Below are 72089 nucleotides of genomic sequence, written 5' to 3'. Positions count from 1 at the left end.
TTTCCCATGCTACGTTCCCTAACAATGACACCTTGGATTCATGAAATGATCATGCAATTTTACCCCACATCTCATTTCTATCCAAATGGTAAAAATGTATGGATGACTGAAGTCACAAGGTATCAATCGTGTGTTGATGAGTGGGCTACCAGCTTAGGAGCCCTAGAGATACATGATGGAGATCTTGACGTTTATATTGAGGCCAGGATGAACCACAACTCAGTGGCCAACATATATAACCCAGTTCCCAAGCAAGATCCGAAGACACACAAGCTTGGATTTGTCTATTTCTTGCAAGCAGGACTACCCACCACAAACACTATTATGAGGTACACCTTGATGCCCAAATCAGGTGATGACAAGATGACCAGGGGGTACTCCATCAATATGTTGTATCATATAGACACCCACACCAGGTTTAGGGAGATCGATTTGATTGTTGAAACAATCAAGAGGACTGCCGTTGACCAGAAAAGGTCTTGTGGATATGGTCCATACATCAAATGTCGATAAAATCCAAGGTTGGAAAGAGCATTTATCCACTTGATCGTCAACACCTTCCACTCAAGACAGAATTCGAGGTTAATGTTGTGGTGATGGACCTAAGCCATCCCACTTTAGCTACAACACAAGCTGAGTTAGAGGTTGAGGCCCACGTAGAGGCAGCCAGAGCCACTAGTGCTCCAGTTCCCAAGACCAAGAGTGATCAAATGACATTTCTTATCAAAACCATCCAAGGGATGGAGAAGGGCATCAAAGCCATTCTACTGAATCAGAAGAGCCTTGAGAGGATAGTGGAAACAAAATTTCATGACCTAGATATCAAGGTAACTGAGTTGACCACCACGACCAATCAGTTGAAGCAGTGCCTCCTCCCAGCTCAAGTGATGATGATGATGATGATAGTCCTCCTCTCCAAACGCACACTCAGTTCACGACACAAGCTAGATATTCTAACGTGTCAGTTCTAGAGACGAGACCATCTTCATCATCTCCATCAACTCCTACACCTCCAGTGTCTACACCACCACCTGAGAGGACATCAACTGAAGCCTTCGCCTACGATCTCCTATTGATTCCTTCCACAGCTACAAGAAGAGACCATGCCCAGAGCGACGCTTAGCTCTATACCTTTGATTTTTTGCTAACTTGTTTCCAAAGGGGGAGAAGTTATAGATCATAGGGCTTAGATAGAGAGAGAGAGAGAGAAGAGAGAGAGAAAAAGAGAGAGAGAGAGATAGAGAGATAGAGATAGATAGATAGATAGAGAGAGATGCATTTTGGTTGCGCTCTTTGGTTTCTCAAAACATTTGGTTTATCGTGTGGATGTCTTAAACCTTGTTTTATTGATCATATGATTTATGTTTGATGCTACTACCTCCTATCTTTGAAATATCTATGTGATGATCATTCACTCATTATTGGTGTTATGTGCATTGTAATCCATTCATATCATTTATGCGCATCACCAAGATGTATGTGACATGAAAGAGAACACCATGATCCTAATCGATTGTGCATTTGCATTCAAACGCAAATTTAAAATAATGCACAAATTTATGGGTAACTCTTTCTTATCACATACTTCTCAAAGCGACGATGTTGTTCATTGATTATATTTTATGTCGAAGCATTGATCTATATGTTTTCACCAAATACCAAAAAGGGGGACATTGAAAGCACAACTTCTCCCTAGGTGGTTTTGGTAATTAATAACAACATATATGCCATTAGACTAATGATTCTACCAAATATATTTTAGGAAAAGTTGAACGAGTGGATTGGATAAGGATTGTAAGGAGACCCCCTAGATGTAAGGTGTTGGAAATATGCCCTAGAGGCAATAATAATTAGTTATTATTATATTTCTTTGTTCATGATAATCGTTTATTATCCATGCTATAATTGTATTGATTGGAAACACAATACTTGTGTGGATACTGTTGGGGAACGTCGCAAGGGAAACAAAAAATTTCCTACGCGCACGAAGACCTATCATGGTGATGTCCATCTACGAGAGGGGATGAGTGATCTACGTACCCTTGTAGATCGTACAGCAGAAGCGTTAGAGAACGCGGTTGATGTAGTGGAACGTCCTCACGTCCCTCGATCCGCCCCGCGAACAATCCCGCGATCAGTCCCACGATCTAGTACCGAACGGACGGCACCTCCGCGTTCAGCACACGTACAGCTCGACGATGATCTCGGCCTTCTTGATCCAGCAAGAGAGACGGAGAGGTAGAAGAGTTCTCCGACAGCGTGACGGCGCTCCGGAGGTTGGTGATGACCTTGTCTCAGCAGGGCTCCGCCCGAGCTCCGCAGAAACGCGATCTAGAGGAAAAACCGTGGAGGTATGTGGTCGGGCTGCCGTGGAAAAGTCGTCTCAAATCAGCCCTAAAACCTCCGTATATATAGGTGGGAGGGAGGGGGCCTTGCCTTGGGGCTCAAGGAGCCCCAAGGGGGTCGGCCGAGTCCAAGGGGGAGGACTCTCCCCCCCCCCCAAACCGAGTTGGACTAGGTTTGGTGGGAGGGAGTCCCCCTTCCTTCCCACCTCCTCCTTTTTTTTCTCTTTCTCTCTTGATTTTCTTCTCCTTGGCGCATAGGGCACTTGTGGGCTGTCCCACCAGCCCACTAAGGGCTGGTGTGTCTCCCCCAAGGCCTATGGGCTTCCCCTGGGTGGGTTGCCCTCCCGGTGAACTCCCGGAACCCATTCGTCATTCCCGGTACATTCCCGGTAACTCCGAAAACCTTCCGGTAATCAAATGAGGTCATCCTATATATCAATCTTCGTTTCCGGACCATTCCGGAAACCCTCGTGACGTCCGTGATCTCATTCGGGACTCCGAACAACATTCGGTAACCAACCATATAACTCAAATACGCATAAAACAACGTCGAACCTTAAGTGTGCAGACCCTGCGGGTTCGAGAACTATGTAGACATGACCCGAGAGACTCCTCGGTCAATATCCAATAGCGGGACCTGGATGCCCATATTGGATCCTACATATTCTACGAAGATATTATCGTTTGAACCTCAGTGCCAAGGATTCGTACAATCCCGTATGTCATTCCCTTTGTCCTTCGGTATGTTACTTGCCCGAGATTCAATCGTCAGTATCCGCATACCTATTTCAATCTCGTTTACCGGCAAGTCTCTTTACTCGTTCCATAATACAAGATCCCGCAACTTACACTAAGTTACATTGCTTGCAAGGCTTGTGTGTGATGTTGTATTACCGAGTGGGCCCCGAGATACCTCTCCGTCACACGGAGTGACAAATCCCAGTCTTGATCCATACTAACTCAACTAACACCTTCAGAGATACCTGTAGAGCATCTTTATAGTCACCCAGTTACGTTGCGACGTTTGATACACACAAAGCATTCCTCCGGTGTCAGTGAGTTATATGATCTCATGGTCATAGGAATAAATACTTGACACGCAGAAAACAGTAGCAACAAAATGACACGATCAACATGCTACGTCTATTAGTTTGGGTCTAGTCCATCACGTGATTGTACCAATGACGTGATCCAGTTATCAAGCAACAACACTTTGTTCATAATCAGAAGACACTGACTATCATCGATCAACTGGCTAGCCAACTAGAGGCTTGCTAGGGACGGTGTTTTGTCTATGTATCCACACATGTAAATGAGTCTTCATTCAATACAATTATAGCATGGATAATAAACTATTATCTTGATACAGGAATTATAATAATAACTATATTTATCATTGCCTCTAGGGCATAATTCCAACAGTCTCCCAGTTGCACTAGAGTCAATAATCTAGCCCTCACATCACCATGTGAATTACATTGTAATAAATCTAACACCCATACAGTTCTGGTGTCGATTATGTTTTGGCCGTGGAAGAGGTTTAGTCAGCGGGTCTGCTACATTCAGATCCGTGTTTCCAATCAGTAATATGTCATCCACATATAATATTAGAAACGCCACAGAGCTCCCACTCACTTTCTTGTAAATACAAGATTCTCCAACCACTTGTATAAACCCAAATGCTTTGATCACCTCATCAAAGCGTTTGTTCCAACTCCGAGATGCTTGCACCAGTCCATAAATGGATCGCTGGAGCTTGCACACCTTGTTAGCATTCTTAGGATCGACAAAACCTTCGGGTTGCATCATATACAACTCTTCCTTAAGGAAACCGTTAAGGAACGCCGTTTTTACATCCATCTGCCAGATTTCATAATCGAAAAATGCAGCTATTGCTAACATGATTCTGACGGACTTAAGCATCGCTACGGGTGAGAAAGTCTCATCGTAGTCAACTCCTGGAACTTGTGAAAAACCCTTTGCCACAAGTCGAGCTTTATAAACGGTCACATTACCGTCAGCGTCCGTCTTCTTCTTAAAGATCCATTTGTTCTGAATAGCCTTGCGGCCCTCAGGTAGTATCTCCAAAGTCCACACTTTGTTCTCATACATGGATCCTATCTCGGACTTCATGGCTTCTAGCCATTTGTTGGAATCTGGGCCCACCATTGCTTCTTCATAATTTGCAGGTTCATTGTTGTCTAACAACATGATTGATAAGACAGGATTACCGTACCACTCTGGAGCAGTGCGTGATCTCGTCGACCTGCGTGGTTCAACAGAAACTTGAACTGGAGTTTCATGATCATCATCATTAACTTCCTCCTCAACCGGCGTCGCAACGACAGAGGTTTCCCCTTGCCCTGCGCCACCATCCAGAGGGATGAGAGGTTCGACAACCTCGTCAAGTTCTATCTTCCTCCCACTCAATTCTCTCGAGAGAAACTCCTTCTCGAGAAAAGCTCCGTTTTTAGCAACAAACACTTTGCCCTCGGATTTGAGATAGAAGGTGTACCCAACTATCTCTTTTGGGTAACCTATGAAGACGCACTTTTCCGCTTTGGGTTCCAGCTTTTCAGGCTGAAGCTTTTTGACATAAGCATCACATCCCCAAACTTTAAGAAACGACAACTTTGGTCTTTTGCCATACCACAGTTCGTATGGTGTCGTCTCAATGGATTTTTATGCTGCCCTATTTAAAGTGAATGCAGTTGTTTCTAATGCATAACCCCAAAATGATAACGGCAAATCAGTAAGAGACATCATAGATCGCACCATCTCTAATAGAGTACGATTACGACGTTCGGACACACCATTACGCTGTGGTGTTCCAGGCGGTGTTAACTGTGAAACAATTCCACATTTTCTCAAGTGAGCACCAAACTCGAAAGTCAGATATTCACCCCCACGATCAGACCGTAGGAACTTGATCTTCTTGTTACGATGATTTTCCACTTCACTCTGAAATTGCTTGAACTTTTCAAATGTTTCAGACTTGTGCTTCATCAAGTAGACATAACCATATCTCCTTAAATCGTCAGTGAAGGTGAGAAAATAACGATATCCGCCGCGTGCCTCCACGCTCATCGGACCACACACATCGGTATGTATGATTTCCAACAAGTCACTTGCACGCTCCATTGTTCCTGAGAACGGAGTCTTAGTCATCTTGCCCATGAGGCATGGTTCGCACGTGTCAAGTGAATCAAAGTCAAGTGACTCCAAAAGTCCATCAGCATGGAGTTTCTTCATGCGCTTTACACCAATATGACCCAAGCGGCAGTGCCACAAAAATATGGCGCTATCATTGTTTACTCTAACTCTTTTGGTCTCAATGTTATGTATATGCGTATCGCTATCAAGATTCAATATGAACAATCCTCTTACATTCGGTGCATGACCATAAAAGATGTTACTCATAGAAATAGAACAACCATTATTCTCTGACTTAAAAGAGTAACCGTCTCGCATTAAACAAGATCCAGATATAATGTTCATGCTCAACACAGGCACTAAATAACAATGATTTAAGTTCATCACTAATCCCGATGGTAGCTGAAGTGACACCGTGCCGACGGCGATTGCATCAACCTTGGAACCATTTCCTACGCGCATCGTCACTTCATCTTTCGCCAGCCTTCGTCTATTCCGCAGTTCCTGTTTCGAGTTGCAAATATGAGCAACAGAACCGGTATCGAATACCCAGGCACTACTACGAGAGCCGGTTAAGTACACATCAATAACATGTATCTCAAATATACCTGATTTTTCTTTGCCCGCCTTCTTATCTGCCAGATACTTGGGGCAATTGCGCTTCCAGTGACCCATACCCTTGCAATAGTAGCACTCCGTTTCAGGCTTAGGTCCAGCCTTGGGTTTCTTCGGCGGATTGGCAACAGGCTTGCCGCTCTTCTTCGAATTGCCCTTCTTGCCTTTGCCGTTTCTCTTGAAACTAGTGGTCTTATTCACCATCAACACTTGATGCTCTTTACGGAGTTCAGACTCTGCGACTTTCAGCATCGCAAACAACTCGCCGGGAGACTTGTTCATCCCTTGCATGTTGTAGTTCAACACAAAGCCTTTATAGCTTGGCGGCAGTGATTGAAGGATTCTGTCAGTGATAGCTTCTTGCGGGAGTTCAATCCCCAGCTCAGCTAGACGGTTTGAGTACCCAGACATTTTGAGCACATATTCACTGACAGATGAGTTTTCCTCCATCTTGCAAGCATAGAATTTATCGGAGGTCTCATACCTCTTGATCCGGGCGTTCTTCTGAAAGATAAACTCCAACTCCTGGAACATCTCAAATGCTCCATGACGCTCAAAGCGACGTTGAAGTCCCGGTTCTAAGCCATACAAGACTGCACATTGAACTATTGAGTAGTCCTCCTTACGTGCTAACCAAGCGTTCTTAACATCCTGATCAGCCGTAGCGGGTGGTTCATCTCCTAGCGCAGCATTAAGGACATAATCCTTCTTCCCAGCTTGTAAGATTAGCTTAAGATTACGAGCCCAGTCTACAAAGTTGCTTCCATCATCTTTCAACTTAGCTTTCTCTAGGAACGTATTAAAATTCAGGATGACTGTCGCGTGAGCCATGATCTACAACACAAATATATTCAAAGTGGACTTAGACTATGTTCAAGATAATTAGAGTTTAACTTAATCAAATTATATGCTAAACTCCCACTCAAAAAGTACATCTCTCTAGTCATTTGAGTGGTTCATGATCCACTTACACTATCCCAAGTCCGATCATCACGTGAGTTGAGTATAGTTTCAGTGGTAAGCATCCCTATGCTAATCATATCAACTATATGATTCATGATCGACCTTTCGGTCTCATGTGTTCCTAGGCCATGTCTGCACATGCTAGGCTCGTCAAGCTTAACCCGAGTGTTCCGCGTGCGCAACTGTTTTGCACCCGTTGTATGTGAACGTTGAGTCTATCAGACCCGATCATCACGTGGTGTCTCGAAACGACGAACTGTAGCAACGGTGCACAGTCGGGGAGAACACAATTTCGTCTTGAAATTTTAGTTAGAGATCACCTCATAATGTTACCGTCGTTCTAAGCAAAATAAGGTGCATAAAAGGATTAACATCACATGCAATTCATAAGTGACATGATATGGCCATCATCACGTGCTTCTTGATCTCCATCACCAAAGCACCGGCACGATCTTCTTGTCACCGGCGCCACACCATGATCATCCATCAACGTGTTGCCATCGGGGTTGTCGTTCTACTTATGCTATTACTACTAAAGCTACATCCTAGCAAAATAGTAAACGCATCTGCAAGCACAAACGTTAGTATAAAGACAACCCTATGGCTCCTGCCGGTTGCACATGATCATCTCATACATCCAATATATCACATCACATCGTTGGCCATATCACATCACAATCATACCCTGCAAAAACAAGTTAGACGTCCTCAAATTTTGTTGTTGCATGTTTTACGTGGTGACCATGGGTATCTAATAGGATCGCATCTTACTTACGCAAACACCACAACGGAGATATATGAGTTGCTATTTAACCTCATCCAAGGACCTCCTCGGTCAAATCCGATTCAACTAAAGTTGGAGAAACCGACACTTGCCAGTCATCTTTGAGCAAAGGGGGTTACTCGTAACGATGAAACCAGTCTCTCGTAAGTGTACAAGTAATGTCGGTCCAATCCGCTTCAATCCAACAATACCGCGGAATCAAGAAAAGACTAAGGGGGGCAGCAAAACGCACATCACCGCCCACAAAAACTTTTGTGTTCTACTCGAGAAGACATCTACGCATGAACCTAGCTCATGATGCCACTGTTGGGGAATGTCGCAAGGGAAACAAAAAATTTCCTACGCGCACGAAGACCTATCATGGTGATGTCCATCTACGAGAGGGGATGAGTGATCTACGTACACTTGTAGATCGTACAGCAGAAGCGTTAGAGAACGCGGTTGATGTAGTGGAACGTCCTCACGTCCCTCGATCCGCCCCACGAACAATCCCGCGATCAGTCCCACGATCTAGTACCGAACGGACGGCACCTCCGCGTTCAGCACACGTACAGCTCGACGATGATCTCGGCCTTCTTGATCCAGCAAGAGAGACGGAGAGGTAGAAGAGTTCTCCGGCAGCGTGACGGCGCTCCGGAGGTTGGTGATGACCTTGTCTCAGCAGGGCTCCGCCCGAGCTCCGCAGAAACGTGATCTAGAGGAAAAACCGTGGAGGTATGTGGTCGGGCTGCCGTGGAAAAGTCGTCTCAAATCAGCCCTAAAACCTCCGTATATATAGGTGGGAGGGAGGGGGCCTTGCCTTGGGGCTCAAGGAGCCCCAAGGGGGTCGGCCGAGTCCAAGGGGGAGGACTCTCCCCCCCCCCAAACCGAGTTGGACTAGGTTTGGTGGGAGGGAGTCCCCCTTCCTTCCCACCTCCTCCTTTTTTTTCTCTTTCTCTCTTGATTTTCTTCTCCTTGGCACATAGGGCACTTGTGGGCTGTCCCACCAGCCCACTAAGGGCTGGTGTGTCTCCCCAAGGCCTATGGGCTTCCCCGGGGTGGGTTGCCCCCCCCGGTGAACTCCCGGAACCCATTCGTCATTCCCGGTACATTCCCGGTAACTCCGAAAACCTTCCGGTAATCAAATGAGGTCATCCTATATATCAATCTTCGTTTCCGGACCATTCCGGAAACCCTCGTGACGTCCGTGATCTCATCCGGGACTCCGAACAACATTCGGTAACCAACCATATAACTCAAATACGCATAAAACAACGTCGAACCTTAAGTGTGCAGACCCTGCGGGTTCGAGAACTATGTAGACATGACCCGAGAGACTCCTCGGTCAATATCCAATAGCGGGACCTGGATGCCCATATTGGATCCTACATATTCTACGAAGAACTTACAGGTCCCGATGGCCATCCAGGATCCAATATGGCCATCCAGGTCCCGCTATTGGATATTGACCGAGGAGTCACTCGGGTCATGTCTACATGGTTCTCGAACCCGCAGGGTCTGGACACTTAAGGTTCGACGTTGTTTTTTGCGTATTTGAGTTATATGGTTGGTTACCGAATGTTGTTTGGAGTCCCGGATGAGATCACGGACGTCACGAGGGTTTCCGGAATGGTTCGGAAACGAAGATTGATATTTAGGATGACTTCATTTGGTTACCGGAAGGTTTTCGGGCATTACCGGTAATGTACCGGGAATGATAAATGGGTTCCGGATCTTCACCGGGAGGGGGGACCACCCACCCGGGAGGGCCCAAGGACCTTGGGGGTGGCGCACCAAGTAGGTGAGGTCAGCCCAAGGCTGTCTTGCGCAAGAGAAAGAAAAACTAAAAGAAGAGAAAGAAAAAAAAGGAAAGGTGGGAAAAGAGAGAAGGACTCCACCTTCCAATCCTAGTTGGACTAGGATTGGAAGAGAACTCCTCCTCCCCTTGGTGGCACAGCCCTTGGGGCTCCTTGAGCCTCAAGGCAAGCCTCCCCTCCCTCCTCCTATATATATGGAGCAATTAGGGCTGATTTGAGACAACTTTTTCAAAGCAGCCCGACCACATACCTCCACGGTTTTACCTCTAGATCGCGTCTCTGCGGAGCTCGGGCGGAGCCCTACCGAGATTAGATCATCACCAACCTCCGGAGCACCGTCACGCTGCCGGATAACTCATCTACCTCTCCGTCTCTCTTGCTGGATCAAGAAGGCCGAGATCATCGTCGAGTTGTACGTGTGCTGAACCCGGAGGTGCCGTCCGTTCGGCACTAGATCGTGGGACGGATCACGGGATGGTTCGTGGGACGGTTCGGCAACCGGCAGGAGCCATAGGGTTGTCTTTAAACTAACATTTGTGCTTGCAGATGCGTTTACTATATTGCTAGGACGTAGCTTTAGTAGTAATAGCATGAGTAGAATGACAACCCCGATGGCGACACGTTGATGGAGATCATGATGATGGAGATCATGGTGTGACGCTGGTGACAAGAAGATCGTGCCGGTGCTTTGGTGATGGAGATCAAGAAGCACATGATGATGGCCATATCATGTCACTTATGAATTGCATGTGATGTTAATCCTTTATGCACCTTATCTTGCTTAGAACGACGGTAGCATTATGAGGTGATCTCTCACTAAAATTTCAAGACGAAATTGTGTTCTCCCCGACTGTGCACCGTTGCGAAAGTTCTTCGTTTCGAGACACCACGTGATGATCGGGTGTGATAGACTCAACGTTCACATACAACGGGTGCAAAACAGTTGCACACGCGGAACACTCGTTTTAAGCTTGACGAGCCTAGCATGTGCAAACATGGCCTTGGAACACATGAGACCGAAAGGTCGAGCATGAATCGTATAGTTGATATGATTAGCATAGAGATGCTAACCACTGAAACTATTCTCGACTCACGTGATGATCGGACTTGAGATAGTGGATATGGATCATGTACCACTCAAATGACTAGAGAGATGTACTTTTTGAGAGGGAGTTCTTAAGTAATATGATTAATTGAACTAATTGTCATGAACATAGTCTAATGGTCTTTGCGAATTACGATGTAGCTTGCGCTATAGCTCTACTATTTTTATATGTTCCTAGAGAAATTTTAGTTGAAAGTTGATAGTAGCAAACTTTGCAGAGGATTGTCCTCGTTGCTGCGCAGAAGGCTTATGTCCTTAATGCACCACTCGGTGTGCTGCACCTCGAGCGTCGTCTGTGGATGCTGTGAACATCCGACATACACGTTTCCGATGACTACACGATAGTTCAGTGCAAAATACTTAATGGCTTAGAAGCAAGGCGCCGAAGACGTTTTGAAACGTCACGGAACATAAGTGATGTTCTAAAGAGATGAAATTGTGATTTCATGCTTATGCCCTTGTTAAGAGGTACGAGACCTCCGACAAGATTCTTTGTCCACAAAGTAAAGAAGAAAAGCTCAATCGTTGAGCATGTGCTCAGATTGTCTGAGTACGACAATCGCTTGAATCAAGTGGGAGTTAATCTTCCAGATGAGATAGTGATGGTTCTCCAAAGTCACTGCCACCAAGCTGTGAGCGCTTCATGATGAACTATAACATATCAAGGATAGATACAATGATCCTTGAGCGATTCGCGATGTTTGACACTGCGAAAGTAGAAATCAAGAAGGAGCATCAATAGTTGATGGTTAGTAAAACCACTAAGGTTCAAGAAAGGCAAGGGCTAGAAGGGATACTTCGTGAAACGGCAAAACAGTTGTTGCACTAATGAAGAGACTCAAGATTAAACCCAAACCCAAGACTAAGTGTTTCTGTAATGAGGGGAACAGTCACTGAGGCGGAGCAACTCTAGATACTTGGTAGATAAGAAGGCTGGCAAAAGTCGAAAGAAGTATATTTGATATACATGATGTTGATGTGTACTTTACTAGTACTCCTAGTAGCACAAGGGTATTAGATACCGGTTTGGTTGCTAAGTGATTAGTGACACGAAATGAAAGCTACGGCATAAACGGAGACTAGCTAAAGGCGAGGTGACGATACGTGTTGGAAGTGTTTCCAAGGTTGATATGATCAAATGTCGCACACTCCATCTACCATCGGGATTGGTGTTAAACCTAAATAATTTTTATTTGGTACTTGCGTTAAGCATGAACATGATTGGATCGTGTTTATCGCAATACGATTATTCATTTAAAGAGAATAATGGTTACTCTATTTGCTTGAATAAATCACCTTCAATGGTTTATTGAATCTCGATCGTAGTGTTACACATGTTCATAATATTGGTGCCAAAAGATACGAGGTAATGATGATAGTACCACTTACTTGTGGCACTGCCGCTTGAGTCATGTTGGTATAAATTGCATGAAGAGGCTCCATGCTGATGGATCTTTATACTCACTTGATTTTGAATCACTAGTGACATGCAAATCATACCACATGAACAAGGCCTTGTTTTCATTGAGATGAAACAAGATAGTAACTTGTTGGAAGTGATACATTTTGATGTATGCAGTTCAATGGGTGCTGAGGCACGCAGTGGATATCATTATGTTCTTACTTCAATGACGATTTGAGTGGATACAAGAGTATTTACTTAATGAATCACAAGTCTGAAATATTGAAAAGTTCAATTCTGTTTCAGAGTGAAGTTCGTCGTAACAAGAGGATAAACTGTCTACGATATGATCATAGAAATGAATATCTGAATTACGAGTTTGGTACGCAGTTAAGACAATGTGGAAATTGTTTCGCAGTTCATGCCACCTGGAACATCATAGTGTGATGATGTGTCTGAACGTCATAGCCACACACTATTCGGTATGGTGCATGCTATGATGTCTCTTATCGAATTACCACTATCGTTTATGGGTTATGCATTAGAGACAACCGCATTCACTTTAAATAGGGCACCGCGTATTTCCGTTGAGATCACACATTATAGACTGAGGTTTAGAGAAATCTAAACTGTCGTTTTTTGAAAGTTTGGGGCTTCGACACTTATGTGAAAAAGTTTCATTCTGATAAGCTCGAACCCAAAGCGGATAAATGCATCTTCATAGGATATCCAAAACAGTTGGGTACATCTCCTATCTCAGATCCGAAAGCAAAGTGTTTGTTTCTAGAAACGGATCCTTTCTCGAGGAAAGGTTTCTCTCGAAAGAATTGAGTGGGAGGGTGATAGAACTTGATAAGGTTATTGAACCATCACTTCGACTAGTGTGTAGCAGGGCACGGGAAGTTGTTCCTGTGGCGCCTACACCAATTGAAGTGGAAGCTGATGATGGTGATCATTGAGCTTCGGATCAAGTTACTACAAACCTCGTAGGTCGACAAGGTCGCGTACTACTACAGAGTGGTATGGTAACCTTGTCTTGGAGGTCATGTTGTTGAACAATAATGAACCTACGAGTTGTGAAGAAGCGATGGTGGGCCCGGATTCCGACAAATGGTGGAGGCCATGAAATCCGAGAGAGGATCCATGTATGAAAACAAAGTGTAGACTTTGGAAGAACTACTTGATGGTCGTAGGACTATTGAGTAAAGATGGATCTTTAAAAGGAAGACAGACGACGATGGTGATAAGTCACTATTAAGAAAAGCTCGACTTGTCGCAAAGATGTTTCCGACATGATCAAACGGTTGACTATGGTGAGACTTTCTCACTCATAGCGATGCTAAAAGTCTGTTAGAATTATGTTAGTAGTTGTTGCATTATTTTTTAAATATTGCACATAGGATGTCAAAACATTGTTTCCTCGACGGTTTCCTTGAGCAAACATTGTATGTGATACAACCAGAAGGTTTTGTCGATCCTAAAGATACTAACAAGTATGCAAGCTCGAGCGATCCTTCAATGGACTGGTGCAAGCATCTCGGAGTTGGAATATACACTTTGATGAGATGATCAAAGATTTTGGGTTTGTACAAGGTTTATGAGAAACTTGTATTTCCAAAGAAGTGAGTGAGAGCACTATAGAATTTCTGATAAGTATATGTGGTTGACATATTGTTGATCAGAAGTAATGTAGAATTTCTGTGAAGCATAAAAGGTTGTTTGAAAGGAGTTTTTCAAAGGAATACCTGGATTGAGCTACTTGAACGTTGAGCATCAAGATCTATGGAGATAGATCAAAACACTTAATAGAAGTTTCAACAAGATGCATGCCTTGACAAGTTTTTGAAGGAATTTGAAATAGATCAGCAAAGAAGGAGTTCTTGACTGTGTTGTAAGGTATGAATTTGAGTAAGACTCAAAACCCGACCACGGCAGAATAAAGAGAATAGACAAAGGTCGTCTTCTATGCCTTAGCCGTAGACTCTAAAGTATGCCATGCTGAGTACCGCACCTGATGTGTGCCTTGCAAGAAGTCTGTTAAGAGGTACACAGAGTGATCCAGGATCGAATCACTGACCTGAACCACTGATGAGCGGTCAAAGTTATCCTTAGTAACTAAATAGACTAAGGAATTTTTCTCGATTATGGAGGTGGTTAAAGAGTTCGTCGTAAAGGGTTACGTCGATGCAAGCTTTGACACTAATCCGAATAACTATGAGTAGTGAAACGGATTCATATAGTAGAGTAGATATTTGGAGCATTTCCGAATAGCACGTAGTAGCAGCATCTATAGGATGACATAAAGATTTGTAAAGAACGCACGGATCTGAAAGTTTCAGAACCGTTGACTAAAACCTCTCTCACGAGCAAGACGTGATCAGACCCCAGAACTATATGGGTGTTGGATTCGTTGAAATCACATGGTGATGTGAACTAGATTATTGACTCTAGTGCAAGTGGGAGACTGTTGGAAATATGCCCTAGAGGCAATAATAATTAGTTATTATTATATTTCTTTGTTCATGATAATCGTTTATTATCCATGCTATAATTGTATTGATTGGAAACACAATACTTGTGTGGATACATAGACAAAACACTCTCCCTAGTAAGCCTCTAGTTGACTAGCTCGTTGATCAAAGATGGTCAAGGTTTCCTCGCCATAGGCAAGTGTTGTTACTTGATAACGGGATCACATCATTAGGAGAATCATGTGATGGACTAGATCCAAACTAATAGACGTAGCATGTTGATCGTGTCATTTTGTTGCTACTGTTTTCTGCGTGTCAAGTATTTGTTCCTATGACCATGAGATCATATAACTCACTGACACCGGAGGAATGCTTTGTGTGTATCAAACGTCGCAACGTAACTGGGTGACTATAAAGATGCTCTACAGGCATCTCCGAAGGTGTTTGTTGAGTTAGTATGGATCAAGACTGAGATTTGTCACTCCGTATGACGGAGAGGTATCTCGGGGCCCACTCGGTAATACAACATCACACACAAGCCTTGCAAGCAATGTGACTTAGTGTAAGTTACGGGATCTTGTATTACGGAACGAGTAAAGAGACTTGCCGGTAAACGAGATTGAAATAGGTACACGGATACTGACGATCGAATCTCGGGCAAGTAACATACCGAAGGACAAAGGGAATGACATACGGGATTATATGAATCCTTGGCACTAAGGTTCAAACGATAAGATCTTCGTAGAATATGTAGGATCCAATATCGCCATCCAGGTCCCGCTATTGGATATTGACCGAGGAGTCACTCGGGTCATGTCTACATGGTTCTCGAACCCGCAGGGTCTGCACACTTAAGGTTCGACGTTGTTTTTTGCGTATTTGAGTTATATGGTTGGTTACTGAATGTTGTTTGGAGTCCCAGATGAGATCATGGACGTCACGAGGGTTTCCGGAATGGTACGGAAACGAAGATTGATATATAGGATGACTTCATTTGGTTACCGGAAGGTTTTCGGGCATTACCGGTAATGTACCGGGAATGACAAATGGGTTCCGGATCTTCACCGGGAGGGGGGACCACCCACCCGGGAGGGCCCAAGGACCTTGGGGGTGGCGCACCAAGTAGGTGGGGTCAGCCCAAGGCTGTCTTGCGCAAGAGAAAGAAAAACCAAAAGAAGAGAAAGAAAAAAAAGGAAAGGTGGGAAAAGAGAGAAGGACTCCACCTTCCAATCCTAGTTGGACTAGGATTGGAGGAGAACTCCTCCTCCCCTTGGTGGCGCAGCCCTTGGGGCTCCTTGAGCCTCAAGGCAAGCCTCCCCTCCCTCCTCCTATATATATGGAGCAATTAGGGCTGATTTGAGACAACTTTTTCGAGGCAGCCCGACCACATACCTCCACGGTTTTACCTCTAGATCGCGTCTCTGCGGAGCTCGGGCGGAGCCCTACCGAGATTAGATCATCACCAACCTCTGGAGCGCCGTCACGCTGCTGGAGAACTCATCTACCTCTCCGTCTCTCTTGCTGGATCAAGAAGGCCGAGATCATCGTCGAGCTGTACGTGTGTTGAACGCGGAGGTGCCGTCCGTTCGGCACTAGATCGTGGGACGGATCGCGGGATGGTTCATGGGACGGTTCGCGGGGCGGATCGAGGGACGTGAGGACGTTCCACTACATCAACCGCGTTTCTTAACGCTTCTGCTGTGCGATCTACAAGGGTACGTAGATCGTAAATCACCTCTCGTAGATGGACATCACCATGATAGGTCTTCGTGCGCGTAGGAATTTTTTTGTTTCCCATGCAACGTTTCCCAACATAAGGAACATCTATTGGCAACAAGCTTCAAGACTCTACATATTACATTTTGTGAGAAATCACACTTGAGTCCATAGGAAAGCCAATACTATTAAAAGGGTATGAGGTGTCTATGATGATCTGGGTGCTCAAGTGCTTAGAGATTAGCCACCAAAAATACTCATGAAATCCTCCCACAAATATTCTGTCCAAACCCCAAAGTTGAAATTCGGTGCCATCAACATTTCCAAATCAGCGCTACTGAATTTTACCCTAGACAGATCATATGCCAAACCCTAAGGTCTCGAGTTCAATTTCGGTCTGACGAGAATGAGTCACCAACTCTCTATCTACCTATTTCCAAGAATTGGAATTTCTGAGTTTTAGGAATAGGTGACACCGAATCTTGTAACTGCCTAGGCGAGCCAGAATTAGACCCTCCGAGATCTATATATCGGTCTCACCAAAACGAAGTTTCCACATTTTGTAATAGTCGATGCAACCGAGTTTTTACTTCGGTTTCACCAAGTTGGGCAATAAGGTTGTAACGGTTGGATTTTTGGAGATTCCTATATATACCCCTCCACCTACCTCTCATTCATAGAGAAAGCATTCAAAACGAACCAACACTCGCCCCATTCATTTTTCTGAGAGAGCCACCTACTCATGTGTTGAGATCAGGATATTCCATTCCTACCATATGAATCTTGATTTCTAACCTCCCCAAGTTGCTTTCCATCCAATCAATCTCTTCTACCCAAGCCAAATCTGTGAGAGAGTGATTGAGTGTTCAGGAGACTATCTTTTGAAGCACAAGAGCAAGTAGTTCATCATACTACCCCATCTATTACCTTCTGGAGAGTGGTGTCTCCTAGATTGGTTAGGTATCGCTTAGGAGCCTCTGACTTCATGTGAAGTTGAACGAAGAAGTTTGTAAGGGCAAGGAAATCGCCTCCTTCGTGAAGATATACCCTGAGCGAGGCTAGTCCTTCGTGGACTTAAGCCATGGTGGAATAAAGAAGGTTGCTTCTCAATGGACCCTTCATCGGTGGAGCCTTTCGTGACTCCCACAATCATTATCCTATGTGGGTTGAAGTCTCCATCAACATGCACGTACGATAACACCACGTATCGGAACCACGCCAAAAATCTTCATGTCATCTTTGCATTTGATCTTCCTATCCCTACCCTCTACTTACATGTGCATGTCTTTACTTTCCGATGCTATACTCTTAGACTTGCATGTGCAGGGTGTGCTTGACTTGCTATAATTGCTAAAACTTGCCCACAATTAAATTTGGGAAAAAGGCTAAGTTTTTATTTGGTCAAGTAGTCTAATCACCCCCTCTAGACATAGTTCAAATCCTACAACTACAAGGATCACATCTGGTGGTACAACGATGACTTCAAGCATCGTCGACGCGTGAGGCCCCGGTTGACGACAACAGATGCCAAATCACTGTATGATGACGACTCCGATAATGAAGCCTACCGTGACAACATCAGAGAGCTATAAGGCAGATCTAAGGAGTATGCACCCCTCATGAACAGAGTGGTAATTTGTGTTCATTTGTTTTGAACCGGCGGTTAGATGAAATCTACTTTTGTGAGTGTGACTCATTTTTATTTTGTAGGCTTCAAAGCTGAACAAAAGCATTTTTGATGCCTCTGATGCGCTAAGTTCTACACCCGGGTCTTGAGATACCGAGAACAAGTTGAGGGGAACGATGAAGGTAACATCATGCCTCCTAGACTTACTTTATTTCTTATGTTCTTGTTCATGTGTAATCATAAACTTGATACATATTATATTATTGTTTCATTCTTATTGTAGAAGTTTGTGAAGCATTCTCGCAAGCTGGTGGGCCTGCTTGGGTGTGCTACCTCTACTAATGCTCATGCTCTTGCAGGCCCGATGTGTACCCTCGCTTCATTGTGCCATGCTGCCTCATCGTCTAGGTTGGTTGAGGAGGACGAGGAGGAGGACGATGAGAAAGAAGATGAAGGGGAATAAGACAATGAGTAGCAAGCGAAAGAAGAAGAGGATGAAGAGGAAGAGGAAGGAGATGATGAAGAGGAGTACGACGACGATGACGGTCCTCCACCAACTCAGACAACCTAGCTTGAGAAGAAGAAGCAACTGAAGAAGGATTGGGAGAGTCCATCCCCGTTTCAGAAACCACGTCCTCGTTTGTGCAAGAAGAAGGCGGATAAGACACGTTCAAAGAACAACGCGGACCGTACCTCCAAGAGGGGAAGGAGGAGCAAGTGAAGCTACTGCCGTTCAACTGCTCGCTTAGTTAAAATATTTCGCTATTTGTGTTGGCTTTGTCAAACTATTTTCTATTTGCTATGTGGAACCATTTGCTACTATTTGCCATGTGTGATATGTTTAGTTGTTGAACTTCCATTCATATCAAGGTGTGATACATGATATATTGTGTGACATCTTCATATATTTTGTTTTCTAAGACTATAATACTGTTTTGTGTGATTTTTTTCTGAACCAAAACAAAAATAAATGTGCAAAAATGCACTATAAGCATACGCTGCCGCCAAGGTCCCTGACGGTAGGATGTGAACCCCTGCCATAAATTTTCAACGATTGTTGGTTTAGTTTGTACTATAAAAGGACCCACATACCGTCGAAGGCCTCGATGGTAGGGTTTCACAGACTACCGCCACACTCCCTGGCAGTAGGGCCTTCGCCACGTCAACCTCACAGTGTTTGTTGACGGTTGCTGCCTTTCGGCCTACCGCCAGGGGTTCTAGCGGTAGGCTCTGAAACCCTACCGCCGGCCACCGCGGCGGTAGGAAAAGGGTCATATCTAAAAAATAAATTCAAAACGGGGCCATATCTGGCTAAACTAACTCTAAAGGGTCAAAACACGAAACTTGGCCTCCTTCAGAACTGGTTTCCCCTAGCCCGGAGTATCTGAATTTACCCGCGTGCTAGGGCCTCTTTGATTCGTAGGATTTTGAAAATGCAGGAATAGAAAAAGCAGAGGGTTGGAGTGACATGTCCATTTAAACCTACATGATTAGCTTAAATAATTTTTGTGTGTGTTGGATCACAATTCATGATGAGTGTTTGAGATGATTGATTACCAGCAGGAATCATGCGTCCGGGACTTGGATTGGCTTAATCATGTCATAACAATATATAGTCTAGAGGCTCATGTTGCGTGTCAAGTTGCGTTATGTTTCATCCTGTGCATTTTAAAACTGAACCGAGAAAACATATCAAATATAAACCGAACCGAAGCAATTTTACGATTTTTATGATTTATGGTTTTGATATGGTATGAACTTTTCATACCGTTTTGACTTTTGGTTTTTATGGTATATGCCAAAAAATTGAATGGCTAAACGAATAAACTGAAATAAAAATATATTTATATATCTTGGGGCAAACAACCATACAAGTAGTTTTTTTTACAAAAGCTAGATTTCCTCTTAAGCGCATCCATTTTCCTTGTAACATAGTCATATTTCTTTTCAAAAAATTCTAAGCACGTCCATAACCACCGAATACATGCATGCATATAGTTATATACTCTTTGTATACAAATATAAGTGAACTGAGTCACAACTATGTAAATTATTATGTATCATTGTCTAATCCGCATAAATTTTGGTTTTTGTAGTATATACGAAAATTATACTATAATAATTTGGTATATAGGAAAACCGAACCGTGTTTAAATTTCATATCATATTTATGAAAGTATTAATATCATACAAACCAAAAATTTATATAAACTAAATCATGTAAACCGAATAAACCGAACGCACACAGTGAGTGAGTTCTATTGCTTCGGTTGTGTACTAGGAGCAATCTAGCATCAGTCCACTTGACCATTATTATGGCTTGATGACAGCGCACGGCTGATCCATGTAGTACTTGACGACATCCGAGATCCTTAAACTCGTCTCAAACATTCGGCTTATTCATGTAGCACTTGATCAGTCACAAAAGTTAATTCAGTCAAACTCCTCATATTCATCATGTAGTGAGGACGATACGAGGGCTCGCGGACACAGCCAGTCACGTTCGGTCAGTCTGCCATATAAGACGTGACCCCATCCCGAACTATCTTTTCTTTTTCTTTATTCATTTTTTTCCTCTTCTTCTTCATCAATTATGTACAAGTGATCAGATATATGGAGAAAAATAAAAAAAGCCCTGCCGTGTGGACGAAAAAATAGAAATTCAAAATGGACTTGCAAGTTTCGGATGTAGATGCTGTCAGATCTTCGTTATTATTATCTTTTTTGTTTTTGTTTTTGCGAGGAACCGTCGTTATTGTCATCATCCAGTGGAAAGAGACACGCGTATGTTGTGTACTTTATTGTTCAAATTCGATCATGGAAACAAGTTGCGTCAGGTGTCAACTGATGCTCCATTTATACTTGACAAAAGTCGACGTCCCGGCGTGAGATACAACGGCTGAACCAACAGAGGGAGAAGAGAGCGATCTCGATACAAACGTGTTGCGCACAAGCCCGAACGATACGAGGCGTGTTGTCCAGATGAAACCATACGTCGATGATGTCCAACAACCTCGACCATTATCGATTGTGTGCGTGTGTCACAGTGTTAGTGTTTGTGTGAGCTGGTACGCAATTCCAACGCCAACCAACCCGTGGCCTTGGCATGCATGTGTGTCTATCAGGGACTGGGAGGGACGCGCCCGTGCCAGCTGACCGACCGAGCCACCGTTTGGGCGCCATCGCGCTTTCACGCTACTCCTGCCGCTCATCCACACCGCTCCGTTGCCGCCGTCACGAGACGAGCCGCGCCTCCCCTCCACACGCGGCAAAACCTCGTATTCTTCTAGGCAGACGGGGCGCATCGGCAACCAACCAACTAACCAAAGCGTTGTGCATGCAAGTCTCTAGACGAGTAGATAGTGTTGGTATTTGATCTAGGAGCATCTCCAGCGTTGTGAAATGGAGCGCGGACGCGCAGCTACAGCAGCGCGCTAAAATGCACAGCACGCGCGTAGCGGATGCCTCACATTTTTTATTTTGGACATAAATTTTACACATTTCATCCAACACAAAACATATGTCATATAATTTAAATCACAAACATCATTCAATTAAGTTTGTGCCCAAAAGTTCATTCCCACAAGTTCAAATTCATGCCCACAACATCATTCAACGAAGTTTAAAATGCAAAGCAAGTTCATGACACAAACGAAAGGCACAACAATCAAGCCTCGTTTTCATCCTCACATTCCTCCGATTCATCCGACTCCGCCGAAGACGATTCTTCCTCATCCTCTCCGTTGTTGCGCTCCGCATCCTCATCACGTGAAGCTCGGAAGGTGTTGCCAAGATCGTGGGAAGGTGACACACCGGCGCCCGGAGGTGCACCCATGCCGCCAATGAGAGCCGCAAAACTCATGCCACCCATGCTACCCGTGCCGTCCAAGCCGCCCGTAGGTGGTCCAAAGCCACTCATGCCTCTCATGGTCTCCATGGTAGCTCCAAAGCTACCCATGGAACCCATGCCGCCCATGGTGGCTTCAAAGCCACCCATGGCACCAATGCCACCCATGCCGCCAAGGCCACTGCCACCCATGCCGCCAAGGTGACCGCCACCCATTGCGCGAATCATGGCTCTTTTTTGGATCGAGACTTGTTCACGGGCAAGATTGACATACTCCTTTTGTGCATCATTGAACAAAGATGTGTCCAAGAAGAACAAGCGCTTCTCCCATTCCAACAATTTAGATCGCTCCATGGCCACCTTCCTCTCCTCCAATGCCACCCTCCTCTCCTCGGCCGCGGCATCTTGGTTCCTTGCCATTTCCCTCACCTCGTTGGCTTCTTTTCTTGCGTTGACAATTGCTTCCATAGCATTTTTGAGCTCATCATCTCCTTTCCTCTTCTTCTTTTCTTTTGCGTCTTTCTTCGTGCCATCCGGTCGTTTGGGCTTCGAGTATGAAACCGAGTTTGGTGTGGGGCTTCTCTTGCCTTCTTAACTTGATGCATCCTCCTCATCATCATCTTCCAAATTAATTGTTCGCTTGCGTCTTTTGCTCAAATCCAAATCATCAATATCGTCACGCTTCTTCCATTTCTCATCATCCTTCAATACTTCGTACCAATGAGGCAAGGTAAATGGCCTTCCTTTCTTTATCTTCCCCTTCTTGGTATTCTTCTCCTCTCATTTGAACAAGTTTTGTGCAATATTTAACTACATGAAAACAAAACAAGTTAGCACAAAGAACACCAACAACAAGCATGATGATGAACATGAGGAATGATGAAATGACACTTACACTATCGTTATCATTGGTGCCACTTGGGTTCAACTTGTCAACCGCTTTTTGTGCGGCCGCCCATTGTTGACAATCCTTGTTGATGGTCGACCACCGGGAGCGAAGCGATCGTGCGGAGCGGTCAATTCCACTCACGTTTCAAAGATCAAAGTGTTCTTTCATCCGGAGCCAATAAGCCTCTCTACTTTGATCACCTTCAACGGACGGATCCCTCGACACATCCAACCAAGTTTTGCATAGCACGACGTCTTCTTCATTGGTGTAGTTGCCTCCTCTTCCTTTCGGTGCGCCGACAATGCCCTCACCATCCTACTCCACCTCGAACTCATGGTCTTCCAAATGCATGTCATTGGTTTGAGACCAATGCGAATTGTTCGAGCCAACACCCATAGTTGACATGTATGCATCGTTGTTAACACTACAAAGTATATAGAACAATGCAAATAAGTATCTATATGTATGCATTCAAAAAATAACAAGAAAAAAAAGTTGAGGAATTTTTCTACCTTTGGGGCATATCGTCAAACACATTGTGCGTGTCCGCCGCCGGCTCAACAAGTGAGCTCGCCGACGCTTCGGTAGCCGCCTCGCCCCTCACACGCCCTGCAAGCTTCTTCCTCGACGCCTTTGAGGTGCCGGAGCCGCCCGCCGCCTTGTTCTTCTTCGCGGATGTCTTGCCCTTCTTCGGCCGCGCCGCATTTGGGATGTTTGAGAGGGTGCAAAGGGCTTCATCATTGCGGGCGCCGGCGCCGGCGCGAGAATGCCAGCCGCTGAGGTCAATCGCGACGGCATGAAGAGGCCGCGCGCGAGGCTGATGCTCGGAGGAGCTCCGGCGGAGGCGGAGGCGAGGCCAACGTTCCCAGCGCTAGGGTTTGCGGCGGCGGCTGTGGAGGGTTCGCGACTGTAGGATGGGGGGAGCCGGCGCGCGCGTCCATCGGGTCAATTCGCCGACGCCGATGCGTGCAGGACGAACGTGGCGCGGTGGGAGAGAGTGTGGCACGAGCGCTCGTGTGTGCCGCGCGCGGAAGCGGACGCCCCAAATACGCAGCGCGAGATGGCGATTCGGACCGTGCACCCAACTCTATATATTGCGCGCGCGGTTATTGCGCGCCCGCTGGAGATACTCTACAGATTATGCGCGCACGAAAATGGGTAAATTTGCGGCGCGACGCTTGTTTAGCGCGGTTGTTGGAGATGCTCTAAGACCCAACGGGCTGTAAAAAAGAAAAAAAGAAGAAACAAAGAACACACATGAGGATAAGTAATAACGTGAAGGAGAGGGGCCACGATCCAACGATCGTTTCATCTCGTCACAACAGAAGCGCCCCCATCAAGGCACCCTAACCAACAAGTGGTTTTGGTCCCGCGTCGCCAGCGCACATAAATAGATGGAGGAGCAGCCGACTTCTACGAGGGATTCTATTCACGTAGGTTTACTCCTGCTCCCCACATCCCTAAAACCCTAACCGATCTGAGGGAGCACGGCACGACGGGAAGACCATCTTCGAGTTGTGCCCCCGTTCCAGGGCAGTGCCGGTGGCGTCCGGAGGGACGCCACTACCCGCTGCGACAATCTACCCCGAGCATGTATCATGCGTGCATCAAGCAGGCACGTGACTTCACATCGCCTACACCAATGACTTCTTCCATTGATAATAAGAACCCAATTTTACCCTCTCTTTATTATGCCTTTAGGTGATCTAAACGACTAGGCTAATGATTAAAGTCTAACAATGATATCTTGAGCCGTTTAAGCCTAGATTAGATCCCTAATAATGGCTTGGTCATGTTAATATGTTTTTTTAAGTCCAGATCATCATTGTTCGAAGGTTAAAGATTAAAGTTCATAGCTTGTTTAGAGTATATTTTTTTCTACCGGTTAGTGTTGTTTAATGACTATGATAAAATGATGTTCTGCTAAGATTGATTATGCCACGTTTCCGCTTTCAGATTTTTTGGTGATTTGGCACTGTTTCCGGATCCTCATTAAGCAAATAGAAGGAGGGGAGTCAAATGCTTCAAAGAAACTATGCAAGTTCCCCATTTTTTGAAACCCCAGAGACCCAAACCCCAAAATCAGAACCCAAATGTATGAAATTTTTGAGGAAAGAAGAGGTCTTGGGGCTCACCTAGATGATGTCGACCCTCGGGTCCGCGTGGCCGCCGTCGTGCGTGCATCCATGGCCGGAACGCCGCCGTCTCTCTAGACGATGTGCGGGAAGGATGCAGTCGCCCCTGCTGTGCTCATGGACGCGCGCGTCTCGTGGCCTCGCACGTCGCCGTCGCTGACAAAAGCAAGCACCGGGAGCCGCCAGCGAAACGGCTCTGCGTCACCGGAGCCACACTCGACGGAGGAGTGTGCGGGACGAAGTCCCCTCCGCGCTGCTCCGGCGAGTGCAGTTGTCGCGTCGCCATGTCCGCCGTCCTCACCGTCGCTGCCGTGCGGGGCGTGTCCTCGCCAGCGCTGCCGTGTGGGCACGGCTCACTGTCGCCATCGCGTTTTGGCTCGGTGGGTGACTGAATTAGGAAATGGGGGATTTGGGGGCTAGGGTTTGACCCCTCACCGGTTTTGTCTAGCTATGGGCAATCGGAGGGGTCGGATCGACCCGACGGACGAGACCGACACACGGCTCAGGCGGGCTTTCGGGTGGTTAACAGGACACTTTCATGGCTGGGCATCGGCCTAGGTTGTCACAATCTGCAATTTGTTTCACGTTTTGTCTGCTCGGCTCGAAACTCACCGAGCCAAAAATGAAGTTCTGTAAGTTTTCTGTTTATTCAGTGCAATTTCTGATATTGTGGTTATTCTAAGTATGTTTTGTGCTGTTATAAATTGAAAATTGCCAGAAAAAATTAATGTTGTAAAAATATGTTTTAGTTTTCTAGGTGAAATGGAACCAACGAGAAATTTTATTTGGAAAACTTGTATGAAGTTAATGTTTGTGTCATTTTATGGCATATTAATGTGATGATTTTTGTAATCAACCAACGTTGTTTTGCAATTAATTCCTTATTATTTTCTGTCCAACGGTGACATAATTCAGAGTTTATTTTTGCATGAAAATTGATCAACCAATGTAGGTTATTTTTCTTGCAATTTAATATTAATTATGATGTTCTTTTCCTTTACTTATGATATTTTGAAATTATGACAGCTCCCGGTCCTCGTGGCTTCAAAAACATCAAGCCACTCACGGAAAGAACTTCCAAACATGGAAGGACTCGTTGCTATTGCACTTGGGTTGGCATGAGATTGACCTCTCGCTTAGGGAAAGTAAACCAGAGGAACCTGCAAAGGGTGCCATTGTGTATGCTGAGCTTGAGAAAGCCTATGATACTAAAGTTGAGCAATGGAAAAGGTCAAACAGAATGGCACTCCTAATTATGAACTTGTCCATCTCAACTGAGATTAAAGGGGTTATTTCCACTAAAGAAAATGTTGCCGAATATTTGAAATCGGTGGATGAACAACTTAAGGGCTCAGAGAAAGTGTATGCAGATGAGCTTTTGCACAAGCTGCTTGCAAAATATGATGGGCACGAAAGTGTGAGGGAACACATATTAAGTATTAGCAATGCCGCGGCAAACCTTAAAACCATGAAGTGTGACTTGAGCGAAGATCTTCTTGTGCTCCTTGTTTTTAGGTCACTACCCTCATAGTTCAATCCATTCAAGATAAACTATAATTCTCTTGAAACGAAATGGAAACTACCTGAACTCATTGCACATTGCGTTCAGGAGGAAGAGAGAATGAAAAGTGAACAAAAAGATCAAGTTTTCCATGTTAACTCTGGGAAAAGGAAGTATGAGAACAATACTCGTGGCAATAATGTGCCCAACAAAAAGTAGTTTTTCAAAATGAATCCTCCAAAGATTAAGCAATGCAATGAGGCAAGTTCTTCACGCCCCGCCCCTCCAGCGATTGCTCCAGTTAATATTACAAATGCCGCTGGAGAAATAATTTGCAATTTTTGCAAACAGCCAAATCATGTCAAGACGGACTTTCCAAGTTTTCTTAAGTGGATGAATGAAAATTGTAAGGATGAAATCACTCTAGCAGATGAATTTCTATATGTTGATTTCCCTGAATCTACATAGTGGATTGACCCAGGAGCGACTGTTCATGTCGCTAATTCCTTGTAGGGATTCCATACAAGCCATACCCTATGAAGGGGTTCAAGAAGTCTGAATGTCGCAAATGGGAAGGAGGCTGAATTTTAAGCCGTTGGCTTAGTCACCTTGAAGTTGGACACTGGTTTCCTACTTCAGCTCAAGGACGTTCTTTATGTACCTACATTGAGTAGGAATTTGATTTCAGTTTCATGTTTAGATGATTATGGTTTTCGTTGCCCCTTTGGGGAGAAACAATGTTTTTAAAGTATTGTAATAACGATGTTGGTCTCGCCGTTCGACGAGGCAAACTTTATATGTTGAATCTTTCCGAATATCCTATGTGTGTGAATCTCTGTGAGATGAATATGAATGAATGCAATCATGAAAAAATGGGAGAAGTACCAATCCTTCTTCGAAATTGTGGTACTTTCGCTTGGGCCACATTTTGAGGGGGAGAATGAAACGATTGATTAAAGTAGAAATACTTCCTCCACTAGATTTCTCTGACGTAGGCAATTGTATTGACTGCATTAAGGGAAAATATGTAAAACCAATTTAGAAAGGAGCAGTAAGAGCCACAAGGTTCCTTGAACTTATTCATACTGATAAAAACTGAAGATTTATAAAGCATAGGTTGGAAATCAACTCGATCTAAAGATCAAAGTAGTACGGTTTGATCGCGGGGGAGAATATTATGGCAGGATGCTACCTCTCGAGCTTGCGTTGGTTTTCCCTTAAAGAGGAAAGGGTGATGCAGCAAAGTAGATAAGTATTTTCCTTGGTTTGTTGAGAACTAAGGTATCAATCCAGTAGGAGGAACTAGCAAAGCTCCAATAGTAGTACCTACACAAACAATCAAACACTTGCATCCAATGCTATAAAGGGGTTGTCAATCCCTTCGGAGATATTTGCAAGGATGAGATCTTATAGAGATAGGTATAAAATAGTGATAGATCTGAAAGTAAAACAAAGGTAAATAAATTGCAGCAAGGTATTTTTGGTTTATAGATCTGCAAATATATTATGGAAAATAGACCCGGGGGCCATAGGTTTCACTAGAGGCTTCTTTCATAAAGGAAAATAATACGGTGGGTGAACAAATTACTGTCGAGCAATTGATAGGAAAGCGAATAATTATGAAGATATCCAAGGCAATGATTATGCATATAGGCATCACGTCCGTATCAAGTAGACCAAAACGATTTTGCATCTACTACTATTACTCCACACATCGACCGACTCCTGCCTGCATCTAGAGTATTAAGTTCATGAAGAACAAAGTAACGCATTAAGTAAGATGACATGATGTAAAGGGATAAACTCAACCAATATGATGAAAACCCCATCTTTTTTTATCCTTGATGGCAACAATACAATACGTGCCTTGCTACCCCTACTATGTCACTGGGTGAGGACACCGCAAGACTGAACCCAAAACTAAGCACTTCTCCCATTGCAAGAATTACCAATCTAGTTGGCCAAACGAAACAAATAGTTCGAAGAGACTTGCAAAGATATGAAATCATACATATAAGAATTCAGAAGAGACTCAAATAATATTCATGGATAATCTGAACATAAACTCAAAATTCATCGGATCTCGACACGCAAAAGTGTATTACATCAGATAGATCTTCATGAAGATCATGAAGAACATGGTATTGAAGATCAAAGAGAGAGAAGCCATCTAGCTACTAGCTATGGACCCGTAGGTCTGTGCTGAACTACTCACACATCATCAGAGGGACAATGGAGTTGATGTAGATGCCCTCCATGATCAATTCCCTCTCCGGCAGATTACCGAAAAAGGCTCCCAGATTGGATCTCTCGGGAACAGACGCTCCCGGTGGCGTAAAAGTATTTTCGTGGCTCTTTTTGACGATACGGGAATATTTGGGAATTTATAGGCCAAGAATTAGGGTTAGGAGACCTACAGGGGGCACAAGCCAGGGGGCGCGGCCACCCTCGAGGGCGCGCCCTGCACGCTTGTGGCCTCTTGGCAACTTCCTTGCCCCTACTCCAAGCCTGTTGCATGTATTCTAGTCCAAGAAAAATCTTTTCAGATATTTTATTCTGTTTGGACTCCATTTAATATTCCTTATCTACAATATCCAAAAACGTGAAAAAACAGAAACTGGCACTAGGCTCTGGATTAATAGGTTACTCCCAAAAATAATATAAAACAACATACAAATGCATATAAAACATCCAAAAGAGATGATATAATAGCTTGGAACAATAAAAAATTATAGATACATTGGAGACGTATCAACATCCCCAAGCTTAATTCCTGCTCGTCCTCGAGTAAGTAAATGATAAAAACAGAATTTTTGATGTGAAATGCTACCTAACATATTTATCCATGTAATATTATCTATTGTGGCATGAATATTCAGATCCATAAGACTCAAAACAAAAGTCCAATATTGACATAAACAATAATGCTCAAGCATACTAATAAGGTAATTGCTTCGTTTCGAAATAGCATGGTTTTAGAAAGTTATCCCTACAAAATCATATGCTCTAGCTATGCCCCTGCCCACCTGCATTGTCGCCCCCCAACTGCGTCGCCGCCCACCTGCACCGACGCGCGCACCTGCGCCGCAGCCCCCCACCTGTCGTAGCCACCGCCCGATCTGCGTTGTCGCACACCTGCATCGATGCTGCACACCTGCCACCCTGCCCACCTGCACCGCCGCCCGCAGTGAAACGAGCTCCGCCGTTGCCCGCACAGAGGCAACTGCTCCTCCACTGGATGCACGCCTCCTCCAAAGCTGACGGTGCCTTCCTCGCCGGCCTTCTCCCATCTCCATCCATTTCCTCGTGCCCGTGGCCACCGCTGCGGATTTGGGCAGGTAGTCGGCTGTCGCTTCCTCTCTCGTGCATGTGCCGCTGCGGATTTGAGCAAGTAGCCGACCGTTGCTTCCTCCCCTGTCTCTACCTCCTCTCCCCGTGGTCACGGTGTGTTTGAGTGGTCAACACAAATTATACAGAGCTATACGATGGTCAGTGACCGTATAATCACTTAAAATTGTACATAGTGACTGCTACTTCTCAAACAGGAGCGCCAGAAATTGACACGCTGACGGAAAGTTGCTTGCGTTGCCTTTTCCCTGGAAGAGGAAAGGGTGATGCAGCACATGAGCAGTAAGTATTTCCCTCAGTTTGAGAACCAAGGTATCAATCCAGTAGGAGAATCTCGTCAAGTCCAGAGTACCTGCACAAACACAAAAGAGCTTGCACCCAACGCTATAAAGGGGTTGTCAATCCCATCAAGATTGATTGCAAAGTGAGATCTGAAGGCAGAAAGTGCAATGAAGAAAAAGAGTAAGGCTGAAAATATGGTGTGGAGTAGACCCGGGGGCCATAGTGTTCACTAGAGGCTTTTCTCAAAATAGAAAATATTACGGTGGGTGAACAAATTACTGTCGAGCAATTGATAGAACCGTGCAAAGTCATGACGATATCTAAGGCAATGATCATACATATAGGCATCACGTCCGAGACAAGTAGACCGATACTATATGCATGTACTACTATTACTCCACACATCGACCGCTATCCAGCATGCATCTAGTGTATTGAGTTCATGACGAACACAGTAACGTCTTAAGCAAGATGACATGATGTACAGGGATAAACTCAAACCAATGATGAAAACCCCATCTTTTTACCCTTGATGGCAACAACACGATGCATGCCTTGCTACCCCTTCTGTCAGTGGGTGCGGTCACCGCATGGTATGAACCCAAAATGAAGCACTTCTTCCATTGCAAGAATCATAGATCAAGCTGGCCAAACAAAACCCACAACTCGAAGAGAACTACAAGGATATGAAATCATGCATAAGAGAGATCAGAAGAAACTCAAATAAGATTCATAGATAATCTGATCATAAATCCACAATTCATTGGATCTCGACAAACACACCGCAAAAAGAAGATTACATCGGATAGATCTCCATGAAGATCATGGAGAACTTTGTATTGAAGATCCAAGGAAGAGAAGAAGCCATCTAGCTACTAGCGCTGGACCTATAGGTCTATGGTGAACTACTCACGCATCATCAGAGAGGTCATGGTGTTGATGAAGAAGCCCTCCGTATCCGAATCCCCCCCTCCGACAGGGCACCAGAACATGCCCCAGATGGGATCTTGCGGAGACAGAAGCTTGCGGCAGCGGAAAAATACTTTCGATGATCTCCTGATTTTTTTCTGGAATTTATGGGAATTTATAGGCGAAAGACCTAGGGCAGAGGTGGCCCAGGGAGCCCACAAGCCTGGGAGGCGCGGCCCCCCCTGGCCGCAGCTAGGGGGCTTGTGGGGTCCCTGGTGGCCCCCTGCCTTGGTTCTCAAGCTTCCCGATCTTCTGTTTCGGAAAAAAATCTTTTCGAAAGTTTTATTCCGTTTGGACTCCGTTTAAAATCCTCCTGTGAAAAGGGTCAAAAACACAGAAAAACAGGAACTGGCACTTGGCACTGAGTTAATAGGTTAGTCCCAAAAAAGATATAAAAGGCATACAAAACATCCAAAGTTTGACAAGATAATAGCATGAAACCATCAAAAATTATAGATATGTTGGAGACGTATGAGTGACTGTATTGACCAACTTCTTATGCACGATGAACAAAGTGAGCTTCGGGCATATGTTCGAGTATAGTGGATACATTTTACTCATTCACTAATCACCATGAATGAAACTCGGATAGCGCACCATGCCCGTGGAATGTTTGTGAGGAGGATGCTACAAACTATCTACCATACTCACGAATTGCATCTCGGATCGAAATTGAAATCGAATTTGAGGGGATAGAGAAATTCCACCTAGCCTCTCGCACCTCTATCTCCTTCCCTGTCCGAGTATCGATATAGTCGCTCAAATCCTAGCCAAAACTAAGAGAGAGAACTAACAACACTATATATAACGATACACCCCTTAGCGGGCCTAGTTTGGGCTTGCAAGCCACTTGGGAAGATTCTTGGGCCTAGTGGACCTTGGCCTTTCCTGCACTTCCTCCCCCGCCCCGCTCTTGTCTTCAATATTATCATCTTTAGTAGTTTCAGCGTTGTTGTGCCGACTCTTCTCTTGTCCAGCACCATCAAGAGTGATGACATACCCCCTTCGATAAGAAACGGCTTGCCCCCAAGCCGCGGAATAAGGAAATTTCCAACGAAGTGACTTCAGGTCTTCCCAAATAGCTTCTGCTGGAAATGATCCGCTCCATTGGATCAAACCTTCAGCTATAGTGCATTTGCCATGTTGTCGAACCCTTTGTTGTAAAACACGAATTGGTACCTAAAGATGGTTATCGAAGGCAGGTAATTCAGTATGCACAATACAACTGGGTAAGATCACCTTTTTGAGTTGAGACACGTGGAAAACTAGATGTATCCTGCTATGAAGAGGGAGCTCGAGTTTGTATGCTACTTCTCCTATCTTGCCAATGATCTTATAGGGACCAAAAAACTTGAAGGCCAATTTATGATTAGCTCTGTGAATGACCGAAGATTGGACGTAGGGTTGCAGCTTGAGAAACACTTGCTCACCCAGTTCAAAGGACCTTTCAGATCTATTCTTATCAGCCAAATGTTTCATCCTTTGCCGAGCTCGTAGCAAATGCTGCCTGACAAAAGCTGACACAACTTCTGTGTCAGATAACCAGTGTTGGATGTCAGTAGGCACAATAGTATCACTAGCAGCAAGGCCAAAGTATTTGGGAGTATCTCCATAAAGTACTTCAAAGGGTGATTTACCCATAGTTGAATGCCAATTGGTATTGTACCAAAATTCACACTTGGACATCCATTTGCTCAATTTGGAAGGATGAGAACTCATAAAACTCATGAGGTAGCACTCAATTAGCTGATCCACTCTTTCTGTTTGTCCATCAATAGCAGGATGATATGCAGAACTCATATTCAACTGTGTACCAGTTCTTTGAGTGAGAGTTTGCCAAAAAGTGCTAGTGAACACAAAATCCCTATCAGAAACTATGTATTCAGGAATACCATGCAGTTTTATAAACACTATCCAAAAACACTTCAACCACTTTCTGAGTAGTGAAGGGGTGTTTTAAAGGCATAAAGTGACCATACTTAGTGAACTTATCAATGACCACAAAAAATGCAATCAAACTAGCAAGATGGAGGTAATCCAGTAATAAATCCAGGGTAACAGTTTCCCATGCTTTATTTGGTACTGGTAGTGGAGATAAGATACCATGATACTTAACTCTCTCAGGTTTAGCTTGCTCACACACAAAACAAGATTGCACTTTATCTTTGAGGAACCTCTTCATCCTTGTCCATTTGAAGAGAGAATGGATTTTGTGGTATGTCACACGAAATCCAGAATGGCCCCCAAGAGGACTGTCATGGAAGGCAAAGAAAATCTTGTTCTAAAGGCTGACACCATTTCCAATCCAAATACAACCTTTGTATCTAAGCAACCCTTGGATCAACTGAAAATGGGGCCTAACATCTGGTGAAACAGCAAGTGCCTGCAGAATTTCAATAACTTTATCATCAGAAGCATAGCTAGCCAAGATATCATCCATCCACACATGTTTGGCTTTGGAAATACGAAAAAATTGATCATTATGTGCCCTTCTAGAAAGAGCATCAACATCAAAATTCTCCACTCCTTTCTTATACACAATAGAGTAGTTTAACCCCATAAGTTTGGTAATAGCTTTGTGTTGCTGCACATTATGTAATTTTTGATCTTGCATATGAAACAAGCTCTTCTGATCAGTTCTAATAGTAAATTGTTGGAACAACAAATAAGTCCTCCATTGATCAACAACCAACAAAATAGCCAAATACTCCTTTTCATAAACTGACAATGTCGTGTTCTTGGGACCCAATGCTTTACTAACATAAACCAGAGGATGACCTTCCTGCATCAGAACGGCTCCAATTCCCAATTCACATTCATCAATTTCTATAACAAAAGGCTTGCCAAACTGTGGCACGGCTAGCACTGGTGCTTCTACAAAAGCTTTCTTGAGAGTGCAACAAGTTGTATCAGTAATCTCATACCACACAAATAGGACCCCCTTTTTAAGCAACTCAGTCAAGGGCTTGCTAATCATACCCTAATGTCTGATTAATTTCCTATAGTAGCCACTCAAACCCAAGAAAACCCTGACTTCTTTCACATTACTAGGAATTGGCCAATTTTCCACTGCCTGAATTTTACTAGAGTTAGTAGCAACTGCAGCATCACTGATGGTATGTCCCAAGTAACCAATTTGTTCTTGAGCAAAGGCACACTTGGACAATTTCACTTCCCATTGATCAGCTCTGAGAATAGCCAAAACCTCTCTTATGTGAGCTAAGTGTTCCTCATAAGTTTTGCTGAAGATCAATATATTATCAAAGAACACCAAAGTGTTTTCTCTGTTAACAGGAGCAAGTGAAGTATTCATGGCTCCTTGAAATGTTCCACGGCCACAACTAAGACCAAAAGCTAGGACTGTGAACTCATAATGTCCCAAATGAGTTTGAAATGTTGTTTTATATTCTTCACCTTCAGCCAACCTTATCTGATGATAACCAACTCTCAACTCTAATTTAGTGAACCAAGCAGCTCCAGAAAGTTCATATAACAGTTCATCAATAACAGGCACTGGAAATTTCCCTTTAATAGTAATGGCATTTAACATTCTATAATCTACTACCAATCTCCATTCACCTCCTTTTTTCTTGACTAGCAACACTGGGGAGGAAAAAGGACTTTTACTCGGCCTTATCATACCAGATTTAAGCAGTTCCTTAATCTCTCTTTCCAACTCATCTTTAAACCGTGGGGCTATCCAATAAGGTCTCACAGCCACATGTCTGGCTCCTAGAATAAGAGGGATTGTATGATCACAACTTCTCCTTGGTGGCAGTTCTGTTGGCGCTTCAAACACATCAACAAATTCTTCTAACATCACCTAGATGTCAGGTGGGAGTGGTGCTTGCTCATCAATTGCATCAAGGGATATAACAACACATACAAAAGGAGATTCTTCGGGAGGAACACCATGTAACGTAATGGTTTGTCCTTCCTTAGAAAAGGATAACCACTTGTCTACCCATCAATATACATAGGACTATGGAGTACTAGCCAATCCAAACCCAGAATGCCATCATAAGTGTGAAGGGGCAAGAGCTTGAAATTGGAACAAAATTGATAATTATTGCACTCCCAGTGACAATCTACAATCTGATGCTGACACTGTATGGTGGAACCTCCAGCAACTGTCACATTGATGGGCTTCATAGAGTTGATACCTGACAGAGTTTCATACTTCATGTTCAAAAATGAATGAGTGCTACCAGAGTCCACTAAGAACTGAAGTTTATGTCCTTGCAACTCAATTTATAACTGTAACATAGGAGCTTCTGGTTCCTTCCCCATAGCACCATCACACAACTTAATTGAATGCACTGAAGATTGGGCTTGCTGATCACTTTGAATGTTAGATTCTTTAACATCACGAGGTTGCAACTGTTCAATCAACTCTTGCACAAAATGCAACTGGGCAGTGGATTTGCAAACATGATCTCTCGAGCACCTCTCACCACAAACAAAGCATAAGCCCTTAGACTTCCTGTAATTCCTCAAGGCTGACCATTTATCCTCTTGAGAAGTGCTATTAACTGAATCCACATGCCTTTTTTCCTCTGGTTTATGTGGTTTGGAATTTGCAAAAGAGTATGCCACATGAGTTTTCCTAGGTAAGGAAGAACTAGCTGTTGTGTAAGTCTCACCCAATTCTTCAGGCAATAGAGCAAACTCATAAGCTGCATCTAGATCCTTTGGTTTCTCCAGGGCCACTGCCATTTTGACACCAGGTTTCAGGCCATCTAAAACCCTTGTGATATAATGCAATGGATTGGGAGCATCTTCATATGATGTTAAGTGATCATACAATTCAGCATAACGTTCCACATAATCTTCCACTGTACCAGTTTGTGCAATTTGAAACAATTTTCCGAGGAGAGTTTGATGATGATTGCGGTCGAAATGACCTTGCAGAGCTGCACAAAAGTCACACCAACCAACATTCGACATCCTTCTCTGCATTGCCTCTAACCACCGAGTTGCTGCTCCTTCAAATTGTGCAGTAGCTAGAGATAGCCAACGATTAACTCGTGTCTTCCATAGCTTGAACTGATCCTCATAACGATTTTGCCACAACCTTGGGTTCGATCCATAAAATTTGGGCAGCTCCAGGTGCAGAGAAAATGAAGAATGTTCAGCAGTATCGAAAACTTGAGAATCATGGGGAGAAAATTTTGTGGGGGAAAAGCCGGAATCACGCGCACCTCTGACCGAACGAGGGACATAGATATTATGTGCCTTCCCCCGGTTGTAGTTGTCGATGCCAAGGGCGCTGGTCGAGGTGACACCGCGACCGAGCCCAACATGGCGCGAGGAACTGTTATCATCCACGTTGGTAATCGGATCTGGGGCTTGAAGCTTGCCGAGATCCGCCCAATTCGGTCGAGGTCGAGGGCCAACTCGCCCCGAATTCCGTCGGCCCGAGATTCAAAGCTCCTACAGGAGGCTCTTGATCTAACCAAGGTGGACTCTTCTTCGGCCTACGCGGCTGCCATTGAGGATACAAAGCTCCAACTGAAGCTATGGTTCTCTAGATACGAGATTTCTTCGCGTTGTCGCAGTGCAAACTCCGTAGCACATGAAGTAGCAAACATGGGTCGTTTGTATGAACCAAACTACTACCATGTAGAATGAGAGTCGGATGTTTCAGTCCACGTGGCTGATTGTGCTTTGGGTGATGTGTCCAAGCACAGTTAAGTTTATAAAGCTTTGCTTTGCCTTCTCTGCCCGGGACCAACATGTATGAGACCAAAAGGAGAGGGAAACAAAGCAGTTTTAAACTACCCCTTTTTGTCTCTCTATCAACCAACGGATGTACCGCTACTAGTACTATCTTCTCGCCTGCATTTTTGGATCTACACTAGACTTTCCTGCCTGCCTACATTTCCTCCGCTATAGCAGTCATCTAGTAGTGGAGTTCGCTTGGTTTTTTGAGTGCTTTATTTATATATATAGGAGTGTTTGTTTATTACAATCGTGGTGCTGCTAGGCCTGCCACCGACGAAAGCTGTAGCTGTAGCTGCAGCTGAATCTCTCGCTCTCTGAAAACTCAGAAAAATATGATTTGAATTATCGAAGGGAGAGCCGCACGATTTCGGAAATGCACAGGGGCTCCACTGCATTTTCTGTTTCTGTTTCTGTTTCTTTTCCCCGACCCGAGCCGAGAGAAGAGAGAAAAACAGCGTGCAAGCCGTCCACCTCCACACACCCTCGCTCTCCTCGTGGCCTCCCACGCCCCGCATTCCCCCCCTCCCACCTCCCCCCAGATCCGGTCCTCGGACGCTCGACGATGGCCGAGGACGCCGCCGCGGGGGCCCGCCGGTGGCGCGGCGAGGAGGGGCAGCAGCCCCACCGCCTCGCGGCCGCGGCCGGGGCGCCGGAGGACCGCTTCGACGGCCTCCCCGACCCGCTCCTCCTCCTCATCTTCAACCGCATCGGCGACGTCAAGGCGCTCGGCCGCTGCGCGCTCGTCTCCCGCCGCTTCCACGCCCTCGTGCCCCTCGTCGACTCCGTCCTCGTCCGCGTCGACTGCGTCATCCCCGACGACCCCGCCTCCTCCTCCCCGTCCTCCCCCACCGCCACCGCCTCCGCCCGCGCGCGCGGCGTCTTCTCCCAGATCGCGCGCATGGTCATCGGCGGCATCGTCAAGCCCATCCAGGCCCTCGGCCAGATCCTCTCCCACGCCAACTCCGCCGCCGACTTCCCGGCCTCCGCCGCATCCCTCTCCTCCTTCCGCCGCTCCTCCTCGCTCTCCTCCTCGTCGGCGCCCCACGCCGACGTCTCGCACCACTCCCCCTCCGAGGTGCTCCGCTCCTTCAAGGAGCTCCGCAGCCTGCGCATCGAGCTCCCGGCCGGCGAGCTCGGCATGGACGACGGCGTGCTGCTCAAGTGGAAGGCCGACTTCGGCTCCACGCTCGGCAGCTGCGTCATCCTCGGCGCCGCCTCCGCCTCCGCCTCGCCGTCCTCTGCCGTCAAGGACGGCTGCAGTACGGCCACGCCTCCTCCTGCCGCTGCCGCCGATTGTGGGGAGTCCGACGATTCGGGGAGCATCCCGGAGTCATTCTACACCAACGGCGGGCTGAAGCTGCGGGTGCTGTGGACCATCAGCTCGCTTATTGCGGCATCGGCACGGCACTACCTGCTGCAGCCCATCATCTCCGACCACGCGTTGCTGGAGAGCCTGGACCTCACGGACGCCGATGGCCAGGGCGTGCTCACCATGGACAAGTGGCAACTGCAGGAGCTACGGGTCAGGCCAGTATCAGCGTCTGGTGACTCCCACCGCACGCTCATGCCGGCGCTTAGCATGCGACTGTGGTATGCGCCACAAATCGAGCTGCCTGGGGGCACGGTCTTGAATGGAGCAACACTGGTGGCCATCAAGCCAAGCGAGGAGGCAATGAGGGACGCTGTTGGGAATGGAACTGCTGGGTCGGCAGGTGGATCCTGGGTTTCAGACGCCTTTGAGGAGCCATATCGGACGGCCGTCGGTGTGCTTCTCAAGAGGAGGATGTATAGCCTTGAGATGAATTCATTCTAAGCTATGGAAGGAGTGCCATTCCAGAAGTTTCATCTGTGAGAGGTAAATTTCACAAAGGCATCTGAAACCCATTTTTTGCCGGATCAATTTTCTTCAAGTGTCTTTGCTTCTAGGGAGTGATTCGACCTTATTTTACACGATTGTGACACTATCATCAGCACCTCACAACTATTGTGATGCATTGCAGATTTGCTGTCAAGATTGTTATAAATTCTACAGTAGTGTGTTCTGTAGTCAGAACATCAAATTTAGGTGTAGCTCATGTTAATATTTGGTTACTTGTCATAAGTAGGAAGCAAAGTATTCTTAAAAATATATTTTATTAGTGGGTACTTTTATGGAGTTATTGCCAAGGAGTTGTTTTAACCGACTGCTAATCTTTTCTTGGTTTTGGCTATTGTATATAGTAGTTTATACCAAATTTCCAAACTCAGTTTACATGAGTACATTGCTTGACTATCTGTACAACTTTACAATGGGACTCATTGCGATCCTACTTTCCATCGCCTCTGGCAATACGTTATTGCACATATTAATATATTATATCCTGATAGAGTATAGAGTTTGGACAGGCTCCTGTTCATGATCCAGCAGTGACGTCTTCGGTGTTATAGCTTAAAGTTTTTTTGTGTGTGATAGCCATAAGCAAATAACCCTATAAACTTAACTAAAATAATGCAATGTATACTTATATAGATCAACAAGTGGTTTGCCAAATCATGATTCCTGGTCTCCCTTTTTTGCGATGTTGGAAAATTATGTTGGCACTGATCATCATTCATCAATGATACTCCCTCTGTCCTAAAATAACTGTCTCAACTTTGTACTAGCTCTAGTACAAAATTGTACTAAGCTCAAGACACTTATTTTGGGACGGAGGGAGTACATGATATAGATAATTCTATTTGACTTGCCTGTGGCACTTAATCTATGTGGTGTCAATTCTTCTTCTGAGTTCCGACTCTTGAAAATTTGACTGACCGACCAAGTTGAAACCCAGATATAAGAATATCCATCCTTCCAGCAAGAAGCAAGCAGGTTTAGCTGGCTAGCCTTCTTTTGCTATGCCTAATATCTTGCATTTTGCTTATATCTACCCCAACCTGTCTTTTTCAGATGCTTTTATCATTCTGATAAGAGCTGTACTCTACACTTCATTAAGGATTATCTTCCCCATTTTTACTTTGGATTTGCACAATTAAGGAATAGGAAATGGAGAGAGGGGGTGTGGGAGATATGGGGAAGGCTAGGGGCTAAGGGCTAGTAGAAGGCAAGTGTGGTTTGAGAGAAGAAAGACGCTGTGACCCAATCTGTACTTGTGGGATTTATTATTTCTACCCATTCTGATAAAAGCTGCACTGCACGCTCTTTAAGGATCATCTGTTCCATTACTAGTTTTGAATCGTTCAGTTAAGGTAGGAAAAAAAGGGAGAAATATTAAGAAGTCTTGATGCTAGGCTAGTCAAAGGAAAAGTGTGCTTTCTGGGCAAAAGACGATCTTCTTAATTGCATTGGTTACCAACTTACCATCATGTGTATCTGCCGATATGGCCCAACATGCTATGTATTGCAGTCCTAGAATTAAGTACTTGCTATGCATAGCCCAAGCACATATGGGGAATCTTCCATCTAAAATTATTAGATCCGCATCAAGGATTTTTGCTCAGGAGAAGATGATGGTGGATACCCACTTAAATTAAGGATCCACTAGTATATGCAGGCCGTAGATTTGAGGCCCCTCCTAAAATAGTTTCTGCTCGATTTATAGTGTCATAAAACACGAATGTGTTCAATGCAATGTACACTAATTAACTAATGTGAACCTTATACAGTTAGAAACCTATTTGAGAAATCTGTTGGATATCTCAACTGCGCAAGGAGTAAGGACTGACTAGCCAATGGAAGCTGTAATGTAGGATCCAGTAGTTATATGTGGGCTGTAGATTTCAAGTCCTCCTAAAATAGTTTCTGGTTGATTTATAATGCCATAAAACTCAAATCTGTTTATTGTAATATACAGGTGTACACTAATAATTAACTAATGTGCAGAAGGCTATATGAAAAGCCAGTGAATGGAAAGCTGTAACCAACTTTGTAACTGTGAAGTCCCTTCACCCTTTTTAGCATTTTACTGAAATCTTTGACGTTCATATCTCTATTTTCAGGTTTATTGTGTTCTCTCACGAAATGCAACTCGAAGCACAATGTAACTAAGCAATGGAGTAGAAGTTCTCTGGCTGCCTATTTTACTCCAGCCTGCACCTACCTGAGAGACTCGGACTAGTTAGTAATGTATGAACGTGGAGGAAAGCCATCTGCATCCTCTGGGCCTGTTCGGAACCTCTCAACTTGTCGATGTTGGAGCTGCTAGACAAGTCATTGCTGAGCCTGCTGGCGGCCGTCCCTTCAAGAAAACCCTCATCTTCGCCAGATGTGGCGGCATCACGGGTAGATCTTCATTGTATGTATGGATCCTCGTCAAGCTGGTGCTAACACCATGTCGTTTTTTCGCTTTGGATTGTAGCTCTTTTTGGAGAGAAGTTTGCAGCGTTCCGTAGCATGAGATGTACATGAATATCTGCAAGTTCGATTCTAGTCTGAATTTGCAGATCCTGTGTACATGAATATCTGCAAGTTCGATTCTAGTCTGAATTTGCAGATCCTGTGTAAATGTTATACTTCAAAACGAGCCAGTGTAGAAGAAGCATAATGCTGTGAATCCCGAGTGCTGAAGCATTTTTATGTGACACTGAGAGCATTTTATTTTTTTGCTGCAGTGGGTCCGAATCATGATTTCTTGTCACTTTCTTTCTAACATGTCTTTTTTTTGCTGCATTTTTATGTCGACACTGAAAGCATTTTTATGTTTTTTGCTGCATTTTTTTATCTTGTTTTTGCCTGTGGCGCTTATGAGGTGTCAATACTTCTCCTGAGTCCCGACTCTTGAAAATCTGACTGACCGACAAAGTTGAAACCCAGAGATAGGATTGTTCATCCTTGCAGCAAGAAGCAAACAGGTTTAGCTGGCTAGCCTTCTTTGCTACGCCTAATATCTTGCATTTTGCTTATGCGCAAACACCAATATCTACCCCAAACTATCATTTTCAGCTGGACTCTGCACTTCATTAAGAGCATCTCCAATAGACGCGCTTCGCCCGGCGCCGAAAAAACTGAGGCGCCGAAAAAACTGATTTACAGCGCGTTCATCGACAGGTTCATTAAGAGCATCTCCAATAGACGCGCTTCGCCCGGCGTCGAAAAAACTGATTTACATCGCGCTCATCGACAGGTTCATTAAGAGCATCTCCAATAGGCGCGCTTCGCCCGGCGCCGAAAAAACTGATTTACAACGCGCTCATCGACAGGTTTAACGCGGCGCGCAGCGTTTGCTCCAGCAGCCGCATTGAAATGCAGCGCGGGCGCGCAGCTCCAGCAGCGCGCTAAAATGTCTGGAAACCCGTGAGCTTTGTTCATCTTCAATAGCCTTGCGACGTCTTCAGCATTGAAAGATCTCAGGTACTCCGTGCCAAACACTTGCACAATTCTAACTGCGAAGCGCTTGACACACATGATGGCTTGGCTCTCACCCATGGCCAAGTGATCATCAACTAGATCAGCGGAAATACCGTATGCCAACATATGTAAAGTGGCTGTCACCTTCTGAAAGGTGCTATGTCCGAGCTCTCCGGCAGCATTCCGTCTGTGCTGAAAAAACTTCGGCACAATTCCGACTGCGAAGCGCTTGCCACACATGATGGCTTGGCTCTCACCCATGGCCAAGTGATCATCAACTAGATCAGCGGGAATACCGTATGCCAACATACGCAAAGCGGCTGTCACCTTCTAAAAGGTGCTATGCCCGAGCTCTCCGGCAGCATTCCTTCTGTGCTGAAAAAACTAATCATGGTTCGCTAGTTTCTCTGCAATGTGCCTGAACAACTTGGTGCTCATCCTAAACCGGCGATGAAAGTACGACTCGGGGTATGTGGGATTCTCCACAAAATAATGCCTAATCGATCTGTTGTGGGCATCAATCCTATCCCTCCAAATTTTCTGCCGACCCATAACCGAACCACCGTGCTTCGGTTTTTTATTGATGTGCATAGCTAGGATCATTGCAAGATCCTCCTCCTCTTTCATATCAAATTCTTCTTCGGAAGAATCATATGCTGAACTCATCTAAAATGTTCAAACTAGGCTATAAACAACATGCACCAAAATTCATGTAAAAATGTGAAGTTGAAAGCAATACATACCTTGCAGGCCTTTTGTCGAACACCTTGCGGACGTCAAGCGACAGTGCGCGGCCGGGCGCTCCTCATCAAAGGACTGCCGCGCGCGACAGGTGGCGCTGATGAGAGAGAGAGGGAGGAAGCCGCGGCCGCGCGGGGAGAGACCGGGGAAGCGCCGGAATGGTCGCCGGAAAAACGGGATGGCGAGGGCGGCGACAGCGACGCGACTGGATGGGTAGGTGGAGTTTCGCGCGAGCGCTCGAGAGTTCAACGTGCGGGAGCGGGCGCAGCAAATAAGCGGCGCGCGATGATGTTTCCGCCCGCGCGCTGAATTACATATGCCGCGCGCGTCGTTTTTGCGTGTCTGCTGAAGCGTCCGGAACGATAGCGCGCGCTAAAATGATTAATTTTTCAACGCGACGCCTATATAGCGCGGCTGTTGGATATGCTCTAAGAATCATCTTCCCCATTATTACTTTTAGACTTGCCTAATTAAGGAGATGCTACTTTTGAATCGTGCAGTTAAGGTATGAAAAAAAGAGGAGAAGTATTAAGAAGTCTTGATGCTAGGCTTGTCTAAGGAAAAGTATGCTTTCTGGCAAAAGACGATCTTCTTAATTGCTTTGGTTACCAACTTACCATCACGGGTATCTGCCGATATGGCCTAACATGGTGTGTATATTAGCCCTAGAATTAGGTACTTGGCTACTTGCTATGCATAACGCAAGCACATATGAGGAAACTTCCACATTCATCCATCTAAACTTTTTAGGTTCGTCTCCAGGATTTTTGCTCGGGAGAAGATGAGGGTGGATCGCCCACTCAAATGTACTTCCTTCATTTGTAGTTAGGAAAAACTAGACTATTTTTTTCAACTATAATTTTTTAAAATAGAGAGAGTAAGATCCACTAGCTATGTAGGATGTACTCTCTTCGTTCTTAAATATAAGTATTTTTTAAGATTTTATTAGAAGATTATATACGGATGTATATAGATATATTTTAAAGTTTAGATTCATTTGTTTTACTTTGTATGTAGTTATTTGATAAAAAAATTAAAAATTTATATTTAAAAATGGAGGAAGTAGATTTCTGGCCCTTCTAAAATAGTTTCTGGTCGATTTATAATGTTACAAAATACCAATCTGTTTAATGTGATGTACACCAATTAACTAATGTGCACCTGATACAGCTAGAAAGCTATACGAACAACAGGATTTGAGAAATGCGGCAGATATCTCTATGTAACAGCATCTCTAGCACACTTCGTATAACGTCGACTCGTAAAATGCGTTTACAGTTCGCGGAAAAATGACTTCACGGACTAGCGTGAACGAGGGCAAAGTCAGATCTCATAATACGGACCCGTAAAAAAGCATATTCGGCAATGCGGGGTGTGTGCTCGAACGCTTCCGTCGCCGTGATCCTCTCGAGGGCAAAGTCAGATCTCATAATACGGATCCGTAAAAAAGCATATTCGCCAATGCGGGGTGTGTGCTCGAACGCTTCCGTCGGCGTGATCCTCTCATCGGGCTTGAAGGCAAGCAGGCCGGTGAGGACCTCACGTCCGGCTTCCGAGAGCTCCTCGAAGAACTCCAAATCCAACTTTCTCGTAGAGATGATCTCGTCTCGCAGCTGCTCCTCCGTCTCCGTCTCCCTCTCTCTCGGTCCGTCGGGGATGGCGTCGGAGCTCGCGTATCGCGGCGTCCCCGGGGCCGCCGGCGAGTACTCGTCCGCGAAGTCGACCAGATCCAAGCCACTCGCGTGGCTGTCCTACGCCGCCCGCTACACCGCGGCCGAGCACCGCCTGCTCTCCACCCTCGTTGGCATGCTCTTCGCCGTTGCCGTCTTTTGCCTCGCCGCCCCCTCCGGCTCCGGCCCCGGCACCGCCGCCCCTTACTCCTCCGGGCGCGTCGCCGACGTCTCCAGGTCGCTCGCCTGGTTCTCCGTCGACCCCACCGCGCACTACCCCGACCACCAGTTCGTGGCCGGCAAGGTGCCCCTCGGGCTCAAGCGGAAGGGGTTGCGCGTCCTCGTTACCGGCGGCGCCGGCTTCATGGACAACCACCTCGTGGACCGCTCGGTGGCGCGCGGGGACAACGTCTGTTGACGGGCGAGGCGACGTCCGGGGCGTGATGTCAGCTGTGCTTCCCTGGCAACGGCGCCAGGAATAGTCGTGTCGACGGCACCAGGAATCCTTCTGCTGCGGCTACGCCTTAAGGGACTTCCTAGGAAAATATGCAAAGGATTTCCCCCGTGGCCTTGGAGCCTTGCGTTGGTGTTCCCTCGAAGCGGAAAGGGTGATGTAGCACAGCGGTGGTAAGTATTTCCCTCAGTTTGAGAACCAAGGTATCGATCCAGAGGAGGAGTATCACAAGATCCTGCACAAACACAAAAAGCTTGCTCCCAACGCTATGAAGGGGTTGTCAATCCCTTATAGATTGTTCGCCAAGTGAGAACTGGAACCAACAAAGTAACAAATCAAAGTAAAAGTGAAAGTGGAAACGATAGATGTGAATAGACCCGGGGGCCGTAGTGTTTACTAGTGGCTTCTCTCATGAAAGCAAGTAGACGGTGGGTGAACAAATTACTGTCGAGCAATTGATAGAACCGCGCAAAGTCGTGACGTCATCTATGGCAATGATTATATCTATAGGCATCACGTCCAAAACAAGTAGACCGATACTGTCTACATCTACTACTATTACTCCACACGTCGACCGCTATCCAGCATGCATCTAGTGTATTAAGTCCAAAAGAACAGAGTAACGCCTTAAGCAAGATGACATGATGTAGATGGACAATCTCATATCAACGACAAAGCCCATCTTGTTACCCTTGATGGCAACTACTTAATGTGTGCCTTGCTGCCCCTACTGTCACTGGGAAAGGTCACCACATGGTAAGAACCCAAAACCAAGCACTTCTCCCATTGCAAGAATCATAGATCTAGTTGGCCAAACAAAACCCAAGACTCGGAGAGACTTACAAGGATATCAAATCATGCATATAAGAAATCAGCAAAGACTCAAACATATATCATAGATAATCTGATCACAAATCAACAATTCATCGGATCTCGACAAACACACCGCCAAAGAAGATTACATCGGATAGATCTCCATGAAGATCATGGAGAACTTTGTATTGAAGATCCAAGAGAGAGAAGAAGCCATCTAGTTACTAACTATGGACCCGTAGGTCTGAAGTGAACTACTCACGAGTCATTGGAGGGGCGATGATGATGATGAAGAAGCCCTCCAACTCCAAAGTCCCCTCCGGCAGGGCGCCGGGAAGGGTCTCCAGATGAGATCTCACGGAAACGGAAGCTTGCGGTCGCGGAAAAGTATTTTCGTGGATCCCCTGATTTTTTTGCTGTATTTTAGGGAATATATAGGCCAAAGATCTAGGTCAGGGGGCGCTCAGGAAGGCCACAAGCCTTGCCACCGCCGTCTCCCCTGGTGGCAGAGTGGGGGCTTGTGGGCTCCCTGGAGCCCTCCTTGCTTGGCCCACAGGCCCCTTGATCTTCTTTCGTTCCGGAAAAAATCATTTCGGGGATCTTATTCAGTTTGGACTCCGTTCCAAAATCAGATCTGAAAAGAGCCAAAAACACAGAAAAAACAGGAACTCGCACTTGGCACTGAATTAATAAGTTAGTCCCAAAAAAGATATAAAAGGTACATAAAACATCCAAAGATGACAAGATAACAACATGAAACCATCAAAAATTATAGATACGTTTGAGACGTATCAAGCATCCCCAAGCTTAACTCCTGCTCGTCCTCGAGTAGGGAAGTGATAAAGAATGAATTTTTGATGCTTTCATGCTACCTAGCATAGATGTCCTTTGTAACTCCTCTTATGTGACGTGAATGTTCAGATCCATTAGATTCAAAACAATAGTTTTCTATTGACGTGGAAACAATAATAATTCAAGCAAACTAGCAAGGTAATCATGAACTTTCAAAATAACAAGGCCAAAAGAAAGTTATCCCTACAAAAGCATATAGTCTGGCTATGCTCTATCATCATTGCACAACGAATTTAAATCATGCACAACCCCTGTATTGGCCAAGTAATTGTTTCACACCTTTACTTTCTCAAACCTTTTCAACTCTCACGCAATACATGAGCGTGAGCCATGGTTATAACACTATAGATGGTGTGGAGTGTGGTGGAGGTTGCAAGACAAAAAAGGAGAAGATAGTCACATTAACTAGGCATATCAATGAGATGTGGAGATGCTCATCAATAGATATCAATGTGAATGAGTAGGGATTGCCATACAAATGATGCACTAGAGCTATGAGTATGTGAAAGCTCTTAAAGAAAATTAGTGGGTGTGCATCCAACTTGCTTGCTCACGAAGATCTAAGGCAATTTTGAGGAAGCCTATCATTGGAATATACAAGCCAAGTTATATAATGAAAATTTCCCACTAGCTATATGGTGGTGAAAAAACGAGAGACTCTCAATCATGAAGATCATGGTGCTTAATATGCACAAGTGTGGAAAAAGTGGTAGCATTGTCCCTTCTCTCTTTTTCTCTCATTTTTTTGGTGGGCTCTTTGGCCTCTTTTTTTTGGTGGGATGCTTTGGCCTCTTTTATTTCCTCACATGGGACAATGCTCCATTAATGATGATCATCACACTTTCAACTCAAAACTTAGAGCAACTATGACTCTATATGGAATGCCTTCGGTAGTGTACCGTGGCAATGATCTAGCATGGCATAGACATTAATGGAAAACATCATGCTAGCTATCTTACGATCGTGCAAAGGCAATGTAGACGTGGTGGCACATGTCATGGTGGTAGTTGCATGGCAATATATCTCGGAATGACTTTGAAAAAGCCATAGTAGGTAGGTATGGTGGCTGTTTTGAGGGAGGATAATGGTGGGTTTTGTGCACCGCGAAAGTTGCACGACACTAAGAAGATAGTGATGGTGGAAGGTGAAAGTGCATCTAAACCATGGACTCAACATTAGTCATGAAGAACTCATATACTTGTTGCAAAAGTTCTATTAGTAATCGAAACAAAGCATTCAACACATACTCCTAGGGGAAGGGTTGGTAGGTATAAACCATCGCGCGATCCCGACCGCCACGCAAAGGATGACAATCAATAGACTAATCATGCTCAGATTTCATCACATAGCGGTTCACCATACGTGCATGCTACGGGAATCACTAACTTCAACACAAGTATTTCTAGATCCACAACACCTTACTAGCATGACTTCAATATTACCATAACCACAACTCAAAACTAATTGAGATGAATCAAACTTCTCTAACTATTCAATGCACATGAAGGTGGAAGTTTTTGTATCCCTTTGGATAACTACCCCTTTTGAGACTACTTTCAAAGCATAGATAACCTACCAAGCCACGCACCGTTGTGCTCTAAAAGATATAAGTGAAGCACATAGAGCAAAAGTATCTAGCTCAAAAGATATAAGTGAAGCACATGTGAGCTGAATTGTCTACCAAAAGATATAAGTGAAGCTCGACAAAATCACGGCGAGTGCATGTCTCTCTCTAGGTGTGCAGCAAGGATGATTGTGACACAACAAAAATAAAAGACTCCTACGATACAAGACGCTCCAAGCAAAAACACATAACATGTGGTGAATAAAAATATAGCCCCAAGTAACGTTACCGATGGATTGAAGACGAGAGAGGGGATGCCTTCCCGGGACATCCCCAAGCTTAGGCTTTTATGGCATCCTTGAATCTCTTGGGGTGCCTTGGGCATCCCCAAGCTTGAGCTCTTGCCACTCTTTATCTCTTTGTCCATAAGAACTTCACCCAAAACTTAAAAACTTCACAACACGAAACTTAAACAGAAACTCGTGATAACATTAGTATGAGAAAGCAAACCACCACTTCCTTAGGTACTGTAGCAAACTTAAATTCTACTTATGTTGATGTTGGATTACTGTATTTTCAATCTTCCATGGCTAATACCCCCCGATACTATCCATAGTCTCATCAAAATAAGCAACCAACACAACAAAAACAGAATCTGTTAACAACAGACCAGTCTGTAGCAATCTGTATATTTAGTATACCTCTGGTACTTCAAACATTCTGAAAAATTACGACAGTCTGAAGAATTTGCATAGCAATCAGAAGCAAAAAGAATAAACTCAAAAGCTCTTACAGAAAAAAATGAAAATTCTTTTCGTGAGTAGAAAGTTCCTGTCTTTTCCAGCATGACCAAACGATCATCCCCAAGACTAATCATAACGGTTTTGGTTGGCACAAACGCAAAAAGAAACTCAAAAAACACAATCATAACAGAATTATGAAAGTGTGGAAAACACAAAACACAAAGAAAAAGGATAGATTCGTTGGGTTGCCTCCCAACAAGCGCTTTTGTTTAACGCCCTTAGCTAGGCAAAAAGTGATGGAATCACGTATAGTCATCTTTGGTGCTCAAACCATAATTAGCCCTCATCATAGATTCATAAGGCAATCTTATTTTATTTCTAGGAAATTGCTCCATGCCCTTCTTTAAAGGAAATTGAAATCTAATATTCCCTTCCTTCATATTGATGATAGCACCAATAGTCCTTAGGAAAGGTCTACCAAGAATAATGGGACATGAAGGATTGCAATCTATGTCAAGTACAATGAAATCCACGGGTACATAGTTCTTATTTGCAACAATAATAACATCATCGATCCTTCCCATGGGTTTCTTGACAGTAGAATCTGCAAGATGCAAATTAAGAGAACACTCTTCAATCTCATGAAAACCAAGAATATCACATAAAGACTTTGGAATCGCGGAAACACTAGCACCCAAATCACACAAAGCATTGCACTCATAGTTTTTGATCTTGATTTTTATAGTAGGTTCCCACTCATCATGAAGTTTTCTAGGTATAGAGACTTCTAGTTCGAGCTTCTCTTCAACAGATTTCATCATAGCATCTACTATATGTGCGGTAAAGGCTTTGCTTTGGCTATAAGCATGTGGAGAGTTTGCGATGGATTGCATCAAAGAAATGCATTCAAACAAGGAGCAATTATCATAATTGAATTCCTTGAAATCCAAAGTGGGAGTTTCATTACTACCCAAAATTTTGATTTCTTCTACTCCACTCTCCACACCTTTATCATCAAGATGGGTGGACTCCGAATCATTGGGGTGTTTTTCAACCAAAGTGGATTCATATCCAGCCCCTCCATAAATAGGTTTGACACACGAAAACAAAGATTCAAGAGGAGACACACCAAGCACTTTAAGATGTTCGTGATTTGCATCACTAGAACGCACCCTTTTAACCATTCATGCCTAGCGCGAATTTGCGCGGTTCTTTCTTTGCTCTCATTCATGGAGATACGCATAGCTTTCAAAGGTTCATCCAAATTGACCTTGGGAGGAGCGCATCTAACTTTCAAAGCATCAATATCACAAGACATCCTATCAACGCTCTTAGCCAAATCGTCAATTTTAATTTGTTTTTCCTCTATGGACGCATTGAAAATATTTTGAGAGTTGATGAACTCTTTGATATTACTCTCTAAATTAGAGGGTAATTTGTTGTGATTTCCATAAGCGTTGTTGTAGGAATTGCCATAATTGTTAGAGGAGTTACTAGGAAAAGGCTTAGGAACATAGTTTCCTCTAAAAGCATTATTGTTGCCAAAATTGTTCCTACCAACAAAATTCACGTCCAAACTAGCGTTGCTACTCTCAATCAAAGAAGATAGTGGCATGTCATTAGGATCTACAATAGCGTTTCTACTAGCAACCAAATTCATTAACTCGTCCATCTTAGCACTAAGCGAGTTAATCTCTTCTATGGCGTGCACCTTTTTCCTAGCAGGCGACCTTTCAGTGTGCCACTGAGAGTAGTTGGTCATGATATTGTCTAGGAGTTTTGTAGCGTCTCCTAACGTGATTTCCATGAACGTTCCACCTGAGGCGGAGTCCAAGATATTGCGAGAAGCAAAATTCAAGACAGCGTAAAAGATTTGTATAATCATCCACAAACTCAAGCCATGAGCGGGACAATTTCTAATCATAAGCGTCATCCTCTCCCAAGATTGTGCAATGTGTTCATGATCAAGTTGCTTGAAATTCATGATATCGTTACGTAAGGAGATGATCTTAGCCGGCGGAAAATGCTTGGATATGTAAGCATCTTTGCACTTATCCCAAGAATCGATACTATTTTTAGGCAAAGAAGAAAACCAAGTTTTTGCGCGATCTCGCAACGAGAAAGGAAAATTTTTCAACTTAATCACGTCATTATCCACATCTCTTTTCTTTTGCATATCACAAAGCTCAATGAAGGTATTGAGATGGGATGCGGCATCTTCACTAGGAAGGCCAGAGAATTGCTCTTTCGTAACAAGATTCAGCAAAGCTGCGTTGATTTCATACGATTCCGCACTAGTGGCGGGAGCAATCGGAGTACTAATAAAATCATTATTATTAGTGCTCGAGAAGTCGCAAAGTTTGGTGTTTTCAGCCATGACGACTTCAACAAAAAAACAAGCACACAAGCAAGCAAGAAAACCGGCAAAGGGAAACGGCGAAGGAGAAAGGCAAATGAAAACGGCAAATGTGAAGTGCGGGAGAGGAAAACGAGAGGCAACTGACAACAAAAGTAAATGCAAGAGATGAGTTTGTGAGACCTACTTGGATAGATCTTGATCTCTCCTCCCCGGCAACGGCGCCAGAAATACTTCTGATGTCAGCTGTGCTTCCCTGGCAACGGCGCCAGGAATAGTCGTGTCGACGGCACGAGGAATCCTTGTGGTGCGGCTACGCCTTAAGGGACTTCCTAGGAAAATATGCAAAGGATTTCCCCCGTGGCCTTGGAGCCTTGCGTTGGTGTTCCCTCGAAGCGGAAAGGGTGGTGTAGCACAGCGGTCGTAAGTATTTCCCTCAGTTTGAGAACCAAGGTATTGATCCAGAGGAGGAGTATCACAAGATCCTGCACAAACAAAAAAAGCTTGCTCCCAACGCTATGAAGGGGTTGTCAATCCCTTATAGATTGTTCGCCAAGTGAGACCTGAAAGCAACAAAGTAACAAAGTAAAGTAAAAACGAAAGTGGAAACGATAGATGTGAATAGACCCGGGGGCCGTAGTGTTTACTACTGGCTTCTCTCATGAAAGCAAGTAGACGATGGGTGAACAAATTACTGTCGAGCAATTGATAGAACCGCGCAAAGTCGTGATGTCATCTGTGGCAATGATTATATCTATAGGCATCACGTCCAAAACAAGTAGACCGATACTGTGTGCATCTACTACTATTACTCCACACATCGACCGCTATCCAGCATGCATCTAGTGTATTAAGTCCAAAAGAACAGAGTAACGCCTTAAGCAAGATGACATGATGTAGATGGACAATCTCATATCAATGACAGAGCCCATCTTGTTAGCCTTGATGGAAACTACTTAATGTGTGCCTTGCTGCCCCTACTATCACTGGGAAAGGTCACCACATGGTAAGAACCCAAAACCAAGCACTTCTCCCATTGCAAGAATCATAGATCTAGTTGGCCAAACAAAACCCAAGACTCGGAGAGACTTACAAGGATATCAAATCATGCATATAAGAAATCAGCAAAGACTCAAATTTATATCATAGATAATCTAATCACAAATCCACAATTCATCGGATCTCGACAAACACACCGCCAAAGAAGATTACATCGGATAGATCTCCATGAAGATCATGGAGAACTTTGTACTGAAGATCCAAGAGAGAGAAGAAGCCATCTAGCTACTAACTACAGACCCGTAGGTCTGAAGTGAACTACTCACGAGTCATTGGAGGGGCGATGATGATGATGAATAAGCCCTCCAACTCCAAAGTCCCCTCCAGTAGGGCGCCAGGAAGGGTCTCCGGATGAGATCTCGCGGAAACGGAAGCTTGCGGCGGCGGAAAAGTATTTTCGTGGATCCCCTAATTTTTTGCTGTATTTTAGGGAATATATAGGCCAAAGATCTAGGTGAGGGGGCGCTCAGGGAGGCCACAAGCCCTGCCACCGCTGCCTCCCCCCTGGTGGCGAAGTGGGGGCTTGTGGGATCCCTGGAGCCCTCCTGGCTTGGCCCACAGGCTCCCTGATCTTCTTCCGTTCGGGAAAAAAATCATTTCGGGGATTATATTCCGTTTGGACTCCGTTCCAAAATCAGATCTGAAAAGAGCCAAAAACACAGAAAAAACAAGAACTGGCACTTGGCACTGAATTAATAAGTTAGTCCCAAAAAAGATATAAAAGGTACATAAAACATGCAAAGATGACAAGATAACAACATGAAACCATAAAAAATTATAGATACATTTGAGACGTATCAGGGCGGCGCACGGTGGACATGGACGACGGACGCGAAAGTTTCCATGGCAGTTGGGCTCCCGCCAACTGTTTTCTCTCGATACAGGATACCAAAGAAACGGACGCGAAAACTTTGTTTTTGCAGAACGGAAGGAATTTTTTACCGTGTCCCTAAAAAAAATTTATAGGTCGGAGTCGTTTACGGGTTCTATTCGAACGCTTTTTTCATCTAAAACTGTAGCCGGCGGTTATTCTATAGTTTCACGAGTTATACGGAATCAGATGCTCTAAGAGCAACTCCAATGGGGCGACCCATTTCGTCCGCCGCCGTCCGTTTGGGTCGGTGCAGACACAAATGGCGGCCCAGCGCGCTGACCCATTTTGAAAACATGTCCGCTCCACGTCCGCGCCGACCCAGTTGCGGCCCAAATTTGGGACTGAAATGCATCGGCGCATACCGAAGCGGATGCGCGCGCCCCTCGGTGTCCGCCCCAACCACCATAGTCAACATAATTTATGACGGCCGCCCTCCACGGGCCCACGCGTCAGCGACCGTGGTCAGACTTTTTTAATCCGAGCGTGCGATGGGGTTCGGCCATCTGCTTCCAGAATCCTCCCCCATCCCCATCTCGCCACCCCTCAGTTTCCTCGTCGACGACCCAACAGCCATGGACAACGGCGACAACCTTGTCATCTATGCCCGCGCGATGCTTCCAGAGGAGGCCGCCTACCTGCAGGCTAAGAGGGCGATGCACCAGGTGTTGGAATTATGCCCTAGAGGCAATGATAAATAAGTTATTATTATAATTCCTGTATCAAGATAATCGTTTATTATCCGTGCTATAATTGTGTTGAATGAAGACTTAGATACATGTGTGGATACATAGACAAAACACTGTCCCTAGCAAGCCTCTAGTTGGCTAGCCAGTTGATCAAGGATAGTCAGGGTCTGCTCACTATGTACAAGGTGTTGTTGCTTGATAACTGGATCACATCATTGGGAGAATCATGTGATGTACTAGACCCAAACTAATAGACGTAGCATGTTGATCGTGTCATTTTGTTGCTAGTGTTTTCTGCGTGTCAAGTATTTATTCTTATGAACATGAGATCATATAACTCACTGACACCGGAGGAATACTTTTAGTGTATCAAACGTCACAACGTAACTGGGTGGCTATAAAGATGCTCTACAGGTATCTCCGAAGGTGTCCGTTGAGTTAGTATGGATCAAGACTGGGATTTGTCACTCCGTAGGACGGAGAGGTATCTCGGGGCCCACTCGGTAATACAACATCACACACAAGCCTTGCAAGCAATGTGACTTAGTGTAAGTTGCGGGATCTTGTATTACGGAACGAGTAAAGAGACTTGCCGGTAAACGAGATTGAAATAGGTATGCGAATACTGACGATCGAATCTCGGGCAAGTAACATACCGAAGGACAAAGGAAATGACATACGGGCTTATGAATCCTTGGCACTGAGGTTCAAACGATAAGATCTTCGTAGAATATGTAGGATCCAATATGGGCATCCAGGTCCCGCTATTGGATATTGACCGAGGAGTCCCTCGGGTCATGTCTACATAGTTCTCGAACCCGCAGGGTCTGCACACTTAAGGTTCGACGTTGTTTTATGCGTATTTGAGTTATATGGTTGGTTACCGAATGTTGTTCGGAGTCCCGGATGAGATCACAGACGTCACAAGGGTTTCCGAAATGGTTCGGAAACGAAGATTGATATATAGGATGACCTCATTTGATTACCGGAAGGTTTTCGGAATTACCGGGAATGTACCGGGAATGACGAATGGGTTCTGGATGTTCACCGGGGGGATGGGGGGGGGGCAGCTCACCCCGGGGAAGCCCATAGGCCTTAGGGGTGCCGCACCAGCCCTTAGTAGGCTGGTGGGCAAGCCCAGAGAGGCCCCTCGCAGGGAGATAAGAAAATCAAAGAGAAAAAAAGGGGAAGTGGGAAGGAAGGGAAGGACTCCACCTTCCAATCCTAGTTGGACTAGGATTGGAGGAGGACTCCTCCTCCCCCCCATCGGCCGAACCCCTTGGGGGTCCTTGAGCCCCAAGGCAAGGCCCCTCCCCTCCCACCTATATATACGGAGGTTTTAGGGCTGATTTGAGACAACTTTTCCACGGCAGCCCGACCACATACTTCCACGGTTTTTTCCTCTAGATCGCGTTTCTGCGGAGCTCGGGCGAAGCCCTGCTGAGATTAGATCACCACCAACCTCCAGAGCGCCATCATGCTGCCGGAGAACTCATCTACCTCTCCGTCTCTCTTGCTGGATCAAGAAGGCCGAGATCATCGTCGAGCTGTACGTGTGCTGAACGCGGAGGTGCCGTCCGTTTGGCACTAGATCGGAGCGGATCGTGGGACGGTTCGTGGGACGGTTCGCAGGGCGGATCTTGGGACGTGAGGACGTTCCACTACATCAACCGCGTTTATTAACGCTTCTGCTGTGCGATCTACAAGGGTACATAGATATGAAATCTCCCTCGTAGATGAACATCACCATGATAGGTTTTCGTGCGCGTAGGAATTTTTTTTGTTTCCCATGCGACGTTCCCCAACACCAAGCGCACGAGCGCGCCCGTGCTACGCCCGACTTCTTCCAGAACACCCTCGTCATCCACCCCCGCGTGCTTCTTCTAGAGGAGGCCGCCTACCTTCATGCTAAGATGGCGCTGCGCCTGGCGGACGAGCGCGCTCGTGCCGCGCCACCGTCGACACCACCACTACCCGCGTCAGCACAGCCCGATCTTGCTCCTGCGCCGGCTCAGCCCGCCCCTGCTCCGGCATAGCCCGACCTCGTCGCCGCTGCCGAGGATGCCAAGTTTTTTTCTTTTTTCATTTATAATGTAACGCGTGGACTCTCGTCGTCCTTCGTGGCCGGTTTTTAATATGTAATTATGCATGTTTGGTGCACTCCGGCAAAAATGGGTCGAGCCAGCGTTGGACGCATGCGCCGACCCAAACGTTGAAGTGGACGTTTGTGTCCGCCTGGCCGATCCAAAAGGACAAAAAACGGATAAAATCGCCGTCCGTTTGGGTCGGCCCATTCGAGTTGCCCTAAGGACCCGACTAGCCAATGGCGGACCCAGGCCCAGGCAGCGAGGGACTTGGCCTGGGTGTGGCGTGGCGAGCTGATTCTTTGTTAATTGTACGTTAACTACAATATTTTTTGTGTGGGGGCGTCTTGTCAGCATGGAACCGCTACCGCGACTAGCCGATGGAACGGGTAAATAGCTCGTGTGCGACATCATTGAGGGGCAATTGATGGACAACGACATCGTTGGCTAAAATGGCTCAAGCGCGACGTTCTTTAGAGCACAAATAGCCCAGGTGCGACATGCTGTTTAAACGCAACTGATGTATGATGATAGGATTATGTGAGACCACAAAACGTTGGACCCACCACCACTTATCCACGTCAGCGTGGGACATATCCAACTGACCACGTTGGGCCCACCTCACCACAGCTAGACCCACCTGTCAGCGCGGGACCCACCTCACCGCAGCTAGATCCACCACTTATCCATGTCAGCGTGGGACTGATAACCCACAAGTATAGGGGATCGCAACAGTTTTCGAGGGTAGAGTATTGAACCCAAATTTATTGATTCGACTCAAGGGGAAGCCAAAGAATATTCTCAAGTATTAGTAGTTGAGTTGTCAATTCAACCACACCTGAAAGATTTAGTATCTGCAGCAAAGTATCAGTAGCAAGGTAGTATGATAGCAGCAGTAGCAACAGTAACCAGTAGCAGCAAAGTGACAGCAGTAGCAGCAAAGTAAAAACAGTAGCAACAGAGTAATAGTAGCAGCAGTGACAGAAGTAGCGGCAAAGTAACATAGCAAGGACCACTAGGAAAAACTCATAGGCATTGGATCGGTGATGGATGATTATGCCGGATGCTATTCATCATGCAACAGTTATAACACGGAGAGATAAGTAACTAGCTCCAGTTTGTCAATCTAATGTAGGCATGTATTCCGTATGTAGTCATACGTGCTTAGGGAAAAGAACTTGCATGACATCTATTGTCCATCCCTTCCGTGGTAGCGGGGCCCTAATGGAAACTACAGGATATTAAGGTTCTACTTTGAATAAAGAACCGGACCAACGCATTAACACTTAGTGAATACATGAACTCCTCATACTATGATCATCTCCGGGAGTGGTTCCGGCTATTGTCACTCTGGAGTTGCTGGGTCATAACACATAGTAGGTGACTACAACTTGCAAGATAGGATCAAGAACACACATATATTGGCGACAACATATTAGGTTCAGATATGAAATCATGGCACTCGGGCCCTAGTGACAAGCATTAAGCATGGCAAAGTAGTAGAAACATCAATCTCAGAACATAGTGGATACTAGGGATCAATCCCCGTCAAAACTAACTCGATTACATGATAGATCTCATCCAACCCATCACCGTCCAACAAGCCTATGATGAGCATCATGTAATTGGCGATGAAGGAAGGTTGCTCATGACGATGGTGACAATCTCCCCTCTCCTGAGCCCAGAACAGACTCCAGATCTGCCCTCCACATGAAGAACAGGAGGTGGCGGCGCCTCTGTATCGTAAAAAGCGATGAACTCTTCTCCCTGATTTTTTTCCGGGCGAAACGGACTAAATAGAGCTGGATTTGGAGGCGGTGGAGTTTTGTGGGCCCCACAAGCCTGCGAGGCGCGGCCAGGGGGGCCCGCGCCTAGTGGGCTTGTGGGCTCCATGCTCCACTTCCTCTGCTGATTCTTGTGCCAGTATTTTTTATATATTCCACAAAAATTCTCCGTAAATTTCCAAGTCATTCCGAGAACTTTTATTTCTCCGCAAAAACAACAGCATGGCAATTCTGCTGAAAACAGTGTTAGTCCGGGTTAGTTCCATCCAAATCATGCAAATTAGAGTCCAAAACAAGGGCAAAAGAGTTTGGAAAAGTAGATATGATGGAGACGTATCAACCCCCCAAGCTTAAAACCTTGCTTGTCCTCAAGCAATTCAGTTGACAAACTGAAAGAGACAAAAGAAAAAAATTTACGAACTCTGTGTGATCTTGTTGTTGCAACTATGTCTAACTCATAACTAGAATTTTAGCAAGATCACGAGCTAACCACATAAGCAAATGAAATCTAGGTCTCACGGTAAACTCATATCAATGGCATAATCAATTAGCGAGCAAATAATAATAAGTGTCAAACGTGAACACTTCAATCAAAACAATCATGAAGCAGTACGAACAGATGGTATCTCGCTAGCTCTTTCTGATCCCGCAAAACATAAATGCAGAGAACCTTCAAAGACCAAGGGCTAACTAAACATTGTAATTCATGGCAAAGAAGATCCAATCACAGTCATACTCAATCACAGTTAAAAGCAAAGCATAAAAATGACAGAGGTGCTCTCCAATTGGTGCTTTTATAAGAACAGGATGACTCAACAAGAACATAAATAGACAGGCCCTTCGCAGAGGGAAGCATTGATTTGCAGAGGTGCCAGAGCTCAAGCTTTTAAAACAGAGATAATAATTTTGGGTGGCATGCTTTCATTGTCAACGCAATGACTAAGATTTTTCACCATCTTCCACGCTACACATGCTATAGGCGGTTCCCAAACAGAAAAGTAAAGTTTTGACTCCCCCACCACCGATCAATCACACTCCACGACTAGCCGAATCCTCGGGTGCCGTCCATACCAGCATCAATCCAGGGGGAGTTTTGTTTGCAATTATCTTTTCGATTTGAGCATGGAACTGGGCATTCCAATTACTGGCCCCTTTCTCGTGAATGATAGTGAATAAACACATATCGAGGATAACGCGCCTAGCATGGAAGATACTGATAGCCCCTTGTCACAACATGAGCGGTTCGGGCATGCAAAACAAATTATTTCTTGAAGATTTAGAGAGTGGCACATGAAATTTACTTGGAACGGCAGGTAGATACTGCATATAGGTAGGTATGGTTGACTCATATGGAACAACTTTGGGTTTATGGAAGTGTATGCACAAGAAGTATTCCCGCTTAGTACAAGTGAAGGCTAGCAAAAGACTGGGAAGTGACCAACTAGAGAGTGACAACAGTCATCAAAATGCATTGAGATTAACCAACATTGAGTGCAAGCATGAGTAGGACATAAATCACCATGAACATGAATATCATAGAGGCTACATTGATTTTGTTTCAACTACATGCGTAAACATGCGCCAAGTCAAGCCACTTGAATCATTCAAAGGAGGATACCATCCTATCATACTAAATCATAGTCATCTCAAAATTCATGTTGGCATCCAAGACAAACCATTATAAGCTCCTAGCTAATTAAGCATGGCATCATAAACTATGATCTCTAAGTTGTCATTGCAAACATGTTTCTCTCACAACAAAGCTGAATCAGGAACGATGAGCTAGTCATATTTACAAAAACAAAATAGATCGAGTTCATACCAGCTTTTCAAGGCTCAGTCACTTCATCATATATCATCATTATTACCTTTCATTTGCACGACCGAATGATGTGAACAATAATAAGAGTGTTCGTGCATTGGACTAAGCTGGAATATGCACGCAAACACAAAGGAGAAGACAAAGTAATATGGCTCTTTGACAGATAAACAGATATGCATGCGAGAGCCACTAAATATTGTAACCATGGTCTTCTACCTTGACCCAAAGAAAAAGAAAACTATTTACACAGGAAAGCTCCCAACAAGCAAAAGAAGAACAAGAAAATATTTTTGGTTTTTTCTCAAACTAGACAAACACACGAAAAGAAAACGAGAGAAATAAGTAAACTAGCATGGATGATACAGTGGCAAAGTGTGAACACCGACGAAGAAAGTGAAAGCGTAAGCAAGAATATAAAGTCGGTGAGAAACACGTACTCCCCCAAGCTTAGGCTTTTGGCCTAAGTTGGTCTAGTCCCATGGATGGTCCGGGCGATAGCCAAAATCATAATGGGGGTTATACGGGAGCGCTGCAGCCACTGCATGAATAGCTGCCTCACGGAGACGAGCAGCCTTTGCCTCCCTCTCAGACTCTTCTGCCTCTCCTCTGGTCATGTAATATCTACTTTTTACCTGAAAGTCAAAGAAGGCAGGAGCAGGAAGGGTAATATGGAAAACACGTTGCCGGTAAAATATTAACCGGTATAGGAGGGATTCATCATCCCTCTCAAGGATCTGATAGCGTGTCAAAGCAGTGCGATCAAGGAAAGCTGTATGGAGCGGGGGATCCCCTTCGCGGATGGGTACTCCAAGAAAATTTGCTATGCGAGTGGCATAGATCCCACCAAAGTAATCCCCTTCATTAGCATTATTATTCAGCCTCCTTGCTATTATAGCTGCCATGTTGAAACTTCTATCTCCCGTAATTGCGCTCTTAAGAATACTAAGGTCGGGTGCGCATAGGTGACAATGCTCAATCTTGCCATTAATGCATCTGCCTATGAAGCGGGCAAAATAATGCAAGGCAGGAAAATGAATGCTCCCCATGGTAGCCTGTGTAATATCTCTAGTTTCTCCAACAGTTATACCAGCGAAAAAAATCTCTAACCGAAGATTTAAGAGGATCATTGAGACTACCCCAAATAGGTATCTTGCAAATTCTATTGAAATCCTCTAAATCCATGGTATACGATTTGTCATAGAGATCAAACAGTACAAATGTATCACGGCCAACTGAAAATTTGAATCTATGAACAAAAGAGGCAGTGAGAGCAACATACTGTTCACATTTATCGGAGATGAATTCTTCGAGTCCGACATTGTGAACAAGTGTATCAAACTCGTCTTTGAAACCTGCCTCAATCATGAATTCATCAGAAGGCCATTCACATGGTTGTACCTGTGCGTTCCTTGGTTGATAAGGACCGGGCTCCCGAATTGCGAGACGAGGTCCTCTTTTGCTTGAGGAACTACGTTGATAGTTCCTCGTGAGCATATTCCTTTTCTGAAATTTTCAGTGACTCTAATGAAAAGTGAACAAGGTCCAGCGAAACTCATAGCAACTACTCTCACAAGTGCCTAGAGGCCATATTACGCATCCAAACTACTTGGGACCAGCTAAAATTAGCATGCAAAGCTCAAGAACATGGTCACCAAGGCAGAGAAAATATGCGATGTATAAGGCACTGGAGCAAAAACTAATTGGACCAATGGAGGAGTCACTTACCAAGGAGCAATTTCCCCAAAACACTTTGGTGAATGATGCTTTGCACAAGGAGATCGAAAATCCCAGCAAGAAGAGCAAGAACACGGGTTTGAGCTGCGAAACATTTTTTTTCTAGAGGTAGGAGAAGCAGATGGGAGCTAGAATGAGTGGAGGGGGTGCACATGGGCCCCACAAGCCTGGGTGGCGCGGCCAGGGGGGTGCACGAGCCTCAGGGCTTGTGGCCCACTGGTGCAGCCTCCAGACTAGCTCTTCGTCTCAGTATTTTCAAAAATTCCAGAAAAAACCATACTTGATTTTCACGGCATTCGGAGAACTTTTATTTTTGGGGTACTTTTCCACGGGACGCTAAAACAGAAAACAGGGAAAACTAAACTAAATCTACCATTTTTCTTCTAACCAACCGAAGGTGAAAGCTTGGAACAGTGGTTTGTGACTCCTCGATTCATCCATCTCATGGTCATCGAAAGAAATCCGTCAATGAGGTTGATTAAGTCTCCTTGACAAACCTTTTCGAATTGCAAAAGAAGACGGAGAATTTTCGAATAGTCACTAGGTTACCTCAATGGGGATGTGAATATCCCCAACAAGCAAATCATACTTCATCTTAACAGGAGGATTAGGGCATTCAAAGCTCCCAATAAGAATCGATGAAGTTTTTTCGATAGCATTGATGCAATGTACTTGATATTGTTTCTTCGGGAAGTGTACCGTATGCTCATTACCATTGACATGGAAAGTGACATTGCCTTTGTTGCAATCTATAACAGCCCCTGAAGTGTTTAAAAAGGGTCTTCCAAGGATGACCGCCATGGCATCGTCCTCGGGAATATCCAGAATAACAAAGTCTGTTAAGATAGTAACATTTGCAACCACAACAGGCACATCCTCGCAAATGCCGATAGGGAAAGCACTTGATTTGTCGGCCATTTGCAGAGAGATTTCAGTGGGTGTCAACTTATCCAGTTCAAGTCTACGATAAAGAGAGAGAGGCATAACACTAACACCGGTCCAAGGTCGCATAAAGCAGTTCTAACATAGTTTCCTTTAATAGATCAAGGTATAGTGGGCACTCCGGGATCACCTAGTTTCTTAGGAGTTCCACCCTTGAAGGTATAATTAGCGAGCATGGTGGAAATCTCAACCTCAGGTATCCTCCTTTTATTAGTCACAATATCCTTCATGTACTTAGCATACAGAGACATTTTGAGCATATCTATCAAACGCATTTGCAAGAAGATAGGTCTAATCATTTCAACAAATCGCTCAAAATCCTCATCATCCTTTTTCTTGGATGGTTTGGGAGGAAAGGGCATGGGTTTCTGACCCCATGGTTCCCTTTCTTTACCATGCTTCCTAGCAGCAAACTAATTCTTATCCTATCTTCTATTCTTTGGCTGTTGGTTATCAAGATCAACAGGTTCAATCTCCACATCCTTATCATTGCTACGTTGAGCATCATCATGAACATCACTATTGATATTATCGTTAGGCTCATGTTCATCACCAGATTGTGTTTCGACGTCACAGACAAAGACATCGTTTGGACTCTCAGGTGTAGCAGCAACAGGGTTGCTAGCGTGCAAGTTCCTATCATCTTCCTTCTTCTTCCTAGGATGACTAGGTGCATCAGTGCTAACTCCTTGAGAATCTTGTTCAATTCTCTTAGGATGACCCTCAGGATACAAAGGGTCCTCAATCATTCTACCGCCTCTAGTGACGACTCTAACAGAATTGTCATTCAACTCATTGCGCAAGTCATTCTGAGCCTTAAGTACTTGTTCTACTTGAGTAGTAATCATAGAGGCATGTTTACTCAGAAGCTTAAGATCATTGACATTTCTGTCCACACAAGCACTTAAATGACTAAGCATACAAGCATTTTGTTCCAATTGTCTGCTAACATAATCATTGAAACTTCGTTGTTTGGCAACGAAGTTATCAAATTCATCTAGGCATAAGCTAGCAGGCTTATCAAAAGGAATATCACTCTCATCGAATCTACGCACATAATTTACTTCTACTACTTGTATCGGGTTATCAAGACCGTAGATCTCTTCGATAGGTGGTAGATTTTTACATCTTCAGATTTAATGCCTTTCTCTTTCATAGATTTCTTAGCTTCTTGCATATCGTCAGGACTGAGGAATAGAATACCTCTTTTTTCGGAGTTGGCTTTGGAGGTGGTTCGGGAATAGTCCAAGCATTCTCATTGCACAAGATATTATTCAATAGGATCTCAGCTTGTTCTACAGTTCGTTCCCTAAAAATACAACCAGCACAACTATCTAGGTGGTCTCTAGAAGCATCGGTAAGTCCATTATAGAAGATATCAAGTATTTCATTATTCTCAAGAGGGTGATCAGGCAAAGCATTCAGCAGCTGGATGAGCCTCCCCCAAGCTTGTGGGAGACTCTCTTCTTCAACTTGTGCAAAGTTGTATATTTCCTGCAAGGCAGCTTGCTTCTTATGGGCAGGGAAATATTTTTGAGAGAAGTAGTAGACCATATCCTGGGGGCTACGCACACTACCAGGAGCAAGAGAAGTGAACCAGGTCTTAGCATCATCCTTTAGCGAGAAAGGAAACAGCTTGAGGATATAGTAGTGGTGGATCTTTTCCTCACTCGTGAATAGGGTGGCTATATCTTGCAGTTTGGTAAGATGGGCTACAACCGTTTCAGACTCATAACTGTGAAAAGGATCAGATTCGACGAGAGTGATTAACTCGGGGTCGACAGAGAATTCATAATCCTTATCGGTCACAAAGATAGGGGAAGTAGCAAACTTCGGGTCGTATTTCATCCTAGCGTTCAGAGATTTTTCTTTCCACTTGAGCAGTAATTTCTCAACATCATAGCTATCCTTACAAGCAAGAAAGTCCTCAGCTATCTCTCCCTCCATAACATAACACTTAGGCATATCAGGAAATTCATATCTAGGAGAGCTAGTTCTAGCAGGCAAAATAGCAGGTTCTACTTCAATAGTATCAGCAGTTTCAGAAGTATCATCACATCTAGCAGCAACTCTAGCAATTTGTGCATCAAGGAATGCACCAAGTGGCAAAGCAGTATCAAGCATAGCATCATCATAAGCATCATGGGCAGCAGAAGTAGCATCATCAAGCAGAGGCAACATATCAAGATTTCTAGTAGGAGGTGGTGTCGCAAACTTACTCATAACTGAAGGTGAATCAAGTGCAGAGCTAGATGGCAGTTCCTTACCTATCCTCGTAGTTGAGGGAAAGACTTTAGTTCTTGGATCTATCGGATTCCTCATAGTGATCAGCAGACGTAAATCCCAAGTGACTCAAAGAATATAGTTGTGCTTCCCCGGCAACGGCGCCAGAAAATAGTCTTGATAACCCACAAGTATAGGGGATCGCAACAATTTTCGAGGGTAGAGTATTCAACCCAAATTTATTGATTCGACTCAAGGGGAAGCCAAAGAATATTCTTAAGTATTAGCAGTTGGGTTGTCAATTCAACCACACCTGAAAGATTTAGTATCTACAACAAAGTATCACTAGCAAGGTAGTATGATAGCAGCAGTAGCAACAGTAACCAGTAGCACCAAAGTGACAGCAGTAGTAGCAAAGTAATAGCAGTCGCAATAGAGTAACAGTAGCAGCAGTGACAGAAGTAGCCGAAAAGTAACGTAGCAAGGACCAGTAGGAAAAACTCATAGGCATTGGATCGGTGATGGATGATTATGCCGGATGCTATTCATCATGCAACAGTTATAACACGGAGAGATAAGTAACTAGCTCCAGTTTGTCAATCTAATGTAGGCAGGTATTCCGTATGTAGTCATACATGCTTAGGGAAAAGAACTTGCATGACATCTATTGTCCATCCCTTCCGTGGCAGCGGGGCCCTAATGGAAACTACGGGATATTAAGGTTCCACTTTTAATAAAGGACCGGACCAACGCATTAACACTTAGTGAATACATGAACTCATACTATGGTCATCTCCGGGAGTGGTTCCGGCTATTGTCACTCCGGGGTTGCTGGGTCATAACACATAGTAGGTGACTACAACTTGCAAGATAGGATCAAGAACACACATATATTGGCGACAACATAATAGGTTCAGATATGAAATCATGGCACTCGGGCCCTAGTGACAAGCATTAAGCATGGCAAAGTAGTAGCAACATCAATCTCAGAACATAGTGGATACTAGGGATCAATCCCCGTCAAAACTTACTCGATTACATGATAGATCTCATCCAACCCATCATCGTCCAGCAAGCCTGCGATGAGATTACTCGCGAACGGTGAAGAGCATCATGGAATTGGCGATGAAGGAAGGTTGATGATGTTGGAATTATGCCCTAGAGGCAATAATAAATATAGTTATTATTATAATTCCTGTACCAAGATAATCGTTTATTATCCATGCTATAATTGTATTGAATGAAGACTCATTTACATGTGTGGATACATAGACAAAACTGTTGGGTAACGTAGCATAAATTCAAAATTTTCCTACGCATGTTCAGATCTTCCTATGGAGAGACCAGCAACGAGAGAGGGGTAAGAGCATCTTCATACCTTTGAAGATCGCTAAGCGGAAGCGTTGCTAGAACGCGGTTGATGGAGTCGTACTCGCAGCGATTCCGATCTAGTGCCGAACGACGGCACCTCCGCGTTCAACACACGTGCAGCCCGGTGACGTCTCCCGCACCTTGATCCAGCAAGGAGGAGGGAGAGGTTGGGGAAGAAGACCAGCAACACGACGGCGTGGTGTTGATGGGGAGACGAGGTCTCCCGGCAGGGCTTCGCCAAGCACCGGCAGAGAGGAGGAGGAAGAAGTGCAGGGCTGCGCCGAGGGAGAGGGAAAACCGTGTCCTCCAAAGGCCAAAAGTGCCCAATATATATAGGGGAAGGAGAGAGGGGGTGCCACCCCTAGGGTTCCCACCCTAGGGGGTGCGGCAGCCCTCCCAGATGGGGGGTGTGGCGGCCAGATGGGGAGGAGGGGGTGGCGCACCCCTCTGGTGGGCCTAAGGCCCACCTAAGTTAGGGTTCCCCCCTCTCCCCTTTTTTCTGGTGCACATGGGCTGGGTGGGGGGCGCACCAGCCCACTTAGGGGCTGGTTCCCTTCCCCACTTAGCCCATCTAGCCTCCCGGGGTCGTCACCCCCCTTCGGTGGTCCCCGGGACCACCTCCGGTGGTCCCGGTGGTCCCGGTACGTTACCGGTGATGCCCGAAACACTTCCGGTGTCCGAAACCATCCGTACTATATATCAATCTTTACCTCCGGACCATTCCGGAGCTCCTCGTGACGTCCGAGATCTCATCCGGGACTCCGAACAACTTTCGGTAATCTCGTATAACAATTCCCTATAACCCTAGCGTCATCGAACCTTAAGTGTGTAGACCCTACGGGTTCGGGAGACAGGCAGACATGACCGAGACACCTCTCTGGCCAATAACCATCAGCGGGGTCTGGATACCCATGGTGGCTCCCACTAGCTCCACGATGATCTCATCGGATGAACCACGATGTCAAGGATTCAATCAATCCCGTATACGATTCCCTTTGTCTGTCGGTATAGAACTTGCCCGAGATTCGATCATCGGTATACCTATACCTTGTTCAATCTCGTTACCGGTAAGTCTCTTTACTCGTTCCGTAGCACGTCATCGTGTGACTAACTCCTTAGTCACATTGAGCTCATGATGATGTTCTACCGAGTGGGCCCAGAGATACCTCTCCATCACACGGAGTGACAAATCCCGATCTCGATTCGTGCCAACCCAACAGACACTTTCGGAGGTACCCGTAGTGCACCTTTATAGTCACCCAGTTACGTTGTGACGTTTGATACACCCAAAGCAATCCTACGGTATCCGGGAGTTGCACAATCTCACGGTCGAAGGAAAAGATACTTGACATTATAAAAGCATTAGCATACGAATAATACGATCTAGTGCTAGGCTTAGGATTGGGTCTTGTCCACCACATCATTCTCCCAATGATGTGATCCCGTTATCAATGACATCCAATGTCCATGATCAGGAAACCATGATCATCTATTGACTAACGAGCTAGCCAACTAGAGGCTTGCTAGGGACACATTGTGATCTATTCATTCACACATGTATTACTATTTCGTGTTAATACAATTATGGCATGAACGATAGACGATTATCATGAACTAGGAAATATGATAATAACCATTTTATTATTGCCTCTAGGGCATATTTCCAACAGTCTCCCACTTGCACTAGAGTCAATAATCTAGTTACATTGTGATGTATCGAACACCCATAGCATCATGGTGTTGATCATGTTTTGCTCGTGGAAGAGGTTTAGTCAACGGGTCTGCAATATTCAGATCCGTGTGTACTTTACAAATATCTATCACTCCACTCTGGACATGGTCCTGGATGGAGTTGTAGCGGCGCTTGATGTGCTTCGTCTTCCGGTGAAACCTGGGCTCTTTGGCTATGGCAATGGCCCCAGTGTTGTCACAGAAGAGTGTCATAGGACCCGACGCGCTTGGAACCACTCCAAGGTCGGTGATGAGCTCCTTCATCCAAATTCCTTCATGAGCCGCTTCTGAAGCAGCTATGTACTCCGCTTCACATGTAGATGCTGCCACGACTTCTTGCTTGCTGCTGCACCAGCTCACTGCCCCACCATTCAACACATATACGTATCCGGTTAGTGACTTAGAGTCATCCGGATCTGTGTCGAAGCTAGCGTCGACGTAACCCTTTACGACGAGCTCTTCGTCACCTCCATAAACGAGAAACATTTCCTTAGTCCTTTTCAGGTACTTAAGGATATTCTTGACCGCTGTCCAGTGTTCCGCACCGGGATTACTTTGGTACCTCCCTACCAAGCTTATCGCAAGGTTTATATCAGGTCTGGTACATAGCATGGCATACATTAGAGAGCCCACGGCTGAAGCGTAGGGGACAGAACTCATCTTCTCTCTATCTGCTGCCGTGGTCGGCGACTGAGTCTTACTCAATCTCATACCTTGCAAAACTGGCAAGAACCCTTTCTTTGAGTTTTCCATATTAAACTTCTTCAATATCTTGTCAAGGTATGTACTTTGCGAAAGACCTATGAGGCGTCTCGATCTATCTCTATAGATCTTGATGCCTAATATGTATGCAGCTTCTCCAAGGTCCTTCATTGAAAAACTTTTGTTCAAATAGGCCTTTATGCTCTCCAGCATCTCTATATCATTCCCCATCAATAATATGTCATGCACATATAGTACGAGGAAAGCTACAGAGCTCCCACTCACTTTCTTGTACAGACAGGCTTCTCCGTAAACCTGTATGAACCCAAACGCTTTAATCACCTCATTAAAGCGAATGTTCCAACTCCGAGATGCTTGCACCAGCCCATAGATGGAGCGCTGGAGCTTGCATACTTTGTTAGCACCCTTAGGGTCGACAAAACCTTCTGGTTGCATCATATACAACTCTTCCTTAAGGTTCCCGTTAAGGAATGCTGTTTTGACGTCCATTTGCCAAATTTCATAATCATAAAAGGCGGCAATTGCTAACATGATTCAGACTGATTTCAGCTTCGCTATGGGAGAGAAAGTCTCTTCGTAGTCAATTCCTTGAATTTGTAGAAAACCCTTTGCGACAAGTCGAGCTTTGTAAACGGTTACATTACCGTTTGCATCAGTCTTCTTCTTGAAGATCCATTTATTTTCTATGGCTCGCCGGTCATCGGGCAAGTCCACCAAAGTCCATACTTTGTTCTCATACATGGATCCTATCTCGGATTTCATGGCCTCAAGCCATTTGTTGGAATCCGGGCCCGCCATCGCTTCTTCATAGTTCGAAGGTTCACCGTTGTCTAACAACATGATTTCCATCACAGGGTTGCCGTACCACTCTGGTGCGGAGCGTACCCTTGTGGACCTTCGCAGTTCAGTAGTAACTTGATCCGAAGCTTCATGATCATCATCATTAACTTCCTCTTCAGTCGGTGTAGGCACCACAGGAACAACTTCTTGCGCTGCGCTACTTTCCTGTTCGAGAGGGGGTGTAATTACCTCATCAAGTTCTACCTTCCTCCCACTTACTTCTTTCGAGAGAAATTCTTTCTCTAGAAAGGATCCGTTCTTGGCAACAAAGGTTTTACCTTCGGATCTAAGATAGAAGGTATACCCAATAGTTTCCTTAGGGTATCCTATGAATACGCATTTCTCCGCTTTGGGTTCGAGCTTTTCTGGTTGAAGTTTCTTCACATAAGCATCGCAGCCCCAAACTTTAAGAAACGACAACTTAGGTTTCTTGCCAAACCACAGTTCATACGGTGTCGTCTCAACATATTTAGACGGTGCCCTATTTAAAGTGAATGCTACAGTTTCTAATGCGTATCCCCAAAATGATAGCGGTAAGTCGGTGAGAGACATCATAGATCGTACCATATCTAATAAGGTGCGATTACGACGTTCAGACATTCCGTTGCGCTGCGGTGTGCCAGGCGGCGTTAGTTGTGAAACTATTCCACACTTCCTTAGGTATGTGCCAAACTCGTGACTCAAATATTCTCCTCCATGATCAGATCGTAGACATTTAATTTTTCTGTCACGTTGATTCTCAACCTCACTCTGAAATTCCTTGAACTTTTCAAACGTCTCAGATTTCTGCTTCATCAAGTAGATATACCCATACCTACTCAAATCATCGGTGAGAGTGAGAACATAACGATAACCACCGCGAGCTTCAACGTTCATTGGACCACACACATCAGTATGTATTATTTCCAATAAGTCGGTGGCTCTCTCCATTATTCCTGAGAATGGAGTCTTAGTCATCTTGCCCATGAGGCACGGTTCGCATGTGTCAAATGATTCAAAGTCAAGAGACTCTAGCAGTCCATCAGTATGGAGCTTCTTCATGCGCTTAACGCCGATATGACCAAGGCGGCAGTGCCACAAGTATGTGGGACTATCATTATCAACTTTGCATCTTTTGGTACTCACACTATGAATATGTGTAACATCACGATCGAGATTCATCAAGAATAAACCATTCACCAGCGGAGCATGACCATAAAACATATCACTCATATAGATAGAACAACCATTATTCTCTGACTTAAATGAGTAGCCGTCTCGCATTAAGCAAGACCCTGATACAATGTTCATGCTTAAAGCTGGTACTAAATAACAATTATTAAGGTTTAAAACTAATCCCGATGGTAGATGTAGAGGTAGCGTGCCGACGGCGATCACATCGACCTTTGAACCATTCCCGACGCGCATCGTCACCTCGTCCTTGGCCAGTCTCCGCTTATTCCGCAGTTCCTGCTTTGTGTTGCAAATGTGAGCAACAGCACCGGTATCCAATACCCAGGAGCTACTACGAGTGCTGGTAAGGTACACATCAATAACATGTATATCACATATACCTTTAACGTTGCCGGCCTTCTTGTCCGCTAAGTATTTGGGGCAGTTCCGCTTCCAGTGACCTTTTCCCTTGCAGTAGAAGCACTCAGTCTCAGGCTTGGGTCCGTTCTTTTTCTTCTTCCCGGCATCTGGCTTACCGGGCGCGGCAACAGCTTTGCCGTCTTTCTTGAAGTTCTTCTTACCCCTGCCTTTCTTGAAACTAGTGGTCTTGTTGACCATCAACACTTGATGCTCCTTCTTGATTTCTACTTCTGCAGACTTGAGCATCGAGTACAACTCGGGAATGGTTTTCTCCATCCCTTGCATGTTGTAGTTAAGCACAAAGCCTTTATAGCTTGGTGGGAGAGACTGGAGGATTCTGTCAATGATAGCATCATCCAGAAGTTCGACTCCAAGTGAAGTCAGACGACCGTGTAACCCAGACATTTTGAGTATGTGCTCACTGACAGAACTGTTCTCCTCCATCTTACAGCTGAATAACTTGTCGGAGACTTCATATCTCTCGACACGGGCATGAGCTTGAAAAACTAGCTTCAGCTCTTGGAACATCTCATATGCCCCGTGTTGCTCAAAACGTCTTTGGAGCCCCGTTTCTAAACTGTATAACATGCCACACCTGACCAGAGAGTAGTCATCACTCCGCGCTTGCCAGACGTTTAGAACGTCCTGCGCTGCTGCGGGAGCAGGAGGGTCACCTAGCGGCGCATTAAGGACATAAGCCTTTTTAGCTGCTTCAAGGATGAGCTTCAGGTTGCGAACCCAGTCCGCATAGTTGCTACCATCATCTTTCAGCTTGTTTTTCTCTAGGAATGCGTTGAAGTTGAGGTTGACGTTGGACATCTACAATATTTATAAAGACAACTTTTAGACTAAGTTCATGACAATTAAGTTCATTTAATCAAATTAAGTATGAACTCCCACTTAAATCGACATCCCTCTAGTCATCTAAGTGATACATGATCCATGTTGACTAACCCGTGTCCGATCATCACGTGAGACGGACTAGTCACCATGGTGAGCAACTTCATGCTGATCGTATTCAACCATACGACTCATGTTCGACCTTTCGGTCTCTTGTATTCGAGGTCATGTCTGTACATGCTAAGCTCGTCGAGTCAACCTAAGTGTTTCGCGTGTGTAAATCTGGCTTACACCCGTTGTATGCGAACGTTATTATCTATCACACCCGATCATCACGTGGTGCTTCGAGACAACGAACCTTCGCAACGGTGCACACTTAGGGGAATACGTTCTCGAAATTTTAAGAGGGATCATCTTATTATGCTACCGTCGTTTCAAGCAATAAGATGTAAAACATGATAAACATCACAATGCAATCATATAGTGACATGATATGGCCATTATCATCTTTGCTCATTCGATCTCCATCTTCAGGCATCGCATGATCATCATCGTCACCGGCGTGACACCATGATCTCCATCATCGTGTCTTCGTGAAGTCGTCACGCCAACT

The 72089-nt window shown here is 44.9% G+C and overlaps 1 protein-coding gene across 1 annotated transcript; it reads left to right on the top strand.

The window, feature by feature from the left end:
- The first annotated feature begins 37234 nt into the window (after window positions 1–37234).
- LOC123447488 (F-box protein At5g46170-like) lies at window positions 37235–41204 on the top strand. The gene is made up of 2 exons (XM_045124096.1): window positions 37235–38527; window positions 40651–41204. Exon 1 carries the CDS (start codon window positions 37235–37237, stop codon window positions 38483–38485), a length of 1251 nt encoding a protein of 416 aa, XP_044980031.1. The 3' UTR covers window positions 38486–38527; window positions 40651–41204.
- Window positions 41205–72089: the final 30885 nt, after the last annotated feature.

Source organism: Hordeum vulgare, chromosome 1H (genome assembly GCF_904849725.1).
Source record: "Hordeum vulgare subsp. vulgare chromosome 1H, MorexV3_pseudomolecules_assembly, whole genome shotgun sequence".
Classification (NCBI taxonomy): Eukaryota; Viridiplantae; Streptophyta; class Magnoliopsida; order Poales; family Poaceae; genus Hordeum; species Hordeum vulgare.
The sequence above is the reverse complement of the archived record's forward strand: the minus strand, read 5'-3'. Positions and strand labels throughout refer to the sequence as shown.

What these genes read in the sequence shown, in the direction of transcription:
- LOC123447488 (XM_045124096.1), top strand. Translation starts at nt 37,235, where the DNA reads ATGGCCGAGGACGCCGCCGCGGGGGCCCGCCGGTGGCGCGGCGAGGAG.